The sequence below is a fragment of the Protopterus annectens genome, chromosome 1.part0 (genome assembly GCF_019279795.1).
Source record: "Protopterus annectens isolate FY-2018-M chromosome 1.part0, PAN1.0, whole genome shotgun sequence".
Lineage (NCBI taxonomy): Eukaryota > Metazoa > Chordata > Ceratodontiformes > Protopteridae > Protopterus > Protopterus annectens.
Genome location: NC_056725.1, coordinates 345,317,845 through 345,389,933, shown reverse-complemented (window position 1 = coordinate 345,389,933; position 72,089 = coordinate 345,317,845).

Below are 72,089 nucleotides of genomic sequence, written 5' to 3'. Positions count from 1 at the left end.
CACTGTCAGCCCAGCTATCTGGAATTTTATAAAGAATTCTATGTCGTTTGTGAATATTGATATGATTCATACAGAACTGTATGTTATGTACTGAGCTTCAAGAATGTAACCACAGCATACCCTGCTGGAATATAGAAGATTAACTTGCAAAACTTCAAGAAAATAAGTTGAAATTGAGCACTTTATGATGTGCTATAAAAATTAATGCAGCAAGGAGACAGGATGACTAGAGCTAGAAGTTGTTGTATTGTCTTGAAACAGAAATAATTACTAGGTTTTAAATATAAAAGCATTTTATTGTTTTATGACTCCCAAGTTTTGCAAATGTCTGTGAGATATGTACTTCTCACACAGAGATGTTAAAATTATGTTAGCATCTGTTTAGCCTGGGAACTGAAGTCAGGTGCCAAAGAGTGATGTCATCCAAGCTAACCTAGCAGTAATGTTTATTATTAATTTAAGAACTGTCTCAGAGATTGACTAAGCATTTTTATCTTGTCTTGGACCTAGAAACATCCACTCAGCACTTCTGCCTGTGTGTTGTCTGTAAGTAAGACTTAGGGCATAGTATCACTTTTAGATATAGGTAGGAATATAATAAATATTAGTTTAGATGCTTTCTGAATTTATATGAGACTGTTCTACAATGTTGTTTTAACATATTTCCTGTGATTCTGAATTCTCAAGTAACTGTGTTTGTTTTCCGAGTATTGTTTTGTTCTTTTATTATTGATTATTAAATATGTTTGAACCTATCTTTGTGGCTGATATTTGTGAGACATATTTAAGCTCTGTGAGTACTTGCATATGTATTTGGTGACACTGTACAGGCCACTGCTGAATAGCATTGCATGGCCAGACTACCATTTGGATTAATAGTAACACTACACAGTAGGCTTGGACACCCTTTGTAAGGGCCTAATCGTAGCTGATATGTAAGGGTGGCTGGTGGTAGCTGGCACTACCTTATAGTTTGGGCAGAAGGAGGCATAGCTAGTAAAATTGTGCCAGCCTTTCCCAGGCGTGTGTGTGTATGTGTGTCTGAATATCAATCAAATCTCAAAGTGTCTGTGTGTGTGTGTGTGTGTGTGTGTGTATGTGTGTGTGTGTTTGTGTGTGTGTGTGTGTGTGTGTGTGTGTGTGTGTGTGTGTGTGTGTGTGTGTGTGTGTGAGCTACTTGGGCAGGGGCACGAAGCACTGTTTGGACAGAGAGGGTGCTGGATGTCTTAGCTTGATCACACAGCTGAGAACTTAACTCTATAGATGTGCCAATGGGGAGTCTTATTGGGGATCTGGAGAAAGAGGGAGAAACCAGCCCTAGACTGACTGTGATCTCTGTGTGGTCTTAAGGGAAATTGTACTTTACTCCATTTGTACTTGTCATCCTCCCTTTGTGTACATCCCTCATTGTTGCCAGTGGTGACAATTGAGGCTCCTTGATTACTGGGCCAGTGTAGGGGCGTCACATTTTAAATGGTGGTAGTGGCGGGATATCCACATCACATATTAATTGGTTAACAGTGGTGAGATAGCCACATCACATATTAATTGGCTTGTAGTGGTGTGGATATTGAATTCCTGTAGCCTGTGTACAGTAGTCACTGAGAGTATTTTTACTCTCAATCAGCCATGTAGTGAACATTCAAAGTTCATATCAGAATTGCTTTATTTTTGTTAGCTTAGTTAGTCAGGGAGAGCAGGCTAGCATGTCAGCAGAGGAGTATGGCAAGCTGACAAGGAGCCAGTTGGTTAAATGTGTCAGGCTATAGGACTGGTGCATGCCAACCTGACTAAAGCAGACATGATTGCAGCTTTACTCACAGCTGCATCAAATAATAGTAACCAGGAGGACAATCAGTGTACAACTCTAGGAAAATGGACAGATCGACCTTTCCACAGAGGATTTAAAAATCCCTCTGGAGTTAAAGAGACTTGAGCTGGAGGCCAAGCATTTGGAAATAGAAGCAGCAGAGAAACTGAGACATCTTGAGGCTGAGGAAAATGAGAAATTGTGATGGCTGGAGGCTGAGGAGAAGGAGAGGCAGAGGCAACATGAAAAGGAGATCCTGACTCTTTGCCAGAGTCACGGAGGTAATGGGGAAGGGAGTAACTGAATCCCAGAAGCAACAGAGGTCAGTAAATTTCTTCCACAATTTACAAAGGGGGATAATTTTGATAGTTTCATTCATATGTTTGAGAGGGTATGTAAACAGTATAATGTTGACCAAGGGCTCTGGATATGGTTCCTGACCCCCCCTTACTCCATGGGAAAGCTATAAATGTAATTTCTAACATGTCTGATACTGATTGTTTAAATTATAATACTGTAAAAAACTGTTTGTTATAATGTTTTAAGTTAACATCTGAAGTTTATAGGAAAAAAAATTTGTGAGCAAAGACTCAAGGCAGATGAAAGTGTGTGTGAATATGTTGCTGAACTAAGCATTTATTTTCATAGGTGGGTAAGTGGATGTCAGATCACCATTTTGAAGGCCTGGTAGACCTTTTGGTGAGGGAACAAACCCTTAGCACTTTGCCTGGGTACATGAGACTCTGGTTAGCTGATAGACAATACAATACTGCAGATGATTTGGGGAAGAAGGGAGACCTATACCTAGCAAGCAGGGCATCACTACACAGGAAAGGCACATCCAATGCTGCTCATGGGTCTAAGGGTACCTATGGTGGGCAGCCCAGACTGCTCAGCAGAATCCACCAGTAGCAGGGGAAGCCACTAGTCCAGGTTCATGTTCAGGGCCAAGGGTTAGATGTTTTAAATGCAACCAGTGGGGCCATGTAACATATAGATGTCCAATGAGGTAAGGTGGGGAACAAAAGGTGGGAGAGCCAGTAACTGGGAATGACAAAATCAAAATACCAACAGTAGGTTGTCTCAAGACAACAAGGGTGCCAGACTACCACAAGAGGTTATATCCTATCTCAGTGAATGAGAAAGAGGCCATTGCTAAGAGAGACACAGCCTCTGACCTAACCATTGTGAAGCCTGCAATGGTTACAGAGAAGCATTACTTGCTTGGGCACTCTACTGCAGTCAGAGCTTTAGTAGGACACCATTCCAAATACCTTTGGCTAGGGTTCACCTTGACTGAGAGGGTGGAAAAGGAAGCAAGCATGTGTGTTTGAGGATATCCCTGCAGATGTCCTGATAGGGAATGATTTTGATAATGGAGTACCCTATGAGCATGCAGTTACACACAGTCAGGCTTGAAGACAATCATGTAAGTCTGGTATCCTGGGGAGACCCAGACAGAACTCACACTTGCAGACAGGACTAGTGAGGTTGTTACTTCAGGGAGGGAGCTTCCCTGTAGCAGTGAGACTGAAGGTGAACCACAGCTGCTTGTGGGTACTGATGTTCCCTTGGACAGAGTGCCTGCAAGGCAGAAGTGAGTAGTAGTACCCAGGCTGACAGTGAGGCAATGCTGTCAGAGGATACCAAACTTCCTGTGGAAGGGGAGCTGGGAAGGGTTACTAAGAGAGAGATGAGGCAGGCTCAGCTCTCAGACCCTACATGACAAACCCTGAGGAAGGTAGCTAGTGAGGCACCTGATTCTCAAGGGAAGAGGGGATCTGTATACTGCGTCAAAGGGGTTACTGTATAGGGAGTGGACCCTTGAGGGAGGGCTGGAGTGTGAGAGAATACAGCAGTTGGTTGTGCCAAGAGGCTACCATCTGCACTTCTAGCCGTAGCCCATGATATTCCCTTTGCAGGTCACATTGACATAAAATGTACAAAGAGACTTATTATGCAGAACCTTTATTGGCCTGGGATTTCCAGAGATGTAACAGGATACTGCAGGACCTGTGAGCAGTGCCAAAAGGTAGGCAAGGCAGGAGACAAGATGATAGCTCCTTTGATGTCTTTGCTGTGAGTGAGGAGCCATTTTAGAGGGTAACTATGGATATTGTAGGGCTGCTCAGTACCCCAGGTTCCACTGGGATAAAGTATAACCTAGTAGTAGCAGATTATGCTGCCAGATACCCTGAGACCATGGCATTGCCCTCCATTAAAGGAGAAAAGTTGGCAAATGTTTTGTTAGAGTTTTTCAGCAGGGTGGGTTTCCCAAAAGAAATACTGACTGACAGAGGTGTTAATTTCAAGTCAGAGCTGCTGGCTTGTCTGTGGAAGTACTGCGGGGTGAAGCACCTAAAGACCGCCCCCCTACCATCCCCAGACTAATGGTCTTGTTGAGAGGTTAAACTCTACACTCAAGACCATGCTATGGGCATTTGCAGACCAGTTTAAGAGGGAATGGGACAAATATTTACCCCACCTTTTGTTTTCTTACAGAGAGGTGCCGCAGGAATCCACAAGTTTTTCACCCTTTGAGTTGTTGTATGGGCATAGGGTGAGGGGACCTCTAGATTTGATTTGGGATGAGTAGGAGGGTGAGTGTGAATCCCACAAGGAGTCTGTTGTGGCATATGTCCTAAACCTGAGGATAAGGCTCAGGGAACTCATGGGCTTGGCCCAGGAGAACCTGGCAGAAGCCCAACAACAGAAAAAGTTCTGGTATGACAGGAATGCTCGAGCTAGAGAGTATGCTGTAGGGCAGCAGGTAATAGTTCTCATTCCTGTCAGGCACAACAAGCTGCAGGCAGCCTGGGTGGAACCCCACAAGGTAGTAAGGAAGGTCAGTGATGTTGACTACATGGTAGAACTGGTAGGCAGGTGGCAGGGCCACAAATTGTACCATTTTAACATGATGAAACCTTACCATGATGAGGGGCTCTTTTGCTGAGTATTTGTAGTGTATGGCAGAAGGAGTCTGAGGGGGAACTGGTGACTGATCTCCTCAGTGAGGCTCGAACAGAAACCTCAGGAGAGGGGCTAGCAATGTTCCAGCAGCTATCCCCCACCCAGATTTGAGAAATTTGAACAGTGTTACAGGAGTTTGGGGACATGTTCCCTGGGAAACCATGGTGGACTCATCTGGTATAGCACCATGTGGATACAGGACCCCAAAGGCCTATTAAGCAAGCCCCTTATAGGGTGCCTGAGAGAGTCAAACAGACTCTGCGGGAGGAGATACAGGAAATGTTGGAACTAGGTGTAATTCAGGAGTCCAGCAGTCCTTGGGCCTCCCCAGTGGTGCTGGTACCAAACAAGGATAGCAGCACCAGGTTCTGTGTAGACTACCAGAAATTAAATAGTTACACAGAGTCAGATGCTTACCCCATGCCTAGGACAGAAGAAACACTAGAGCAGGTGGGTGGGGCTAAGTATCTTCCCACTACTGAACTTAACCATGGGTTACTGTGGGTGCCCTTGATGCCCAGTGCTAGAGAGAGGTCAGCCTTTGTGACTCCTTTTAGGTTCATAGGTTCATAGATTAGTACTAAGCTAACTGCCCTTGCGAGCCATTTTAAGCCTAGCCAATTATCCCTTGTGAGACTCGAACCCTGCTCCTTGTGTTTGTAAGGCAAACACCTTAACCATTAGGCCACCCTCCCAACCCTTTTTGCCTTGTATGACTTCACAAAGATGCCCTTTGGGATGAAAATGCCCCAGCAACCTTTCAGAGGCTGATAGATCATATCCTAGCAGGAGCAGGATATTTTACCCTTAGTTATTTAGATGATATTGCCCTCTACAGCCATTCCTAGCAAGAGCACCTTCAGCATGTCAGAGAGATGCTGAGCAGACTACAGAGGGCAGGGTTGACCATTAAGCCCAGCAAAGTTCAGGTGGGTATGGCAGAGGTCTCCTACTTGGGACATAGAGTGGGGAATAGTAAGATCTGGCCAGAACCTGCCAAAGTGGAAGCCATTCAGGCATGGCCTGCCCCTGTCACCAAAAGGCAGGTGAGGGCATTCTGAAGGACAGCAAGGTACTACAGAACGTTTGTCCCCAGTTATAGTACCATAGCTGCTCCCCTCATAGATCTGACAAGGGAAAACAGGCTAGGTAAGGTAGTGTGTGTGTGAAGACTGGTAGAGATGGGTGAGGGCTGCCAGCCTAGTCAAATAGATTTGGTACATAATTCTATCATTTGTAAATACTGCGAAATGTTGAACCTAAAACAATGAGGCAACATTGCCCTCTGCTGTAAAGAAAGCTAAGTCAAGCATTTCTTGTTGGTCCTTTAAAATTAAAATTATTTCATCACTGCCTTTGAAGTTTTACAATTTGGCTCTGGTCCGGCTAGATGAAGGCTTCCTGCCTTTTGTTTTAAGGCTAGAGTTAATGATCAGAATTTACATGTGGAATGTCCTTTATTGCTCTAAGTGTAAAACAATGTAAATGCAGTTAATCTTTCAGCCTGGGAACACCAAGAAAGTGCAAAAGATGATGCAATGTTTATCAGAACTGCAATAGCAATTTAAACAGAGAGAATCTGAAGGCATTAAGCATTTTTGTCTGATTATCTCACTCAGCACTACCTGTTGTCTTATGTAAGTTATCTTAGACTTGTGTTTTCTTTTAGAGAGCTACAATTAGAAAGTTTAGACTAAGTGTTTTTCTGTGATGTCAGAACTGTACTACTGATTTATTTTAAGTATTTCTGTTTGGTCTCTGAACTCTTTTGACTACCTCCATGTAGTAGAAAGTATTGTCTTGTGGTTTTAATTATTTATTATTAAATATTTTAAAACCTTTTAACTGTGGCTGGTTTGTGTAGAGATAAGTTAAGCTCTATAGTACATTACTTATTTATAGAGTTTATTGTACAAAGCCACTCTAATAAGCCTTGACTGATTAGTCACACTTACCAATTGGATAATAATATTGCACAGTAATAATTGGACACCCTTTTAAGGGCCTTTCAGTAGCTGATGAGTATTAGCTGGGTGGTGGCAGTAATTACTATCGTATAGTCTGGGTAAAAGGGGCACAGCTGGAGAACCTGTGCCAGCCTTCCCCAGAAGTGTCTGTGTGGTTGTATAACCTCTTATCTCAAAGTGTGTGTATGTCAGCTTCTTGGGCACTGGTTGTACAGAGAGGGGTGCTGGAGATTTTAGCTTGCTCAGCTAGGCTGAGATCTGGACCCTATAGCTGTGCCAGTGAGGAGTCTTATTGGGGACCTGGGGAGCAAGGGAGTGACCAGCCCTGGACTGACTGTGATCTCTGTGTGCTCTTAAGGGAAATTGCACTTTTCTCTGTGTATTTATTATCCTTTCATCTTATATGAGATGACCTCTTTGGTGTTAGTGGTGAGGACTGAGGCTCCTTGATTGCTGGGTCAGGGCACGGGCATCACAGTGTGGACCCCAGCATGTCAGCATGTGAGCAGGGATTCCCGAAGTTTAAAGGATCTTTGGGAGGATCCCCTGTGTTAGGTAGTCCAGATTACAGCAAATAATTTTTTGTGCAGGCGGATGCTTCGAACCATGGGGTGGGGTCTATATTTAGCCAGGTTTCCTCAGATAGAGAAGAGCACCCAGTGGTGTATCTCAGTCATAAACTCCAACCCATACAGTAATGCTATGCAGGGTAGAAAAGGAATGCCTGGACATAGTGTGGGTATTGCAGAAACTTCACCCTTATCTGCATGGAAGGAATTTTGCTGTAGTTACAAACCACAATTCCTTAACATGGCTACATCATACCAGCCAGCAAAATGCTAATTTACTAAGGTGGAGTCTAGGGTTGCAAGCATATGATGTGACAGTACAGCATTGCAGTGGGATTAGCAATGCCAATGCAGATTGGCTCTCAAGACAGGGAATGGGGTAAGGTATTGTCAGATAGGCACAACCCTCTCATGCAATGTTTCTTGAGGATCACTTGAAAAACTAGCTTGAGTTTTCAGGTGGGGGGATTGTGACACTGCCAGCCCAGGTATCTGGAATTTTGTAAAGAATGCTATGCCATTTGTGAATATTGATATGATTTTATACAGAGCTGTATGTTATGTACTGAACTTCAAGAATGTAACCACAGCATACCCTGCTGGAACATAGAAGATTTACAAAACTTCAACAAAATAAGTTGAAATCAAGTGCTTTCTGATGTGCTATAAAAGTTAATTAATGCAGCAAGGAGACAGGATGTCTAGAGCTGGAAGGTTTTATATTGCCTTGAAACAGAAGTAATTACTAGGTTTCAAATGTAAAAGTGTTTTATTGTTTTATAACGTCCAAGTTCTGCAAACTTCAGAGAGATATGTACTTCTCACACAGAGGTGTTACAATTCTGTTAGTATCGGTTTAGCCTGGGAACTGAAGTCAGGTGACAAACAGTGATATTATCCAAGCTAACCCAGCAGTAATGTTTATTATTCATTTAAGAACTCTCTCAGAGAGAGACTGGGCATTTGTATCTTGTCTTGGAGCTAGAAACATCCACTCAGCACTCCTACCTGTGTGTTGTCTGTAAGTAAGACTTAGGGTATATTATCTCTTTTAGATATAGATAGGAATATAATAAAGATTACTTTAGATGTTTTCTGTATTTATTTGAGACTGTTCTGCAATGTTGTTTTAAAATATTTCCCTTGATTCTGAACTTTTAAGTAACTGTGTTTATTTCTGAGTATTGTCTTGTTCTTTTATTATTAGATATATTTAAACCTATCTTTGTGGCTGATATTTGTGAGACTTATTATAGCTTTTAGAATACTTGTATATGTATTTGGTGACCCTGTACAGGCCAGTCCTAAAAAGCCTTGCTTGGTCAGACTACCATTTGGATTAATAGTAACATTGCACAGTAGGATCGGACACCCTTTGTAAGGGCCCTATAGTAGATGACAAGTAAGGGTTGCTTGTGACAGCTGGAACTACCTTATAGTCTGTGAAGAAGGGACCATAGCTAGCAAACCTGTGCCAGCCTTTCACAGGTGTGTGTATGTGTTTGTATAGCAATCAAATAAAGTGTGTGTGTGTGTGCGTGTATGTGTGTGTGTGTGTGTGTGTGTGTGTGTGTGTGTGTGTGTGTGTGTGTGTGTATGTGTGTGTGTGTGTGTGTGTGTGTGTGTGTGTGTGTGTGAGCTACTTGAGCAGGGACACAGAGCACAGGTTGGACAGAGAGGGTACTGTAGGTCTTAGCTTTGCCACTCAGCTGAGATCTTAACCCTGTAACTTTGCCATTGTGGAGTCTTACTTGGGATCTGGAGAAAGAGGGAGAAACCAGCCCCAGACTGACTGTGATCTCTGTGTGCTCTTAAGGAAAATTGTACTTTACTGTGTGTGTATTTGTCATCCTCCCATTGTGTATGTCCCTCACTGTTGCCAGTGGTGAGAATTGAGGTTTCTTGATTACTGGGCCAGTGCAGGGGCATCACACCATGTATTAGGAAAAAACTGTTAAGAACAAAATTTTGTTTTACTTACAGTTGATTGCCCCATCCTAAACCATCTTCCAAATATTAATGACATGAAGTAGGGCATATGCTTTGGAGTCTCCTACAAGTTTAACAAAATAAAAAAGTCCAATTTTCCATGTATTCTTGTTCCATCATGCTTCACAAATGTAATTAATGCTTTGTAATCCAACACTTATTCATCAATGTCCAGGTTGCTGCTTTTCTTCATGTTGATCTCCATCTCTCACATCCAGTCACTCCAACATACTTCTGATTCTTCTAGTCAATTCTTGTGCATTTTTCTGTCTATCAAACATTTGCCTTTGGAAGATTGGAAAATGTTTCACTGGCATAGTCTCTCTGTGTGCTTTATTATAAAAAGAGTAAGAAGAAGAATCCCCTTCTGTTTGATGACTTAATTTTTGTTGGACAAACTTGTAGTTCCTCCTTAGGATGTTCTGCATCAGAGTGATTTTTGTCCCTCCAGGAGAAAAAAATATTCTGTAAATAACTAGATACAGTACCTTGAATCTCACACCTTCTTCTCAACATTCCCTGATTGCTGCAGTAGATTTACTCCTCTTCTGCCTGGCATACAGTGAGCAATCATTTTCCACAAATACTCTGCTGTCTCCCACTTTTAATACTTTTACTACTTTGCCCTTTTGCTGCAGTTTTGTCAGAATCAGCTGTTTCTGCTCGTAGATAGCATCTTTACTATTAAAAGTATTGGTTACTTTCTAATGGTCAGGTTTGGAGCATACACTCAATGTGCCCCCTCAATTAGCAACTCTTGTTGTGGAATATCAGTCCTGTTGCTTATTTGTGCTTTTGTAAAATTAATACAGTATGTTCCTTCCAGTTTCTCTGGTACAACAGAAAATCACAGATTTTCCCTATATGCTCTACCCTCTAATTCTACTATTTTTTGAAGCATCCCTGCTTGAGCAGTTTCATACTCAGCCACCTTTTCTTCATGTTGACCCCTGATTTGACCTCTGATTTTTGCAGTTTTATAAGCTCATCTGAATATCTATTTAAAGCTTCTTCACTTTTTTCCAGCCTTTTGTTATTTGAGTTGATATACTCCTTCTGTGTTTCATTTATTTAAATCAGAACATTTGACTTATTTTTTCATCTAGATTACTGGACAATATGCATTGCACCAAAGCTGGACCTTGAACTGCTCTTTGCTGAATAGCTGCAGATGAAGCTGAGATCTTAACCCTATACCATTGGCAGTGGGGAGTCTTATTGGGGATCTGGAGAAAGAGGAAGAAACCAGCCCCAGACTGACAGTGATCTCTGTGTGCTCTTAAGGAAAATTGTACTTTACTGTGTGTGTACTTGTCATCCTCCCATTGTATATGTCCCTCACTGTTGTCAGTGGTGAGGATTGAGGTTCTTTGATTACTAGGACAGTGCAGGGGAGTCGCACCATATATTAAGAAAAAACTGTTAAGAACAAAATTTAGTTTTACTTACAGTTGACTACCCCATTCTAAGTCATCTTCCAAATATTAATGAAATGAAGTTGGGCATATGCTTTAGAGTCTCCTACAAGTTTAACAAAATAAAAAAGGTCCAATTTTCCATGTTTTCTTGATCCATCATACTTAACAAATGTAATTAATGCTTTGTAATCTAACACTTTTTCATCAATTTCCAGGTTGCTGCTTTTCTTCCTGTTGATCTCCATCTCTCAAATCCAGTCACTCCGACATACTCCTGATTATTCTAGTCAACTCTTGTGCCTTTTACTGTCTATCAAGCATTTTCCTTTGGAAGATTGGAAAATATTTCACTGGCATAGTCTCTTTGTGGGTTTATTATAAAAAGAGTAAGAAGCATAATCCCCTTCTGTTTGATGACTTAATTTTTGTTGAGCAAACTTTTGTTTATATTTCCTCCTTAGGATGTTCTGCATCAAAAAGTGATTTTTGTCCTGCCAGAAAAAAAAATATTCTATAAATAAATGGATACAGCAGCTTGAATCTCACACCTGCTTCTTAACATTCCCTGATCGCTGGAATAAATTTACTCCTCTTCTGCCTGGCATACAGTGAGTAATCATTTTCCACAAATACTCTACTGTCTGCCATTTTTAATACTTTTACTACTTTGCCCTTTTGTGGCAGTTCTGTCAGAATCATCTGTTTCTGCTGGTAGGATAGCATCTTTACTATTAAAAGTATGGGCTGCTTTCTCGTGGTCAGGTTTGGAGCATACACACAATGTGCCCTCTCAATTAACAACTCTTGTTGTGGAATATCAGTCCTGTTGCTTATTTGTGCTTTTGTAAAATTAATACAGTCTGTTCTTTCCAGTTTCTCTGGTACAGCAGAAAATCACAGATTTTCCCTATATGCTCTGCCCTCTAATTCTATCATTTTGAAGCATCCCTTCTTGAGCAGTCTCATACCCAGCCAATTTTATTCATGTTGACCCCTGATTTGACCTCTGATTTTTGCAGTTTTATAAGCTCATCAGAATGTCTATTTAAAGCTTCTTCACTTTTTTCCCAGCCTTTTGTTATTTGAGTTGATATACTCCTTTAGTGTTTCATTTATTTAAAGCAGCACATTTGGCTTATTTTTCCTCTAGTTTACTGGAAGACATGTATTGCACCAAAGCTGGAGCTTGAACTGCTTTTTGCTGAATAGCTGTAGGATTCTTCCCAGTCAGTGTTATCTCCTCACCTTTTGTGATTGATTTTCATTCAGGTTCTCTTAATTTCTTTTTTGTTGGCATCCACACGGTGCAATTACTAGCCATTTACTGAAATTTACCATAAAAGACAACTTCTCTGGCTCTCCTTTATGAGTTTCTGTTTTCACACTGGAAGGGCTGAAATTACACTGTTACTCAGTCTGCAGCCATCTTGGAAGTCTCCATGTGTAATCTCTGAGGTGCTGAATTTAGAATGGAAATAAGAAGTAGCCTGTGGTGCTCTGTGCTGACGTTTGCACAAACAAGCAGTAAATACATACAACCTTGTCTGAACATGATGGAATATAAATTAAATATGTGTTATGGTCACATTTATTGTGTCATAATTTACATATTTGTAAGGGCAGTTACAGTTCTTCAATCCTTATATGAATGCTACAGATATATTATGATACACATGAGGGACCAAGAATGGTATTTCTGGTGGAAACATAGCTTATGGTAACATATGGGAATCAGTGAGGTTTATCTGATGACAGAGAAAGGGTGGGAAGATGTGAACTGTTGGTGAAAGGAATACACATACAGACATAAGATATTATTGTGTGGTTCATTTTTGCACATATTTGTGTTGTGTTACTGCTGGCTTTATCAAACTAATTATTCATGTGCAAGACAATCTTCACAACAAGGAACAAACACATGAATATTGGAGCAGGATAATGACGTGTTAAGAAAACATTCAAAAATACTTTGGCAGACATCTGGATTTGAACTTTGAAAATATTGAAAAGAAAAAATCTGCATACCTAAGTATTATCTAAACACACCATATAGCAACTCTTACTTCACAAATTTCAAACATGACAAGAGATTGAGGAAGATGAGAATGTATGTATTACTCTTCATTGCCATGATGACAACTGTATGCTGTACATTCATTTCTTCAGCTTGTTCAGCTAAAGATTAGCTTGACTATAAATAGCTAAGCACAGTAGCATAAAGGGCACCAGAAAAATGCATCCAAAAGCAAAAACTCACAAGATCTTTCCATAAGCTTTGTACTGTCTATTAGCCTGAGTTACAGTTGGTTCTCGGCTCCAGAAATTGGGCAAATGCAGAGGGGGAAGAGCACTGATACAGAAGAGAGAAGGTACACAGATGAGGTCTAAAAAAGGAAAGATAGGGTGGAAGGAGACAAAAAAGAGAGAATTACATCAATGGCATGTCACATTACTTACTTATTTCAATACATAAAAATATAACAAATACATAGGTACCCCTTGGCCACATCCAAATATGATGGGAAGACATGAATGTGTGATAAACTCAATCAATCATAAATGGTATGATATGTCTAATTTAGTTGTGCATTTCCCTGTACCATATCAGATATCTGCTTTCAAAGGAAATAACTGCATTTAATGTCATGCAATACTGAAGTTAAAATATCTTATAAAAAGTAGCCTGTAAAAAAAAAAATCAAATATCTGTTTCTAAGTATTGAACCCACACACAACTCATTGCCTAATGAAATAACCAATAGATATTGGAGCAGACATGTTGGCTTGATATATAAGTTAAGGTATGCCAGTTCAAGATGATATACAGTGGACTGAGAATACTTATGTATGTTGCAATCAGATCAGATGCATAGTTACCCCATGCCTCTCTGAGGTGAGCTAGTCTCTCCTTATGTACCTCATGGTTTTATGCTATCTCTGCTGCAGCTGAACTGTAGAAAAAGAAAAACATATATATATGAAAGTATAAAGAATAACTGTGTTGGCTGGCTAATTAACTCCATATCAGAGACAGGTTATGGGTCAGTATACTTACACAACTGAGGGGTGTTTGCAGTCTTAAATTCATCCTCCCATCAGATAAGGAGGTCCCTCTTGTGTCTCTTCATGTCAATGTAGTGGTGGCAACATTATTCCTCAGTGCAAGTGTTGAGCTGGAGACGACCTTGGTCAAGCTATTCCAAGCCTCAGCCTTATACTCAGACCTGGTACATTTCCCCTGTGATAACCTCCAGCTGCAGCGCTTCATGAGGATTAGCACAAAAATCCTGGACTCAACACTTTGTACTCAAATGGAACACAATCCCTATTTCTCCAGCAATGTCTGCAGCAGTCATGTTAGAAATATGAGTCTGAATTGGCTCCCAGTTCAGATCTCACATGTAACAGCAACCAAAATTAAATTTAAATGTTTTATTTTTTTTCCTTATGCAGTGAACTATGTGCACTAAGTGGAGTGCAAATGCAAAAAGCATTAGAGAAATTGACAGAGAAAAAAATGCATTCAATCAATAGGTAAAGGTTGCACTGACTAGGGCAAGAAGTGCATTACACTGACACATTCATTCTTCTCACATCTTCTTTGACATCAGAATGTAATTTCTGTCATACATTATCAGAATTGTAGTTAATGCCAAATAATGTGAAAGATGACATGCAACAGCTCACATACTGAGAATAGTTGAGTTTTATGCAACAGAATGAAGTAACAAAATGTGTGTAAATATATATTCAGAACCCCCTCCCCTATATCAGTGAACTGTATTCAATTGTTGCATCACCTGTCTTATTCTCTAAAGTCACTTCATTTTTACCTTGTGCCACAGCTGAGAGGTGGAATTTATTCAGTAAGTACTATCCAGAGTGCTGACATCTACACACTGGTGCCAGGCTTGTTTGTGCAACAAAAGGCAGCCAGATTAAAATTTTCACTTTTTTTCCTTAGGAAGTGAAACATGTTTGTATGCTGCTGACTAGAACAAAAAAGTATGAGGCAGTAGAAAAAATGAATAAATAAAATGGACCAAATTAAAATAAAGAATGGATATATGCAGCAAGAAACAAAGCTGTTATAGCATATGCATAACACTTTCATCCTTTTCACATCTGCTTATACCATCACAAGTAGCTTTTAGTTTGCACGTATCTAGGATTTCATGTAATGGCAATTGCTCAGAAAAGGGACACACAGACAATGACTGGAGGTTATTCTTCCCAAAGTACATGCAATTACTCATGACATCAAAATTTACAATATACCTGAGCATATCTAAACAATCATAACTTGGTTTGTAATTTACTGTGGAGTTGTCTGGCAAGAGAAGTCTTATTTGAATTTATATTGTATTTGTTATCACTGTTTTTCACTGTTTGTAGGTAGGAAGGGACTGCTTGTTAACACTATTTAATTTGATCCATATTTTGTTGTTTTACCTTTAATTTCACTGTTGGTTGTTAGAACAAAGTATGTTTTAGACAGACAATATCTAGCCACCCCAAGGGGCCTAGACAGCTATAAATTTACACAGACTGCAGAAAGGAAAATCCTGAGCATATCTAAACAAGCCTATCTTGGTTTATGATTTATTTAGCTTTACTGTTAAAAAGAAGTGCGACTGTGAGTGCTAGTGAGCAGAAGGTACTGCATGTAAAAGAATCACAACTTTTGCCTGGTTTGTAGAACTTGTATGGTAAGAACAACTTTACTGTACTTTATTATTTAGTTGTATATTGCTATGATTTTTTTCATAGAAGCTGAGTTAAGTTCTCTTTGAATTCTGTGGATACTGATTTTGATTATTCTTTTCTTTTGTAATATTTTATTCATTTGAAGCTGAATATGGATTCCTTAAATGAGTATGCAATTAATGATTTGCTAATGCACAAATATCTTGTACAGAATAATAAATGCTATGCATATTTAAAGGTAGCAGCTGTTAACAATGGTGATTTGTGTTCCCTGTGTCAAAAGTTTGATGATTTGCTTACCATTGTTAGAAGTAAATCTAGACTTAAAGATGATTGCACTTGTGCAATTGGCATGGCTTGGAGAACTGTTGTTTCATATATTAATGACTGGACTGATGAACTAAATAATATTAGGCATAGAACAAATAGAACACATTTAGGAAATGATGCATCTATTTTCTGCAAAGATCATTCAAGCTCTATGAAACAAGATGATGCCACTGACAACTCTGGAATTCTGGGTGCAAGTATTCAGCAATCTGAGGATCCAGTTTGTTTAGAAGGAAAGAAAAAGAAATAAAGGAAGAAGTTCACAACAAATAACAAGGAAGAAAAAGAAACTGATTAATGACTGTAAAGGAAAGAGAATACGGAGTAAAAAGGACACTGCTTTGTTATGTAACACACAGGTGACAGGGAATGATGATATTTGTCTATCAGAAAACCTTCAGTCTACCGAAGAAGGCATAATTTTTCCAACAGAGAAAGTCAAAAAAAGAGGCAAGGGGCAGGTGAAAAGGAAGAAATCAAAATTGAACGTAGAAGGATTGAGAAACATTACTGTAAGAAAAAAGAAGAGAAAGACAGATGGTCACTATATGGCTCAAGCTGTGGATTTACAATACCAGCTGGATGAGAATTTAATACACAATGAAAACAGTAGGATTAAGAAGAATAATAGCGTTGAAGATCTAGCCTTCATAACGATTGATAGAACAGATGTTACTGTATTAGAAGCTGAGGATTCTTCAGAGCTGGCCAGCAAATATATTGTTGTAATTGGAGATTCAGTTATTAGAGGAACTGATACTTACATTTCCAGAGATGATAATGAACATCAAATAGTGTTATGCTTGCCAAGAAAAGATGATATGAGACAAGCCTTGAAATGCCTTAATGTAAAGAAGTATGGATCTGTTTTTATTTATGTTGGTACAAATGATGTCACCCACAAGGATTCTTTGACTGTTAGTAGGGAACTCACAGCCATCTTAGATAGTATAGCTTATACTGGCATTAGGAATATTTTTCACAAACATGGAAAAAATGCCCTGTTTTAAAAAATGGAAATGTGCAGAGCATCCAAGCATAGTTTTGGGCACACATGTGTTCAGACAGGATGGTGTGTATTTGTTAAGATCAGGGAAGAGAAGTTTTGCAGCAGATATTTTGTAGTATTTGACAAACACTAGGCAGGATTTTTGTCAAGTCAAAAATTTCACAGTTCACAGATAGCAAAATTTGATGCAACTCTGATCGTTGTTAATGCTATGAGCATTAATAATAAAAATGTCTTATTGGAAACATTGGTATGTTACCACAAGATTGATGTTGTTACTGTTTGTAAAACATGGACAAAGAACAATGACTGAAAACCAGTTCTGTCAGGGTACAAATGTTTTTACTGTAACAGACATTCTAACCAAAAATCAGGTGGCGGAGTTATGACAGGGATTAAAGATAGCTATGAGACCTGTGATTATTACATGTTCAATGATAATACCAATAATATAGACTGTGAAACTGTGACAATAAATACAACCCTGGAACATATAACAATTGTTGGAGTGTATAGACTGCAAAAGTCAAGTGCAGATGACCTAGAGGAATTCATACATTTCTTGCATGAAACACAGGATGCAATAATAATATTAGCTGGGGACTTAAATTTTCCAAAAACAGTTTGGAATAATATTGATTCAACAATGTTAGTAAGGAAATCATTCACAGCATATATTCAGGAACAATTGCTTCAGATTGTAAAAATCCTACCAGGGGGTAGAACATACTAGACATTGTTTGTGTTCCCAAAGAAATTACTGTAACTTCAAGTCAAGTTTTACCACCATTGATGTGCAGTGATCATGTGGTTGTAAAGGTCAATTTGTTGCTAGATAATTCTGCCAAACTGAAATCTAAGCCAATGCACAGAAGGTTAATTACAGAGTATATGGAAGCAAAACAGTCACTCTGTAAAACTAACTTGAGTGAGGTGTTCAGTGGAAAAACTGCAGATGAAATGTGGAAAGCTTTGAAAGAGAAATTATTTGAGTGCAAAAAAATCAAAAAAATGTTTAACATCAGGATCTAGGCATACAGGATCAGGGGATATATTTCTATAAGAACAAGATATCTTATTAAGGTGAGAGACAAAAAATGTAAGAAATAGAAGAGGGGTCGAACTACAACTTTGAAAGATGAAATAGGCAAGCTAGACAAACAAATTAAGCATAGTGTGAGACAAGATCAAGAAAAATTTGAAGAAAATGTATATAAAGATATTGAGCACAATAGTAAACCTTTTTATAGATATATAAGAAGTGAAAGGAGTGAAGACACACAAATTGATAAACTGCATGCAGCTTCTAAAATTTATTCTCAGACAACATATTATAGATATATTTACAAACTCTTATGCAAAATACTTTAGCTCCACAAAAGGAGTGATAAGTTGTCCAAGTGACATCCAGTTAACTCCAGATACTGGAAACAAATTAGATTAGATTGAAAAAGAACTGCACAAACTGGATCCAAACAAAGCACAGGGAGGAGACGGAATTAGTAATAATGACCTGAGAACACTTTAGCAATAACATACAGTACCATTACATCTATTATTCGCTAAGTCATATGAATATGGGGAGATTCCCCAAGATTGGAGACATGCTCATTAAGCCTGTCTTTTAGGGAAAGAGGAGTAGGACAAACCCACAGTCATATAGACCCTTAAGTCTACTTTCATGTTGTGGAAAAATATTGGCGAAGGTAATATTGGAAAGGTTATTGTCAGAAATGGATAGGTTGGGACTTGAAACCATATATCAGCATGCATATGTTGAACAGAGGTATCACCACCGGTAACATGATGTTCTATAACAATGTAATAGTAGGTATGAATGAAAAAGTTTGCTGTGATGTAATTTATATACCTGTAACTTCAGCATTTTACAGGGTCTTACAAAAAAACACTGATCAATAAATTAATACATCTAGGTATTGATGTACTCTGATAAGATGGATAACTATATGGCTTACAAATAGGACATGGCAAGTATCATACAGCAACTTGACAGGTGAGATCCATGGTTACAGTGGAAATATACCAAGGACATCCATGGATGTGAAAATGTAAGTTATTATGAAAGACTAAAATATCTGAACTTGTACAGTGTCTTTTACAGATATCTAAGAGGAGATCTTATTCAGGTATATAGGACATTTAGAGACAGCTACCTCTGGGAATGTTTGGGGTTATCAAAAAGTACTAGAGACACATCAGACAACCTATGTAGAAGATTCTATAGGAATGAGAAGTGTACTAATTGGTTCTCTGACAAAGGAGTTGATGCATGGAAGAGACTACCTAATTGCATTAAAGCAAGTACTAATTTAGATATTTTAAGAACAGCCTGGACACTTATTATGGGAACAAGTGTTTTGGTATATTGGCAAGCTAGAAGGGCATTAGTGCCCGAGCTTGAAATATTTGTATGTATGTAATATGCTGTATAAGTGTCATGATGACAACTTGTGACATATGGATAATTTCTCCAGAATATATGACAAATATGTCCACATTATTCATGTTACTACTTTTGTGTTATCATCCTTTAAACAATTTCATATTTTACAATGTCTTACATCATCCATAACATACATTATAAGTAGTAATGAGAACAGGTGAGATTACAAAGTATCTATGTAAGACACATTCACATAGACTACGGGTAATATATTTAGCATGTATTATGCACTTTAGCCTGTCATTTTCATATACAACATTGGGAATAAACAGCTGTTATGACTCTGGTAATAAAAAAAAACTTGTAACCTGGATTGAACACTGCATTCCCTGTTGTATTTCTACACTCAACTCATGCATGTATTGTGCTACAAAGTTACTAATTTGACAGTTGGAATTTATTCATTATGTACTATCCAGAATGCTGATGGCTGTACACCAGTGCGAAGCTTGTCTGTGTTACAGTAGGCAGCCCAAATTAAAATGTTCACATTTTTCCCTAGGCAGTGAACTGCAGTTCATTGCTAGGGACCACTGCCAGTCCACAGTGAGCACTGCCAAACAGCATGGAAACAGTAAAGAGTAAAGAAAAAAAAAGGCTACTGAAATAGGAGAATCATTATGAAATATGTAATTAAAATGTACAGTTCTGATATTTCCTCAATGTTCTTGTGCTTCAACATGACCATATGCTTCTTAAACATCATTGTGTTCACACAAACACAACCATCCTTGGATAAGAACCCCGGGACACTAGGGCATTCACAGATATACTTGAGAGTCTTATGAATATGCACCCCCCACACATAGTTAGACTATGAAGATAAAAAGGAGGTAACATATACACAAGATGTGACATAATCAATTGACATTACCAGGTCTGACTGAAACAATTCCTGACCTTTGTCTTGTGCAATTTACAATTAGAAGTGTGGATGGCTGTGATGCTGTTAGTATAGAAGATAAATCACTCCTCACCCAATATAAAATATTCAAATTTGAGCACTGAACATCTTTTCTTCTCTTTATTTTGTGAACATCATTCTCATACCTATGCTTCTATATCAATACTGCTATGTGCTTTGCCTTACAGTTAATATATATTTCAGTGAGTAATGTACTTCATTAAAATTGCAAACACAATGTACTCAAAGGCAATCATTGTTGTTATAAATGATTCATATAAATGTTAGGAATATCAGTGAATGGTAGTCCCAAAATGTCCTGCAAGTCCCTTTGCCCTGGCACACCCTTGTTAAGTGCACATCAAGGAAGACTGAATGTGGAAAAAACTGATTGATGCTGCAGTCAGACTTATCATTCATATTTGCAAGCATTTAGCAGGTAATCCTTCTCAGTTATTGCCCTTGCAGAGATAAAGCATGTGCATGCAATCATGTAGGTCCTTAAACCATGTTTACATTCCCTGCACTTAGTGCAGATTGCAACCAATAATCCAAACAGTATTTGAATTAAAATAATAAGTAAAAAACACTGAACCAGATGTTTAAATGAACCTTTAATCCATAGTTTTATCACTTTTGTTCCTCTTAGTAGCAAAACTGCATCAGAAACATGGCAGCCATTTTGTTACAAGGTTTAAATTCCCTTAGCCACCAAAACTCTATTTAAAGGTGCATATCCTCAAAAAATTACAAACTTATAAAAGCATTATACATACCAAAAACATCACAATACAACCCTAATGTTAAAAATACTAATCAATACATTTAATAAATATCAAAATGTTATTGTTACAAATATTAAAAATAAAGCAAATCTAATCAGATGAAACACAGTCAGATAAAGTGATTATACTTTGGCAGCTTTGATTTTTAACACAGGCTTAATGGAAATAACATCATTAAAGCTTGTTGGGTTACAGGCATTAAGTACCAGTTACCAGAACACTTTGCTTTGTTCAAGAATTACTTCCCATTCACCACATCTATTACTAGGTGTAACTTTTTCAAGAATACTAAATGCAATTTTTTTAAAATCATGACATATAACTAAGTGCTTATATAAGGGATTAGCTACAAGCCCTTTACTGATCACATAGTTGTGTTGGTAAATGCTATTCTGCAAAAGTCTTACTGTCTTGTTGATGTAAACTGCTGGGCAAGAGGACCAAAAAGCAATGTATACAACCCATTTAGTAGTAAAATTATAATATCCCTTCACTGAAAGCAATCTGGGGTAGCCAGACACTGAGTAATATGCACCCTATAAAACATATTGATATTGCCTGACAATTGCTTACACACCCCACAACATTTCATGCCCCAATTCTTATTTGATACATTTTGTATGTCATGTTTTTTTTTCTAAAATAGCCTTTAAATTTTTACTGTTCTTGTACACACATTTTGGTTGCTTTCCCAACTGGTCAAGCAGCCCAAATGCACCAAATACTGTCTTCTAGTAACATTCAATAACTTGTTTTAGAGAAGAAATTTCAGCATTATATTGAATAACAAAAACCTCAATTGAACTGGTACTGTTAGTATTCCTGTTAACAGTCAAATCCTTGAGACAACTTAGTAAGGGGCCATATTGTCTATGTCTAACTTCAACAATCCATTTTTTTGAGATCCTCCAACAATGACAAGGGGTACCCATAATCAATGAACAAAGTGTAAAGTGTATCAATCTCTTGTTTAAACACAAATCATCTACAATCACCCTACTGAGTCTAATAAGCTAACAATATTTCTTTTTTGCCACCAAAGTTGCTTACTGGAAAAATGTAAAAAGGCATTTGAAAACATTTTTTAAATAACATTGACTCATACCTCCCTTCAGATAAATTTTTGTATAAAGTAATGTCTAGGTAGTTTATTGAGCTATCACTGGTCTGATAGGAAAAGTACAAGAAATCAATAGAACAATTCTTGCAGCTCAGTGTGAATCCCTTTCCATAGAATAAATATATCATTTGGGTACCTCATATAACCTTCAACCTTGAAAAAGAGGGGTGAGAAAATATTTTCATAGTTTCTCAATACCATAAAACCATGTTCACAAAAATAGGGGCTGAGACTGTCCCATTGCAACACTTCTGTAGTTGCTTAGAGTATTCCCCCTCAGTAAATGCAAAGTTGTTTTTAAGTACCTGTTCCATACATTGAAAAATTAAACTAATCTGAGCCTGGCCAAGGTTGGTACCCTTATCCATGGCACCCAAGAGCCATTCCAAACCTTTATCATGTGGGATGACAGAGAACAAGTCTTTAATATCAGCTGTCACAAACAAGGCATCAGGTAAAAATCTGAAATCTGCAATATCCTGAAGAAAGTACCAGGAGTCTTTTAAGGAGAAATGCTTTACCTTAAAATCAACCATTTTACCAGTGGTTCAGTCTTTGACCCTACTGAATCTATGATGGGTCTGAGTGGGGGGTCTACCACTGACTTATGAATCTTAGGGATACTGAATATCCTTGGAAACCAAGGATGCCTGACCTGAAGGAAGTCTCTCATCTTAGGGAGTATATCAAAAGTAGTATATTAATTCTTCAATGCATAGCCTATGCCTTGACAGGCTATGCTAATCTTGTTTCATAAGACTTCTACAAAGAAATCACCATTATTTAAAAACTCAAGCATCATAAATTAATGCAGGTGGCAGTCCATGATGACAACACCCCCACCCTTATCTGGTTTCATCACACATAAACTTTTATCATTGGATAACTTGAACAAAAGGTCTCATTCATCAAGAGTTAAGTTATAAAGTCTTTTTGAGGGGGATACTATAAGCAACACAGAGGTGTTGTGATGGGGGCAGCCTTGGCCCCTGTTTTTGCAAACATGGTTTTATGGTATTGGGAAACTATGAAAACATTAATTTTGATACTCTTTTCCAAGGTCGATGATTATATGAGGTACCTGGGTGATATACTTATTCTATGGAAAGGGAACCTTGCCGAGCTACAAGAATTTATTGACTTTTTGAATTGTTCTGCTGATTTCTTTTACTTTTCCTATCAGACCAGTGATAGTTCGATAAACTACCTAGACATTACTCTATAAAAAATTATCTGAAGGGATGTATGTGTCTAGGTTATTTAGAAAAGAAACATTTTCAAACTTCCTATTGTGAGATAGTTTATATATTATATTTATTTGTTCATTTATTTCATTTTGATATTATATGCAGTCTAATCAATTTATTTTGTGGATATTTATGAATATATACATTTTTGACACAAGTGCATAAAGCATTTTTAATTGTTAATACTGTTAAAAACCATTAGGATAAATACATGTTTACGGTGTTGTATCTCTAAGATAATTGTTGCTTTTAGTATCAGCTGATTATGGTAGGGTATTTAAGTGAATTGATTTTAATGATCTGGTTTCTCTGAAGAAGTTCGTACACTGTATGTACGAAAAGTGCTTTAGTTAACAAAGTCATTCATGGATTATCATTGTTGCCTGCTTTTTCATTTTTAAAATAAACAAAACACTGATAGTGTAAATCAACACAAACAACAAAAAGCTGGAACTGGAAGAAGCTTTAAACAGATATTCAGATGAGATGATAAAGCTGCAAAATTCAGAGGCTGAAATGAAGAAAAGGCTGGCTAAATATGAGACTGCTCAGGAAGAGATGTTTCAAAAAATAATAGAATTAGAGGACAGAGCACATAGGGAAAACTTGAGATTTTCAGCTATACCAGAGAAGCTGGAAGGAACAGACTGTATTAAATTTATGAAAGCACAAACAAGCAACTGGACTGGTATTCCAGAGCAAGATTTATTAGTTGAACGGGCACATCATGTGAACGCACCAAATCTAGCTATAAGAAAGCAGCTTAGACCTTTAATAGTAAGGATGCAATCCTACCAGCAGAAAGAGTTGATTTTGTCAAAACTGTGACAGAAGTACAAAATACTAAAAGAAGGAGACAGCAGAGTGTTTGCAGAGAATGATTACTCATTGTACACCAGGTAGAAGAGGAGCAAATTCATTCCTCTGTTTAGAGAATGTCAATATGCAGGTGTAAGATTCAAACTGCTGCATCCAGCTGTCTTCAAGGTATTCTTCCTTGGAGGGGCAAAAATCATTTTTTGATGAAGTGCATGCTAAGGAGGAAATACAAAAGTTTGTCCAACAAAAACTGAGCTGTGAAACAGAAGGACATGGCTTCTTGTTTCTCTGGTAATAAAGATCATAGAGAGACTGCACCTGTGAAAGCTTTAACAGTTCTTCAATGGAAAATGTTGGAGAGAAGGAAGGGAGCCCAAGAGTTGATAGAAGAATCACAAGTACATTGGAAATGAAGCAGAGAGAGGTTTTGGGTGATGGAGACGAACAGTAATAAAATCAGAAACTTAATGTGGGATTACAATGCAATAATTATATTTGTGAAATATGACAGCACAAGAAAATCTGGAAATATTGGACTTCTTCAAAATCTGTTTGCTGTGTGGGGGACACAAGTATATGCCCTACTTCATGTCATTAATGTTCGGAAAAATGCTTTGGGGAGGGGAAGAGAGGGGAGAATGCTAACTGTAAGTAAAGAAAACACTTCATTTTCTTAATAGTTCTATATTTGTGTTGCATGGTTTCTTTGCATGCTTTTTTTGGGTGGCATGGGGATTGTAAATAGGTGCTGTTTTTATTTTTCTCCCCTCTTCTCTTTTTCTTCTTGTACAGTTTTGAGAATCATAGGCAATGTAATAATTTTAAAAAAGGGAGCCTGATTAAAGGGGGATGACAGAGTTCAAATTAATGTGTGTTTTTTTTCATTCTTGCAAAGGGAAAAGACTGATTAAGGACTTCAGTTTTAAGAGGAAGAGCAAGTAAATCAAAAAGAATATTGAATATTATAAGGCTTTCTTTTCTAGCATTTGTATATATGTATACTAAGTAGCATTTCTGCAGCTGGTCTTCATGCTTCCATGGAGACAATCTGATAAAGAGAAACTGGAGACAGTCTGATAGAAGAAAAAAGAACAGAGAAATTGGCTAGAACATAATATTCCTTGAAAACAATCAGGGGTTTTCCCAGGTAGTACAAAACCAATTAGACTTGAGGTAAAGTTCTCACAGTTGTTTTTAAATGTAATGGGGATACTAATATAAACAGGTGCTTTTGATTTTTCTTGTTCACCCTTCTGCTCTCTTTTTCTTTGCTCCATTTTGAGAAATGTAGGCACTGCAATGGACAAGAAAAAAAAAACAAGGGAGGAGGGGAGGAGATGGAGGGAGAGCAGAAGAGTCTGGTTAAGACAGTATGACACAAGAACAATCTGTGTGCTTTTTCCCATGCTTGCATAGGGAAATGACTGGGTAAAAATCCTAGACAGCATGCAGTAACATGTTTATTTCGAAGCATGTAAATGAAAAAGAATATTGAGTATTGCAAGGATTTTTTTTTCTGATAAGCAAGGTAGCCTTAGCAGTTTTGTGTCTGGTTTTCATGTCACTAGAAAACAATTTGATAAAGAGAAATGGCTTGAACAAAGTGTTTACTGAAAGCATTCAAGTGTTTTCTCAACTGGGAGAGTTATACAGATATACAAAATAAAATAGCACTTGCTAATAACACATGCTGTACCATGCATCTTAGCATGATTAACCTTTACTTTTGGTTAACTTTAGCCTATCTGTGTAGCTATCAACTTATAAACTATGTTCTAAGTTAGGAAGCAAAATCTTCAATATTTGAAGATGTGTATAGTTTTGTGTGTTATTGTTAGGTTCATAGGTTTTAGGAGTGTTTTGGGGGGCTGTTTGTTCTGTTTGAGGGCTTTCAAAAAAAAAAAAAAGTTATGTAAGATGTGACATAGGTGCAAATGAATATGACAAGAAACAACAATATAAAAGACCAACTTTCCAAATCATATATACATCTAACATAAAAGTTTGAACTAGACATTCAGCAAAAGAGTAGGCATATATAAAAGGTGGTAATAATAACTATATAAGAAAATGATGCTTTCTATAATATCTTTCAGTCTGAATGGTCTTACAGATAAATATAAAAAAGAGAGAGTAGTGAACTATGTTAAAAAATGTAGAGTGCAAATAGCTATGCTACAGGAGACATACCTGGAAAGAAATGAAGATGTGAATTTGATAAAGAAAGGTTTTCAGGATGGTTATTCAGCAGAATATCTGGGGCAAAGGAAACGATGAGTACTTATATTAATTGCAACAGGAGCTCCAATAGTGATAGAAGGGGGAAAAAAGATACTAGTGGAAGATACATAGTACGGCTACGGGCTAGGGAAGAGGATTACATCAGCATGCATTTACACCCCCCCTAAATCTGCTATAATGCAGCTTAAGAAAATTCTGGGAGAAAAAAAAATCAGCTTTCAGCAAGGAATATTACTTATAGGTGGAGACCAGGATTTGGTTTGCAACAGTGAAGATGTGTCTGGGGGGGCCTAGAAGGGAAAATATAACAAAGTAAGGTAGCTTTTTGAAGAAATTTATGAAAATGTTTGGCATGGAAGATGTGAATTCAGTACTAAGAGTTTGAAGTGAATTTACATATTACTCACCAAGATGCAAAAACTCGGCTAGGCTAGATAGATTTTATATCTCACAGGAACATGTGCATTTAATTGAAGGTGTTGAAATGCACCCAATAACTATTTCAGAAAATGCACCAATAACAGCTAAAATAAAAATGCAAGGTAATGAAATAAAAATGAGACACTGGCACTTTCCCACCTATCAGTTGAACAGAGACAAATTTAAGGAATGGGTTGTGGAATTAATTCAAGAGCTACTACAGAAGGTAGAATTATCTTCTGAAAACATAGCTAAGGAGTGGCATAAAACTAAAGTGGAGTTTAAAACTAGGTTGGAAATAAAAGAAAGGGACATATGGTTAAACAGTAACAAGAATTATTTAGAGGGATTGACAAATATGAAAGTATTGCAAAATATAGGGAATCTCTCAAAACAAAAAAAGGAGCAACTGCAGAATGCTAAACAGAAAATAAGGGATTACCTCAATAATATGCACAAGTTTAGAAAGATTGCTGTTAAGCAACTGTTTTTTGATAATGTTAGAGCACAGAATCTTTTAGCACAACAACTCGGGTAACAGAAAGTGGAAAAGGCAGTCACCAAGCTTAGGGATCTTATAACAAGGAATATAACAAGAGACCCTGTAGAAGTATTAGAAATATTTTGGAAACTTTATGAAAATTTGTATAAAGCAGAGACATATGGAAATCAAGAAAAGGTACAAATGGACATTTTATGGAATAATTAAATATGCCAAAGTTAGAGGTAGATGAGGCTCAATTACTAACAGGATAGGAGGAGATGTGATAAAAATGGTAATATATAACCAATCCACAGGAAAGTCCTCAGGAATAGATGGTATTCCTGTGGAAGTTTGGAAGTTAGGAGGGAAAAAACTAATAAAGATCTGCAAGGTTTTTGTTTAGCAGTATTTTAAGAGGATGAAAAGTACCAGCATCCTGAAGAAAGGTGGTGGTAATTGTAATTCCTAAAGAGGGTAAATATCAATTGGATCCATCTTCATACAGGCCCTTTTCAATACTAAACCATGATTATAAAGTGTTTATGTCTATAATGGCTAAAATAATGGCAAAAGTGATACCAAAACCGATAGATATGGATCAGTGTGGTTTTATGGAGGGAAGACAAACATTTGACAATATTAACAGAACATTGATGGTCCAGAGGGAAGCAGAATGTAAGAAAATGCCACTTTTATTGGTGGGTTTTGATACAAAGAAAGCATTTGATAGAGCAGACTGGGACTTCATGAGCAGAGCAATGGAAGCATTTGCTTTCCCTGAAACAATTATAAGGTTGATTATAAGAATATATGAGGTATTAGAGGCATGGATTAAAGTGGGTGGGATCCTCTCCAATAATTTCTGCTTGAGAAGAGGAACCAGGCAGGGTTGTTTGCTTTCCCCTTTGTTATTTGCATTATATTTAGAACCATTTGCACAGAAAATAAGGGACTCAGAAATTCAAGGATATAATTGGTATGGCAGCCAGGAAAAGTTGGCTTTATTTGCAGATGATATTATTTTATACATGCCAGAACCATAAAGGGACTTTACAGTGTTATGGAACATTTTAAGGGAGTTTTAAATATTCTCAGGATACAAAATTAATGAAACTAAATCTAAGGCAATAGTGATAAAATATGTACTCAAACATGAATTGGTCCAACAATATCCATACTTATGGGGACATGATCAAATTAAATATTTAAGAGTATGGATTAGAAATGACTGTTTTGGCAGCTAAGGATATGTGGGAAGAGACTAAACAGAAGATAATACAAAAGTTGAGAAACTGGAAGTTTTGTTACATGGATATGGATACTAAGATACATGCCATTAACATGTTTTTAGCCTTTAAATCTTATACACAGGTCCGGCATACCTTCATCAAATAGAGGAGAAGTTGTGGATAGCAATTAAAAAAGAGTTGAAGGATTTTATCTGGGAAAGGAAAGAAGCAAGGGTCAAGTGAGATAAGCTGATTTTACCATTAGAACAAGGTGGACTAGAACTTCCTAATTTGAGGGAGTATTTTAGAGCAACACAGTTAAGGCTTTTATACATAGCACAACCAGAAAACTATAATTCAAAGTGGAAAGGAATTACGCTGACACTGTGAGGACGCTCAAGAAATCAGAAAAGATTGGAATTTTGGATGCAGACTCTTAAGGAGTATAACCAAAATCATACAGAGTATTATATTCATAAAATAGCAGGGAGTATTCTAAGAACCAAACCACCACAAGAATGGAGAAAAGAGATTTTGCTGATAGGGATGACTTTGGTCAGGGATACAGATACTAGGTAAGAGGGGGCTGGAATTTATTAGAGAAAACTGACAAAGGAACCAAGGTATTGGGAGCAAATAACTAGAAAGGGAAAGATAATAGAATGGGAAGATACCAAGAATTTATTTGGACTGCATGTTAGAGATTGCCTTCCCTATCAAGGACTGATATCAGAGTATAGGCAAAGAGATAGAAATAAGGGGCCCCCAAATGAAAGATCAGCACTGGTAGAGCTTTTAACAGAATCTAGAACAGAAGCTGCCATTAAAAAAGGAATAATTAGTAAAGCATATAAAATATTGCATGATACTTATAAAAAGCAATCAGAGGATCTTAGAAAAGACTGGGAAGAGAGATTGGATAAGCAATTCACAAAGAGATAGTGAGGGGATATATGTATATCTCTCAAATATGCAACAAAATCTAGAAGATTTATGATCTTTGCCTGGAAGTATTTACATAGGTATTTTATACCCCAAGTAGACTCCAAAGAATTTTTCCTCAGGTGGATAGGAAATGTTGGAGGTGTGGCAGCCACGAAAGAGGTAGCTGGGAACATATTTTAGGAGAGTGTAATGAGCTGGCAGAGTTTAGGGATTCCCTACAGGCTGCACTGGGAAGATGATTTTTTGCGTTATGATACAGAATCAGAATTGCCTAGACACAGTAAAACCTTGCTAAGTCTAATTATGGTGGATGACAAAAAAACAATTACCAGAAAATGGAAATAAAAGTCTAGACCAACTTTACTAGAAGTAGTGAATATAGTAACTGAGATAAAACAACTGGAATTGGGATCTTTAGAAAAGGGAAGGAGCAAAGCTCATAGAAAAAAATGGGAATTGTGGGATCAATATATGCAGAGCAGGAACAATGTTTAAGAGGCCATTTAAACCTTTTAACAAAATGGCTGCCATGTTTTTGATGAAGTTCTGCTACTAAGAGGAATGAAAGCACTCAAACTGTGGATTAAAGGTTAGTTTAAACATCTGGTTTAGCGTTTTTTTTTTACTTTTTAGTGCAGATTTTGGAATTGTTTTAAAGAGTTCATACCTGATATGCATACTCACAGTGCTGAGAGGGCTAATTCTACACTGCATAAAGGTACTCATTTATGCAAGGAACTTGTATTGCAGTAGGGGAGACTGTATCCAGAGAGCTTGATATTGCTACTTACTGCTAGTTATTGCTGTTTGCTTTGAAAACTTCTTGCTTCTTTCACAACTGACTTGTTAAAATGTAGGTTGTTGTTATGAGCAAACTGGTGTATGGAAGTAAGTAACAATAAGAATAATTTAGCCTGTGACCTAGAGATGTCTGTTGATAATATTGCTATTAGGAAAATAATTACTGATAATTGGCTTATTATAAAGGATAACAGTGGTCTTTTTAAGGTGATTGGATATAAACCTTTTTTTTTGTTTATAAAAAGAATTCCTGTTTGAAAACTTTACTGCAACATGACAGCACTTTGATGCAACCCCTGGTTTCAGTTAAATCTAAAGGTACTTTTAAGTGCATTTTTTGTACTGCTTGCAGGTATATTTATGAAGGCAGTTATAAAATGTTACCACATAGCAAGATGTTATTAAATGCTAGTGGCAGATTTACTTGTACCTCACCTCTGTAGGGGTTGTTTATATTAGTTTATGCACAGGATGCAAAGCTATTTATAAAGGAATGACCTCTAGAGCCAAGAATATAAGGATAAAACAGTATATATATATATATATATATATATATATATATGCTATTAAAGCAAAAATTCTGATAATGCATTATACACAGTGATGTTTGACAAAATAAAAAAAAAAAATTTCTTTGTATTGGAACATGTAGCTATAGAAAAAAGAGGGGAAGATTATAAGAATTCTATAGAGAAAAAAGAGACTATGTGGCAAATTAGGTTACAAGCTACCCAGGGTCCTATTTAAATGAGGTTATAAGTATAAAATGCTTTTTAAATTATAAAAGACTTAGGATTAATAAGGTATATTTTAGTCCATGATGGGTAGTATCTTGGGTGTTTGAGCCTTTTTAAATGTATGTTAATCTGTGGCTTTAGTGAATTTACATATTAAATTGTTTAATTGTCTTATTGCCTTTGGTTGTTTTATATAAAATGATGTGATCTGAACAGTTTTATTTTTTTCTAATGAAGTCCTTTGGATGAAAAGTGGAATTATTAAAGGTTGTGTTATGCTTAAAAATAGGTTTGCATAGTTCTTCTTGGTCTTGACTGCTTGTAAAGTGTCTTTTTTGAGTTTGCCACTTCTCTGCCTTTCATTTTGTTTAAACTGGTGATTTTAACCTTATTTATGGTTTCCATTTCACCATACAAGTATTACTTTACTGTCTGCATTATTTTCAGTAGCTCTTGGCATGGGCACATATGCCACAGTTATTAACTGACCATGTAGTATTTTTCTACATAATAATGGCAGTTTGAGTGAAATTTCAGTCTTGAAAGCTGACCACTGTATTCAGAAGGCTGTTGTATTAATTACTATCATGGCCATGGGTTCTTGCACCATTAGTACCAAAATTATTAACCATTTTTCCTTGACACTGTACATTATTTTTGTAAATGCTGGAATGTACTATAGAATGACAGAAATGTTTGTCCTGCTGTGAATTTATTATCAGAGTCTTTCTTTGTTTTGCATTGGGGTAAGGGAGGGAGAGGAAGTCTGTATTAAGCTTTGTGAACTGAGATGAAGCCTTCCATTTTCATATATTTTGTCTATGATGGACAGATACATTCATGGATACATTTCTGTGTTTAACAGTCAAGTTCTTTCTTTTCTATGGAGAAGAAAGGGAATCAGTATGGAGCTGTGTGCACTCTTATGTAGACTTAATTTTTCATGTTTTTTTGTATGATGGATTGATACACGCATAAATAGTGTTTGCGGTTTAACAAACATTTTTTTTTACCTGTGGACGTTTTCTTTCCCATTAAGTTTCCTCTCGTACAGGACTATGGTGCCCAAGACATCTGTATCACATAAACTGCTATCATTCAGGATTTATGTTTCCATAGGCCATTCCTATAACAAAGAGATAGTAGTGACAATTTCTCATGTGACTGTATCTGGGAGAAGGTGGTGAATGATGTTAACACATTGGGAGGCCATGGGCATACATATTCTAAAATAAGACATAGGGCCAGTGATATAATTATGGAGGCCAGCTGCTGGGCAGTTGAAATTGCCTGTGAATGTATAGCTATGGGGGGTGGTCCTCCAACTGAGCCACCACTGACTGAAACAGTAAAGCTCCTGTCTACTGTCAGTGATCCAGAGAGCTCAGCACAAGGTCCACACAGAATCATTGATGTTGAATCAGACCTGGAAGGCAACTCAAGTGGGTGTCTATCGTGAACTTCCAGGCATGCTATATAAAGAAATAATTGTCATTGTATACATACATACATATCTTTTTATATATATATATATATATATATATATATATATATATATATATATATATATATATATATACACATACAGAGAGAAACTGAGAGAGTGACAGAGAAACAGGACAGATAGAAGAGACATAGACAGAGATGGAGAGTGAGATGGGAATCAGGGGTGGAGGGTTGTCAAGTGAATAGTAATAATTTCTATGAGATGTGTGTTATTCTGCAGCTGTAAAGGCAATTGTTTTGTTTCTTCTGTCATTTGCTTTGTGATGCTTACCATCTGTGTTTCACCTCTTTTTTTATATGCAAACACATCTGGGTCTGTGATTGCATGATCACTGCCACATGGTAGGCGCACCTTCTGTATTCTTATTAATATACAAAAGGTAGATGTATGGATAACTGAAAGTTATTTGATTTCAATCCATTAATATCTTGTAATTTGTAATATACATTTCACATAACATTGTTTTGATCATTGTTTATTTTCTTTTTCTTTTCTTAAGCTACTGCCACTGGCCCTCTGGAACTCCTGCTGCCTGATGCCAGTGTATCCTCTGATAATGATGGCATCAACGAAGAGGCACAGTCTGCAGATGCAGAGGGTCAGTCTGACATTGAGGTTGTGCATCCAAGATCTCCTGCCCCTATTTTGGACAGTCGGTATACTTATGAATACTCATGACCTAGGTCCTTCAGGCATTGAGCAGGTTGAGGGTGACAAAGTTGATCACAGTAGTGTAGTTATTCCAGTTGCAGAACTGGTTGATTCTTCCCATAGCCATTGCGAGGGTGAGGTGCCAAACAGGTGGGTTGTTAGAGGTGCTCGGAGGAGGCCTGCTGCTGATGTTGATGTGCCACTAGGTGCCACATAGGCTCAAAGGATCATAGCAGGTTACTAGACTAACAGCTTCAGGGCCCTTTTAAGCCTAGCCAAGTTAGACCCATATTCCCAAGGGTGTGTGGTTCAAGCCGACACTAAAATCAACACACCCTATGGAAGGACACAGGTGGAACCCATGGGGTGAATTTCTGGTTACCTATCCAATCATGCAAATTGTGCTTAAATATGGTCAATGAGGGGCTATGTTTAACATGAATAGGAAACTTGTTCCAAAGGTGGGGCAACATCTGCAAGACTAATCTGTCTCTCCAGCAAGGTCTGTTGATGTCACATACTAGGTTAAGGTCCTTTGAGTCTGTGACCCATGTGCCATTTGGATTGTGAATGTGCAGCATTTCCATCAAAGCTAGGTCAGAGATCGCTCTCTATGCAAGGCACGATCACTCTGATAAACTGACAATGATTAAATCTGTCTGCATAACATAGATCTTGAATACCATGAATTTCTTTTCTTTGGTCTCTCCAGTTGCTGCAGGTGTTTGGAAAGGTACATACTAAAGGGAGCATTCTACTCTATTATTAGCCTTATGAGGGAAGAGTACAGGGGGGTTATAACCTCATTTTTTCTGGAGGCAATTTCCTTTCTTATGAGATGAGCAATATAAAATACCTTTCTTACCATTATGGAGACATGGTGGTTAAAATTAAGTTTGCTGCCAACCTGTGTGCCCAGATCTCTCACCACTGACTGTGTGCTTAGTGATGTGGTAGTTTGCAGTAACATCACCCTTGCCAAAGGGGATGATAATGCATTTTTTTTGCATTAAGTTTATAACCATGACTTTGGCACCAGACATTAGTCTACGTAAGACCTTTTTGCAGGATGTTGACATTGCAAGGGGTTTCAATGATAGCTCCCAGTTTGCAGTCATCAGCAGACCTTGTCAGTCACAGTCCTTTAGTTTGAGCCTGCACTTCAGAGAAGTAGATTCTGAACAGTAGGTGTCCCAGAACTGATCCCTGTGGAACACCACTCGTTATGGGTTTGCTGAAGGAGGTGGAGTCCCCTATTTTGACAGTATGAGTTCTATCAGTAAGCCAGTTTGCAACCCACCTGACAATATATATATATATGTGACATGATGTATTTGTATGGTTATCATGGAGGCACAGGCACATTTCACAAGGGTTCAGAAAAAATAGTGTGAGTACTAAACATTGTGCATTCTGACATTTAGGACTGCCTGAATTGTATGAGTGATGCCTTGGACAGGATGAATAATGCAATGGATTGGACAATGTCTGTAATGGAATGTCTGTTGGGGGAGGGTCAACTGCTTATGCTACCTGCACAGACATTGCCGATAATCCCTTGGGCATTACAGACAAGCTGACAGTTTATAGAGTGGCTTCCTTTTCTGTTGATGTAGTTTCTTCACCGTTCACCAGATGGAGCTTTTATTACTATATGTGTGCAGTCTATGGCCCCCAAAACTTCAGGAATGTATGCTATTGTATAAAATTCCTGCATAGTTCTTGCTCTCTGCTATGGGGTGTGTGAAAAACAGATATGCTTCCTTGCATGCTGTAGCATTCCAAATAGAAACTGCTGTAGTATTCTGGAAGATGAGGCATGTGACACCCCTAATCCATCCCCTGTGGGTTTCTGAAAAGTGTCTGTAGTTAATATACGTAATGCTACACATACCTTTGTTTACACTGGGATGGGCTCTCTACAATTTCCCTAGGGCTTCAGGTGAGGGCAGCAGAGGTTGCATATTCCCTTTAGTGTTTCCCTCTCCAACTGGTTTCACTCTATAGTTTCTGTGTCATGAAATCCATGATAAGTCAGACGGGGTCTAAACACCCTTCTCCTACTTGGCTGAGGTCTGGCAGCAGCAGCAGTACCTTGACTTCCCTGTTGCACATACAAGTTTATAATGGCAGCAGGAACTGCTAAGATGTTTTGTTTTCTAAGTGAAATCATGGCTGTAATCCAAAGAATTTTGGATTTCAGGCCAAATGGCTACATGGAGTGTACAAGATTACTTTATAGCTTCCTGAATAGCTCCACCATGATGGATTTGTTAATTAGTATATGATTTGACTATTTATGCTTTCATTAGCATATTTTACTGTTTTCTTTTGTTTGGCAGTTCTACACTAAGTGTAAATAGCATCCTATCATATGTGAGGGGAGCCACACTATGTACATGATAGCTGAATTGAATGCAGAGATGAATCTGGCCCTTTATTGGAGCGGGCTTCTGCTTAGAAGACAATGTCAGGCCTATGTAGTTCGATAGATCTTGTTCTGATATTTTTTTAAGTATTTGCAGATGTGTTTTACTTGTTGGTTTGTTTATTTATTCATTCATTTCTACACTTTACATTTATTGTTATTCTGTACTGAACCACTTGTGCTGCAGAATCATTAAAAAGAGCTCCACCAAGTACGGCAGTGACACAAAGGTAAAACTTAATTATGCCATTCAGTGCTGGCATAGTTTTGCAATCAAGTATGCACTGCAGTAATGAATATATCCAATCAAGTGGTAATTTTTATGTTTGATTATATCCACATAATTCAGTTTGAAAAGAGAGTTAAAACTTGTAGCCTTCATCTAAGATTTTGAAACAATGTAAGTCCAGTGTGAAGAATATATGTTTTTAATTAAAATATTAATTAGTTAACATATATTAAATATAATATATATAACAATTATAATGTTTTACTATATTACAATAGTACTACACCACTGTGCCTCTGAGGGTTTGATCAGGTATCGTTTATATTTTTTGAATCCTAATAGTCTGGTCGCTTGTACTTGTTGGATTAGTAACTCTGTATGGCAAAAATGAACAAAAAATGTTTGCACAAGTTTAAAATTTGTCTATATTATAACATCAAAGTCTTACAATTTTGAATGTTATAATATCGAACCCAATTCAGCGAACGCTTGAAATAGCGAAGCTGCAGAACACCGAATACTTTCCTAGGGAAAGTATTCAGTGGGCCGTTTCTGCAGCTTCACTATTTCCTCAACTGTGGAGCAAAGGTTATGGATCGGGTTAAGGTAAGTGTGCGAACAAAGATGAGTGCATGATAGGGACCTTAGGGTTAGGGAGCGGGTAAGGTGAGTGTGCGATAGGGACTTTAGGGTTAGGGAGCAGGTAAGGTGAGTGTGCGATAGGGACTTTAGGCTTAGGGAGCTGGTAAGGTGAGTGTGTGATAGAGAAGTTAGGGTTGGGTTAAGGTAAGTGGATAGCTAGTGGTGTAGGTATGGTTTAGTGTAGGGTTTTGTGAAGTGTATGTATGTGGATTATTTATTTATTTTGATGTGCTTCTGTTGTGTGTATGTTTGTTGGAACTGCAAATTTTTTCCCTAGGAAAAAAATCGCTATTCTGACTGTTCGTTTTTCTGGTGTTTCGATCAAATGGGTTCGATATTATAACATTCAAAGTTGTAAGAACTTTGATGTTATAATATAGACCCATTTAAAACCTTGCTGTTTATGTTTTGCTAGTCATTAGTATTTTCTTAATTGAGACCATGATTTAGTTACTACAGACCCCAGTTTCACCTTATAATGACATTTAACTGAAGGTAAATAATTGGAGATGCCAGTAATTACATTATATTGAATGATAACTGCACATTCTTGCATCCCATACAGATGATTTAGGTACAGATTATTGTATTTGTCATGTTTTTTCTCACCGTTTGGAATATTTCAGGCCATCATTTCTGTTTAAAAATTTTAAAGAATGACAATATATGATTTAAAAATGTTAAAATATAGTCCCCAGTCCTGCCTCTTTAATGCTTTGTACTTCTGCAGTTGTTTCAATCGCTCAGATAATCGGCACATACTGGCTATTAACAATTCTTTTATACTTGCAGCAGAGTTAAATTAATCATATTTTATCATTTTGCCATAGTCCTTGAAGAGCTGTGCTTGAATGCCTCATTTATGTGTGAGGTAATGTTCAGTGAATCCCCAATAAAAGTAAAAAACAATAATAATATCTTTGTGAGTACAAGAATACATCAGCGAAAACTAAGAGTTTCATTTCCTTAAGAAAATTAAGCCTTTGGCAGTATTCTTCCACATTCAGCAAGTTATTAAGCCAAGCAAATGTCATGAGCCTTATATCTGCAGTGCACACTCTGGTTTTAAAATAACTCGTATTCTTTACCTAAGTCCCTTGTTCACTCTTAACCTACAACACATTCACATTAGCATTGCTTATTATATGGCTGCATCAGTCAGTCTGTAATAAATGTGTCTAAATGTCAAAAATACTGCTGTCATACATACCATGGCTTTGTGATTAAAAGATTTTTAGTGTTGATTTCAAAGTAAATCTTATCCCTCTTCATGGACTAAATTACACAGGTAGAATTTTGTTTTTCTTTACTCATTTCTGCCTGACAGATTAACTGAGATACTGCATTCTTTTTTTTTTTTTTTTTTTACATCAGAAAGTTTAGCTTTGCCTGTACAAAAGCCAGATTAAGTAACATGAGCCTCTGCGGGAAGCAACTTAAAAAAATAATTCTTTGGTGCCAAGACACATAATGTTAAATTTATTAAATCCAAACATAAGCATTCAGAGGAGCAGGCAAGCACACCATTGTTTGGATAAAAGCTTATGCTTGTTATTTAAAAATCACAACAGCAGATAGAATCATATACATATCCTGCAATTTTTGCATTTGTTAACCGAATGAGCCAAAGGTCAGATTACATCATAAACCTTAAATTAACACTGTTTTGCCTAGGGCAAAATGTTTCATGGTGATGCATTTCTTCTCATTACTTTTAGCACTTACAATGTATGTTCACCACCCCACTATTTCACTGAAATGTGAAGTTGCACTCTATGAGGTCCACTGCTAAAGAGTGCAGCGTTCTGAACCCTGACCTACATCTGTAGTCTTACCAAATGCATCTATAGTCCACTGCTTAGTGGTGCTGATCAATAAGTTGGATGACCACTGATCAGCTGGAACTGTTCTAAGGGAACTGTCCTCATTAGTGGTATGAAGGAAACCTTGTCACTTGACAGGTTTGATTTTTTTTTTTCCTCTGAGAAAGTACTGCCACCATTGAGTGTGCCAGTGTTATAAGTGTTTCCTAATAATTATCATACCTTATCATATCTTGAAGTACATATAAAACATATAAATATTTCAAGTGTGGGTAATAATGCCCTTCTAGCCCGCAAATATATCATAATAGTCATCCCTATAATAAATATAATCTATTGTTTCAGAGAACCATTCCTATACAATCTCTTATACAGGTTGTCCAATTTTTTTCTCCTGATGGTTGAGAACCCCAGTTATTCTCATAGGTGACCTATAAATTATTATTTCCATACTTCAGTATGAGTCTTATGTAACTTGCAAGTGATAATTTCATCATTTCTGATTTCCAAGACTTTATAAGTCCTTTTATACAGTCCAACAGTTTTCTAATTATCAATAACCAATTGGTTGATATGATCAGAAAACCTGAAAACTAGATATATACCCAGGTCCTTAAATGAATCCACAGTTTTAATCACTGTCTACTGAATTAAATATTCACCATTAATTCTACATATCCCAAATCTCATATGCTTAGATTTTGACGGATTTATCAGCATACTATCCTCATGTGCCTAGCTGGTCAATTCAATCAAGTTCCTTTGCAGATATGTTTTATCCATAGCGGTTGTAATCAGTTTTTACATTCTCAAGTCATCTACATATAGACAGTGGAACACTTCATATAAAATAGATAAATCACAAATTTCCAACCTAAGCAAGTATGTGTGCAGGACAGAGCTCAATGGTTATTCCTGACATTACCTAGAATTTCACCTGTCTAATTGCTAGATATTACTTGCCATGTCCTATTTCTAAACCATGGTGCTATCTATCTTATGAAGATTTCATCAATACCTAGTTATTCTAATTTCCTGATCAGTGTTTTGTGAATTACCTTATTCAAAGGCTGAAGATATCAACATATATTACATCATAACACATTGTTTAATTTATAGATGCGATCATATTGTTATAGAACACCACATTACAGATAGATATAGACCTATTTTCAACATAATAACTGCTGATGTATGGTTTCAAGTCCCAGTCTTTCCAGTTCTGGCAAAATATATCTGAAATAACTTTATCAATGATTACCCACAGCATGAAAGTAGACTTGTGATTTTATATTACTTTGTGCTTGTCCTGTTCCCTTTTCCATTAAGGATGAATTTACCATTTCGTAGGCAACTGACATGCTCCCTACATGTAGCCTATGAGGCATATCTAAGCAATCTGTCGTCCCTCCTTGTTTAACCTATCACTATTCTCTTGAAAGGTTTTAACTATCTATCCAAACACCAGGAAACCTACACCACCTCAAAGACCCAATTATGGGGGTCAAAAATATTAGACCTGGTTCTCATCAATATTGCCATCCTGTGTTCAACACCTACAATTACCAAGTCACTGGTCAAATCTGATCACAGTTTCATAACACTCACTATCAGGGTAAAACCTGACATTAAACAATGCCCTGCTATATTTAGAGATCAGTGTAAGGGAAACTTAACCTAGCTACCTAATGATCTGATGAAATTTAAGCACCTTCTTCACCTTGATGAACCTGTCTTGCACAGTGCCACATTTCTGGATAATTTCTATGCCTACCTCAAAGCATGCATTGGGGATCTGTCCCCATAAATCAAAAATACAGTGTCAAATCTTTGGATTTAACCTTTATGGTAGAACATTAGTGCAATCAGATTATACAAGAAAGGAAGAAACTCATATCCCATAAAAACTGACTTAGTACCCCCTCTTCTAGAGCTGAACTCAAAAAGATCAACATAGAAGTCAGAAATAAAAATCTAATTCTCCAAAAGTAAGTATGAACTGAAAATTGCAACCTCTGCTAAGGACAACCATACAGCATTCTTCAGATATGCCAGAAACTTAGAGGTAATGCTCAGCAAACTTACTTGTCCCTTGAAAACATAGTCAGAATATAGCACACATATTCTGTTCTAACTTTATTACCCCATCTCCCTCAAATGTTCTTCCAGCCAATTAGTGCACTCACATTACTCTCTGTCTTACCGCCTCTGAGCATGTCCTGAATGCTCTGTCCACAGCCAAAAATATTTGCTGCTTGGGTTCTGTTAATGTGCCAGGCTGCCTTTTGTCAGCACCAGACACTGTCTGGTAGACCTGATACTAAGCCTTTTCAATTGTGGCTTCTCCACTGGATTCATGCCAGGGGAATGGAGAACTGTGGTTGTCATCCCACTCCACAATGGGGGAATCTACTACTGATCTAGAAGACTATACACCTATAAGCCTCATCAGCTTTATCTGCAAAATAATAAAATACATCAGTATGGTGCTTATTAACAAGGACATAGGTAATCTACAAGCTGTGGACCCAAGACAGTTGGGTTTATTAAAGACAGTTCCTGCCTCCAGACACTAGTGAGCTTCCTTGAATGTGTCACTGATGCATTGGCCAAGGGAAATCAAGTTCAAACTGCCTATGTGGACCTGGTCATGGCCCATAAAGTCTTTTTTATGTCACAGAAAAAATGGTTTAGTGGTGTGTTTTTTAAACTTCACAGACTAGATTGAGGTACCTGGAATGGGTGACTCTAGTCCCTTTTGACTTCTGGATGTGCAGCATTTCCATTAGGTTTGGGTCAGAGATAGGACTGTAAACCAGACATAAATCACCTTTAAGTAGTCTATATGCTACTGAGTACAGTGATGGTGACTTCAGTCTGTCCATATAAGACGTGGAGACCCTGAAATTTTCTTAGTCAGAAATCTCTGAGGTCTCTCAAGTTGCTGCAGGTGTCTGGCATGGTACATACCAAAGGGAGCATTATATTCAATAACCGGCCTGATGAGGGGATGAGTACAGGGGAGTTATAACCTATTTTGCTCTTGAGGCAATGTCTTTGCTAATCAGGTGAGTGATATAGACTGCCTTCCTAACCACAGTGGACACATGGTGGTAAAAGTTAAGGTCACAGTCAATTTGTATTCCCAGGGCTCCCACTACTGAATTGGAACTTAGGGTATTATTGTTTATTTTATAATCAACAGGGACATTTTTTTAACCAAAGGGAATGATGATGCATTTTTTAGCACTTAGTTTAACACGATGACTTTGGCACCATTCATTGGTCTGTGTAAGCCCCTTTTGAAGTACACTGACATCGCTAGGGGATTCAGTGATAGCACCTAATTTGCAGTCATCCACAATCTTGGTTAGCCACAGCCCCTCCATTTTGGCCTGGACTTCTGCGAAGTACATGTCAAACAGGAGGGGGCCCAGCACTGACCCTTGTGGGACCCCACTGATGACAGGTCTGCTGATAGAGGTAAAGTCTCCTACTTTGACTGAGTGTTCTCAATCTGTGAGCCAGTTTGCAACCCACCTGACCACATAGGGGCTGATTTTCAACTGAGTTAGTTTGTCAATGATGCACAAATGTGGGATAGTGTCTAAGGCCTTGGCCAAGTCAAGATAGTCTGCGTGCATGGCTTTGCCTTTGTCTATGGCTCCGGAAGCAGACCACCAAGTTTAGTAGGCATGATCTGCCCTTGACCAAACCAAAGTGGGATGTTTCCAAAGTTTGAAGGTCACCTATATCCTTATTTATGAGGTCCATGATGATTCATTCCATTGCCTTACAGGCGAGGTTGTTTAAACTTATGGGTCTATAGTTTCCCGGGTCTATTGCAATGCTGCCCATGTGGAGAGGGATAACAGCCACTGTTTTCCATTCATTGGGGACAAACCCAGTACTCAGGCTGTGGTTGAATAGAGTGTCTAACAAAGTAGCTAGCTTTTATTTTAGAACATTAAGAACACAGCTTGGAATACCATCTGGTCCCATGGAGGCTATGTTCTTAGTCTTGGAGAGAGCATTGATGACTTGCTCTTTGGAGATGCAGGGATGAGGAGATGATGAATACATTGTTTGTGGTATGCTTGGGGGGGATTGGGGTGGTGAAATTTTCACCAAACCTGTCTGCTAACAAGTTTGAAATTTCCACAGGGTCAGTGTATGTGCAATGCCATCCACAATTAGATCAGCACACATCTGAGTCATACCTTTCAGGTTGCAGACGTAGCTGAAGAAAGCCGTATTGTTATCCTTGGCTATGGTTGCTAAATTGTTCTCATAGTTGCTCTTTGAAGATATTATGAGTTGTCTTATTTGCTTGTTTAGGCTTAGGAGAGTGCTCTTCCAATTCTGGGATCTGTGTGAGTAAGTTTGGGCTAGTATAAGTTTCCCAAATGGAAGGATAGTCAAAGTCATCCATGACTAGGGTGTTAAGTTGTATCTTAATTATCCCAAATAAGTCTAAATAAGCTGTGTGGACATCTTGGTTCATGGAAGGGGACCAGTAAATGACAATGATTTGAGAGCTTTCTTGTCTAACAAGTCTAGAGGTATAATTATCATTCATGAAGATAGATAGTCCACCTCCTTTGCTTCTCACACCTTCAATTTGCAGTCTAAAAGTGTGGAAAGCATTGTAGCCTTGCAAAGCTGGGTTACCTTCTGTGGCCTTTTGCCAATTTCTGTGACTGCACAGATGTCAGCATCTTCTGCAGAGAAGAGTGGTTCTAGAGAATGCAGGTTCTGATTTAAACTCCTAACGTTTAGCAGCATGACCCTTAGTTTCTTTGTGTTTGATATTTTGACATTGGGGGTTTTGATGTTGTGACCTTGCCTAAAAAAGATATTATGGGGAAGGCAAGTGCCTTAGCCAGCAACCAAAAGCGTAGAGGTGCCAGGTGAAGACCATCTCTGGCAAAGCAACCTGATCTACCCACCATGTTCTCTCAGGCTGACAGGAACTGGATCCTCTTAAGCAAATTATTGAAGACAGTTATTTTTTGATTATAATGTGGTATCATTTTAGGTGAGGATGAAATGCTGCTCAAAGCTAGGGACATACCTGTCTAGGACACATATTCAGAGAGCTCAATCATGTCTCTCTTCATATGGTCCAGAGAAGTACATCTTAAGTCATTTACACCAACGTGAACTATGACAGAGTCATAACGGTACTTGTTGTTGAGAGACTTGAGTGCATGTGTGATCTGGTGAATCCTTGCAATAGACAGGCAGCTGATAGTAACCTTCTCCTTATTCAACCTGGTGAGTGGGGCATCTGTATGGTTCACTATATTGTTACCTATAACTAAAACATTTGGAATAGATGTGCATTGCCTTAACGGCTTATTTAGTGAGACATAGGTGCTAGAGTTTTTATGGGTATTGGGTGCTTTGGGTGATATATGTGTTGCACATTTGTGTTTTGGAGGTCTGTGGTGTTTAGGTTGGTTTCTGAAGAGTATTTTTGCATACAAAGGTTTATTTGTTGGGTAAATATTATGAATTCGAGTCATGGTGTGTGAGCAGACAACCTGTTTAGTGTTGCTGTTTTGGGTGTGAGAGAGCAGTAATTCTAGATTCTTAGTGCAGAAGCATCTCTCACAAATTGTACATGAGTGATTTAGGTGTAAGGGGTTGTCAGTGTACATGAGGGAGTTGCTACATTGCCTCAATAAAACAATGTCCACCAGGCTGGCAGGAGAAGTAGAGGGAGACTGACAGTCCATAATGCAAGGTTTGAATCCAGTATCTCAGCATAGGAGAAAAGGATGGAGGTACCAGGCAGGAAGCTATTTTAGTGTGACAATCTATGGGGTGTACAGTAGGAGGGCTATAAAAGAAGGGATCTAGAGGGTCTGATGTTGGTAGGTAAGAGGAAAATCTCTGCTGGGTGATTCACTAAACAGCTGAGAGCTATTCAAGACCTGCTCTGCTAGATAGCAGCCACTTCTAAGGGAAAATACTTCTATTAATGCTTTTTTGTCTATACCCGCCAAGAGTCATCTCCTCTGTGAGGTGGTCCATGATGATGCCCTATGCTCAAGCAAAAACAAAGCAGCTAATACAAAGAAACCAATGAAAAAGGTCAAACTGAGTAGTCCTGCACCAGTGAAATAGCTCAAACTGAGCCTTGCGCCAGTGAAATAGCTCAAACTGAGCCCTAAACCAGTAACTTTCAATTAGATAGTCCTACTGTACCCTCCTGCCATGATGGTACAGGGGAGCATCTCCAGAAAAAGATGTCCTGATTTTTAGTGCTCAATCTACAAACAGAACTGAATTTAGCCATTCTGAATCCAGTCTACACTACTACCAACACAAGTGCAATGGAACAACAGAAAAGAAGAGGAGATATATATATATATATATATATATATATATATATATATATATATATATATATATATATATATAAGCAACAGTGTGAAAAACAGCATTGCTTGTCTTGAATTAATAATAGCAACAGAAGAAAACCTCAGACATAGATCTTTTCTTAAATTAAGTAAAAACAGTAGTTGGTGTGAAATACAGTCAAAATGCAAAAAATGCAGTAGTAAAATACAGTGCAAAGCAGCAGCAAACATTACATTTTTTTTCTTTTAGCGGTCAACATTGTCTGCAATGTTATAATGTTTTCATGTGTTTTAACAGATGCATGTATGGTTCAATGTTTACTGTTTTGTCATCCACATCTCAGGATTTTGGGCAATAAACTGGTCACAGTGATATATTTTGGTGTGGTTCCAATGTCAAAGTGTTTTTGGACAATCACTGTTTGTCACATTTTATTCATATTTTCACATTTATATTTATTTACAGTTTCAATATCTGATTCATCTACATGCTATTGAGAAAGATAGTGTCAAAAGTCATGAAAGGAAACAGAAAAATACATAATAACTCTCCAAGTATATTAAACTGCATTAGAAATATTGCTAGTTATTTGGCATTGATTATCACAATATGCAATATTTCACTATATACATTATTTCTAAAGTATAATGACTTACAAACTATCTTGACTGACAAACTCACCCAGCTAGGTATCAACCCGTATATCATTAGATAGTTCACTAACTGGTTCACTTATAGAACCCATATAGTTAAAATAGGGGAATCCACCTTTAGCAGTAGACCTGTAACCAGTGGTGTTCCACAAGGATCAGTCCTGGGAACTCTACTGTTTGGAATCTATTTCCCCAAAGTACAAACTAAAACTAAAGGTCTGTGGCTGACAAAGTTTGGTGATGACTGCAAACTGGGAATGGTCATAGAATCTCCAAACGATGTCAACATCCTACGAGAGGGTCTTATACAAACAAACAAATGACTGGTGCCAAAGTCATGGCCTTAAACTCAATGTAAAAAAGGAATTATCATCCCTTTTGGTAAGAGTAATGTTCCTGCTAGCTACCACATCAATAACAACACCATATGTATGCACTCAGTGGTGACAGACCTGGGCACACAGGTTGACAGCAACATTACCTTTGATCACCATGTCTCCACAGTGGTAATAAGGGCATTCTGTATTGCTCATCTCATAAGTAAGAGCATTGCCTCCAGAAAAAAAGAAGTTATAACCTCTCTGTACTCTGTACAATGCCCTTTTTGATATGTTCCTTTCCAAGCACCTGCAGCAGTTGGAAAGACTACAAAGGTTCCTCACAAGGAAAATTCAAGGTCTTCAGCATCTGTTCTATCAGGATCATCTAAAATCACTGTCACTTTATTCTGTTTCACACAGACTGCTCAGAGACAACTTCTGCTTTGCATACAAGGAAATCTCTGACCCTGCTTTATTGGAAATGCTGCATAATCGTAAGTCAAATGGTACATGGGTTACTCAGTCTAATGGTCTTAACCTGGTATATGACATTAACAGAACCTGCTGGAGGGATAGATTTGTCTCCCAGATGTTATCACACCTTTGTAACAGACTCCCGCTTCATGTCAAGCAAAGGACCTCATTGGGCCTCTTCAAACGCAATCTGGATGATTGGATGGATAACCATAAGTTCACCCTAGGTGTTCCATCTATGCCTCTGTTGGATGGGTGGGGTGCTGATCATGGAAATAAGGGAAAACCTGGCTAGGTTTGTAATGGTTTTAGGGTCATTAGCCTAATAACCTCCTATAATTCTATGATCCTATGATCAGGTGAAATCTTCAATGACATTGAAGAAAATGATCATTGATAGTTGTACTTTAAGTTGCACATATTAAGAGACAATCAGTACTGTTAATAGTAAACATATAAATAAAAGGATATTTTCACATTTCTGCAAATATTTCAATATAAAAACTTTTAGAAAGGAATTTCTTTCTATCACATGAAACCTCAAGAATGGGTGAATAAAAGTTATCTGGCATTATGTGTGGAGGTTGAACTATTTCCACGATATGAAAAGTTGTTTTTGAAACATTACATAAAAATGTAATTTTAAATTTGCAGACATAATATATTATAGTATTGATGTAAAGCCTGCAAATGCACTATTATTTAGAAGACCATTGGAACAGGGTGAACAGGGGCAGCCAGCTGGAGGAAGTGAACCACTAGTGTCTAAGTTAGCATTATTAGACACTAAGCTTATGAAAATGCGAACACTTCAGCTGGAGGTGGTCTATTTTGCAGAATGCAACAGAGAGGGTATTGTCCCAAAGGGTCTCTGATCATGGCAATACCCTAAATGTTTAGAACCAGGCTCGGACTTCCATGGTGAACTTATTGCTCTATTTAACGGACATGGGCTGGAGTTACTCTCGCTCATGTATAAATGCTACCGGTCTACTATCGACATCTTATCAGGGGAAATCACAAGTCTGAATAAAGAAGTGCCATCCCATAGTGATTTCCCAATGTACCACTATGACTACAAGAGGATTTTTGGGTCCATTGATAAACAGATGGCCAGGAATTTTTAAGTAAAAATTAAAAAACTTAATAGAGACTTACCTAACTATAAGAATGGGGTAGCTTTCCCTAAACCCCGTCCTTTACAACAAAAGAACACTATTGGCCACTCAGCACAACCTTTAGCCAATAGTAACACGAACCTAGGTCTGAATGGTGATGACGTGATGGCACTTGCCCAGAACCCATCCCAGGTGAATGGAAATGTTGCGGAAGAACAATCAGCAAGTCTATCTTCATCCAATGTAAACATTAGGCAGAATAAAGAAATTTTCAGCAGCGAGGAGAACAACAGGATTTTCAGTACGACCAGGGCCAAAATCATCAACGGTTCTACAATACCAGGGGATTGAACAAAAACTTCAACAAGAACAATATGAAAAGGAAGAAGTAACGAATTCTGTATTGATGAACTGTGTTAAAGATACTCGTGAGTGTAAAATTTTGTCAAACCTTGCTGGTGATTTTAACAGTTATAATTATTCCAGCTATGAAGTTAACCCACTATTCTCTGAATTGTTTTCTAAGGGTTTTACTTTTGTTCCATCTAGTCACTTTAATTTATCTGAAACGCTGATTGATTTAAAGATGTTTATTCGTAAAATGAACCTAATGTTTATGTTTGGGAATAATTGTGCAGAAAATATTAGTTTAAGGGTTTTGAGTACTTTTAAACCCCCCAGTGCACCCACTCCTATTGTTGTATGAAAACTAGTGTGAACTTGAACTTAGGGGTTTAATGAGACAGCACACACACAAAGAGAAGGTGAACATTAATTCTGAGGAGAAGGAAGCACTAAATGACTTGCAAAGCCTTCAAGCACGGATGTTAAAACCTGACAAAGGGGGTGAGTTAGCTGTGATGGATGTTACAGAGTATAGTGCCAGAATGAAAAAACTGTTGGAGCGTAATGTATATAACAAAATGAGCATTAATGAATAGAACAGAGCCCACAATAATATAAAGACTTACTTGAATGACCTTTTTATTGAAAGTCTGATTGATGTACCCACATTAAATTACTTGACCATTTTAACTTACTGGCCTGCAGAGTGATCCAAGCAGCAGAGAGCTAAAAGAGTGACTTTCTACCAGATATAAGTATTTTTTGTGGCTTTCCCACTGTTATTAAGCTAGCGACTGCATTTCACCTGTTTTACTGCTACTTTAAGTGATTTCTGCATTTTACACTGTTTATTGCACTTTAAGTTACTAATTGTTGCAAATTGTTTCTGTAGGCTACACACTAAAGTGCGCTAGCCGATTTAAAGCATTTATAGCATTTACTGTCTGGTTTTCTCCTTGTCTCTGTAAAAAAACAAAAAAAACAAAAAAAAAATCTCTTGTTTTCCCGCCTTACTGAACTAGAGTAGTCCAGTTTCAGAGTTGCTGATCCCTGGGCTTTGTTTTTAGTTCCTGTTACTGATCCATTGCCTTATTAGGAGGGAGGGACGTTTCTTTGCTTACCAGTGGGAGTGGGAAGCACTGAGCGGCCTTTTTGTCCGATTTGGTTAAGTTTCAGCCAGAAACTAGTAGTCCATTGGTCGTTTTGGGCCAATTCCTAGCTCCTTTCAGCCCCCTGCTATAAAACACGCTAAACACGCGTTTTCCAGCTTGTACCAACTCAGCACAGATCCTCGTGGTGGCCTGCAGAGTGATCCAAGCAGCAGAGAGCTAAAAGAGTGACTTTCTACCAGATATAAGTATTTTTTGTGGCCTTCCCACTGTTATTTAGCTAGCGACTGCATTTCGCCTGTTTTACTGCTACTTTAAGTGATTTCTGCATTTTACACTGTTTATTGCACTTTAAGTTACTAATTGTTGCAAATTGTTTCTGTAGGCTACACACTAAAGTGCGCTAGCCAATTTACAGCATTTATAGCATTTACTGTCTGTTTTTTCCTTGTCTCTGTAAAAAAACAAACAAAAAAAAAAAAATCTCTTGTTTTCCCGCCTTACTGAACTAGAGTAGTCCAGTTTCAGAGTTGCTGATCCCTGGGCTTTGTTTTTAGTTCCTGTTACTGATCCATTGCCTTATTAGGGAGGAGGGAAGTTTCTTTGCTTACCAGTGGGAGTGGGAAGCACTGAGCAGCCTTTCTGTCCGATTTGGTGAAGTTTCAGCCAGAAACTAGTAGTCCATTGGTCGTTTTGGGCCAATTCCTAGCTCCTTTCAGCCCCCTGCTATAAAACACGCTAAACACGCATTTTCCAGCTTGTACCAACTCAGCACAGATCCTCGTGGTGGCCTGCAGAGTGATCCAAGCAGCAGAGAGCTAAAAGAGTGACTTTCTCCCAGATATAAGTATTTATTGTGGCTTTCCCACAGTTATTAAGCTAGCGACTGCATTTCACCTGTTTTACTGCTACTTTAAGTGATTTCTGCATTTTACACTGTTTATTGCACTTTAAGTTACTAATTGTTGCAAATTGTTTCTGTAGGCTACACACTAAAGTGCGCTAGCCGATTTACAGCATTTATAGCATTTACTGTCTGTTTTTTTCCTTGTCTCTGTAATAAAACAAAAAAATCTCTTGTTTTCCCACCTTACTGAACTAGAGTAGTCCAGTTTCAGAGTTGCTGATCCCTGGGCTTTGTTTTTAGTTCCTGTTACTGATCCATTGCCTTGTTAGGGAGGAGGGAAGTTTCTTTGCTTACCAGTGGGAGTGGGAAGCACTGAGCAGCCTTTCTGTCCGATTTGGTGAAGTTTCAGCCAGAAACTAGTAGTCCATTGGTCGTTTGGGCCAATTCCTAGCTCCTTTCAGCCCCTGCTATAAAACACGCTAAACACGCGTTTTCCAGCTTGTACCAACTCAGCACAGATCCTCGTGGTGGCCTGCAGAGTGATCCAAGCAGCAGAGAGCTAAAAGAGTGACTTTCTACCAGATGTAAGTATTTTTTGTGGCTTTCCCACTGTTATTTAAGCTAGCGACTGCATTTCGCCTGTTTTACTGCTACTTTAAGTGATTTCTGCATTTTACACTGTTTATTGCACTTTAAGTTACTAATTGTTGCAAATTGTTTCTGTAGGCTACACACTAAAGTGCGCTAGCCGATTTACAGCATTTATAGCATTTACTGTCTGTTTTTTTCCTTGTCTCTGTAATAAAACAAAAAAATATCTCTTGTTTTCCCGCCTTACTGAACTAGAGTAGTCCAGTTTCAGAGTTGCTGATCCCTGGGCCTTGTTTTTAGTTCCTGTTACTGATCCATTGCCTTATTAGGAAGGAGGGAAGTTTCTTTGCTTACCAGTGGGAGTGGGAAGCACTGAGCGGCCTTTTTGTCTGATTTGGTGAAGTTTCAGCCAGAAACTAGTAGTCCATTGGTCGTTTTGGGCCAATTCCTAGCTCCCTTCAGCCCCCTGCTATAAAACACGCTAAACGCGCGTAAGCGCGATTTAGCGTGGAGTTACCACTGTTGCACAAAAGAGCAGCGGCGGTTAAACAAGGTTAAACTATTTGGGCCATCTAAATTCCACTCTTCCAATTTTCCCTTAGAACTACTTTCCTTGAGCTGTACTGCTGATCTAACCAGCATATCCTATAACTGAAAAGTTCATCTCTACTTGATTCCCAAGTAGACTATTCTCTATCTGTAAAGCCTAGCACTTACTCCTACAGTACTTGCACCTTGATAAAGCACTCTTATTATAGATAGTACCCCACCAGCCTAAAACCCACTTCCCGGAGTCCTTTGAAAGTCTCTTTATCTACTACTTCTAGTATGTCGAGGATCAGTTGCTAGTGTCCTCTCCAGCTCAACTGGTGAACCTGGGAATATTGAGGCAATGTTACAATTGCCTCATGTACCTGAACAATCCTCTCCTTCTCCCACAAAACACAAATACATGCGAGAGATGCAACTATACGGCCAAACTGGAGGCTGAGCTCTCTCAACATAGGACTGGCAAGACCAGACAGGAGGAGAAGGTAACCACACACAATACATACCCAGTCACACATGGTACCATCACAACTTCAAATCATACATATACTCACACAAAGACATACTTGGAGGCTCTGATCAAAAATTTACCAAAACAGCAGAGGCCACCAAAGCAGACACCCAAACAACTACCACCTCATGACCCAACACATGCAACACATAGACCACACAGTCAGAGTGTCAAACAGTCACAGCCCTTAAGGCCAAACAAAATGCCAGACACACTTGTCATTGGTGATTCCATAGTCAGACACACTGATGTCCCGCTCACCAGACTGAGTAAAGAGAAGGTCACAGTAAGCTGCCTGTCGGGTGCTAGAATCCGCCACATAACGCAAGCACTCAGGTCTCTCAACAGCAGGTACAAGTACGACTCAGTCATTGTCCACGCTGGTGTCAACGACCTGAGATGTACCTCCTTGGACTACATGAAAAGGGACATCGAGGAGCCCTCTGATTATGTAGCCCAGGCAGGTATGACCCTGACCTTGAGCAGTATCCTACCTTCACCTAGAATGATGCCAGAATACAGTGATAAGATGATCAGCTTTAATAATTGGCTTAAATTCTGGTGTCATTCAAAGGGGATCCAATGTCTGTCTGCCTGGGATGACATGCTGGACAAGCCACGCTGCTTCGCAAGGGACGGCTTGCACCTGTCACCCCTGGGCTTCCGGATATTGGCAAAGGCTCTTGCCACCCCCATAGTGCCTTTTTTAGGCAAGGCTCAAATTCTAAACCTACCACCCTAGAACACCAAAAAGGAAAAAAACTAAGGGTAATGCTGCTCAATGCCAGAAGTCTCAATCTCAAGATGCACGCACTCGAGGCCCTTCTCAATATGGAGAACATCGATGTCTGTGCTGTGACAGAAACCTGGTTCAAGGCTCCTGAGAGCACCCCAGCACTAACAGGTTTCACCTCATATCACGCGTTCTGGCCCCAAAATCCGGACAACACCAAGAAAGGAGGGGGGGTGTCCATATTCATAAAGGACACCCACACCTCAAGGTTGGTGGCAACGCATGATGCATCGGAGACCATCCAGGTGCAATTAACCATAGGCAAGACTGCTCTGCAATTTGTAGCATGTTACAGGCCACCCTCTCAAACTCAGGAACCTCACATGGCCTTCCTGAAAACATTGGAGGGGATAAATGTATCTCCAAACACCATCATACTAGGTGACTTCAACTACCCTAATATAGACTGGGAACACTACCCAAGCCCGAACACTCTAACCCAAAGATTCCTGGAGTTCATAAACTCAAATGCCATGGAACAACTAGTCACCATCCCCACAAGAGGAGAAAACATACTTGATCTCATCATCACGAACATGGGATCAAAATGTTCAACACTGGAAGTATACCCCTCACTGGTGAGATCAGATCATAAACTAATCTCGCTGGAGGTCCTCATCCCGCCCCCACCTGAAACAAAAAAGACCACAGTGAAAAACTTCTCAAAAGCCGATTTCACACTTCTAAAACTAGTGTGGTCTCCTTTAAGGCCCCTGAGCCAGTGGTAAACATTACTCAAACCACTGAATCACTTACAAATGCCTTCTACCAGCACCTACAGGACTGCATGGATCAGGCAATCCCAAACAAAACTAAGACTCTCTGTACCAAAGGCAAGCGTCCAGTCTGGTGGACCCCAGCCATAAACAAGCTCTACAACAAAAGGAGGAAGCTACTACAAGATAGAGCAAAATCCTTGAAAGGTAAGACACCTTTGATCATTATAAGTAAAAACTAAGAGCTCTCATAAAATCATCCAAGGCAAATTTTGAGAGAAAAATCGCCAAGGACTCTAAAGAGAATCATAAGGCCTTCTTTAGCTATGTTAGAAACCTAGGAGGAAACTCCCAGATATGCTCAGAATTAGTTCAAAATGATTTGAAAATTACTGAACCTACACACATTGCCAACATACTGGCTGACAGGTTCAGTGCAAACTTCTCCCAAAAGGAGAGATATCTATTCCAGAGGATTGTAGCCCCCAAACATCTCCAACGCCCAGGTGAGAACTGCCCTCACTAAGGCAAAAACACAGCATCCATGGGACGGATGGTGTCCCCGGCTGTGTGCTTCACGAACTCAACGAGGAATTAAACCCACAGTTAGGACAGCTGTTTAATCTTAGCCTCACCTCAGGATACGTACCCAAGGAGTGGCGACGGCAACTGTGGTCCCACTTCATAAGGGCGGTGCCTCCACAGACCCTGGAAATTACCGCCCCATTAGCTTGACAAGCCTTATCTGCAAAGCCATGGAGAGGATCATAATGGAACTCATAAATAAAGACATAGGGAACTTGCAGACTTTGGATCCAACCCAGTTTGGCTTTGTCAAAGGCAGATCCTGCCTCTTAAACTTGGTTGACTTTTTCGAGACTGTCACCAAGGCCATTGATGAGGGAAAGGCAGTCCATACAGCCTACCTCAACCTGGCAAAGGCCTTCGACACAATACCCCACTCAGGTATCATCGAAAAACTCATCAGCTTGAATGTAAACCCATACATCACAAGATGGGTTGCAAACTGGCTAAGTGACAGAACCCAGAGGGTCAGAGTTGCTGGAGCCATGTCAGACTCAAAGCCTGTCACAAGTGGTGCCCCACAGGGCTCAGTCCTGGGTCCACTCTTGTTCGGCATCTACTTTTCTGAAGTACAAGCAAACACAGGAGGGTTATGGCTGACAAAGTTTGCAGATGACTGCAAACTGGGCGCCATAGTTGAAAACACATCTGACACAGATATCCTCCAGAAGGGCCTCACAGAAACAGATAACTGGTGCCAGAGCCATGGCCTGAAGTTAAACGCCAAAAAATGCATAGTCATACCCTTCAGGAAAAACAAGGTTACCCCTAGCTACCATATAGGTGGCAATCCACTGAGCACAGAAAAAGTCATCAGGGATCTGGGGACCCAGGTTGACAGTAGCCTTTCGTTTGACACTCATGTTGTTAAAGTAGTTAGGAAAACCTTCTATATCGCCCACCTGATCATGAAGGGATTCACATCTAGATCAAGGGAGGTCATCGTCCCCTTGTACTCATCACTCATTAGACCTATGATTGAGTACAATGCCCGTTCGGAATGTATCTGACCAGACACCTGCTGCAGCTTGAAAGGCCCCAAAAGTTCCTCACCAAAAGGATAAAGGGTCTCAAAAATATGTCTTATGCTGCCCGACTGAAAGAACTCCAGCTCTATTCAGTCTCATACCGCTTGCTCAGAGGTGACCTGTGCCTGACATATAAGGCCATGTCAAACCCAGATTTGATGAATATGCTTCACCTCAAAAATCTAGATCCCTCAGAACCACAAGGGCGGAGACTTAAACCTTGACACGGTTATAAATAGAACGTGCTGGAGGGACAGATTCATCACCCAGAGACTCCCTATGCTGTGGAACAAAATCCCGGTACATGTGAGGCAGAGCACCTCTCTGGCCTTGTTCAAGAGGAATCTTGACCAATGGATGGGAGATTGCAGATATACCCCAGGGATTACTTCAGTGTCACTGCTTGACAGAGGCACAGCAAAATGATAGGCATAGTTTTTATTCAAACTAAAGGGGTGGCGAAAGCCACATAACTACGGGCTAGGCTTATAAATGCCCTTAGGCAGATAGCCTAGTATGAACCTATGAACCTATGAACACCTAGGGTCCCTACACTGTTTGGTGCCCCCAAATTAAATAAGAGCATTTCTGACCCACCTATGAGAGCATTGGTAGATGCAAGGTCGTCTGTCAACTATGCCAGTGCAAAGTATGTATGTTGACAGTATTTAAAAAAAATATGTTGACAAAGAGAAACAAATATGTAAAGACTCATGGGCTTTTTTGGCAGCTATTAACACTGTGTTTTAGACAGGAGGTTAATTTTTAACCATAGACATTACAGATTTGTATTTTTCAATACCACATAGTATGGGCATTGAATGGGTAACACATAGAATGAGATATCATGGGGCACCAGACAGTGAGATTAGATTAATCAAAGAACTTTTGCACATCATTTTAACTAACAACTTTATGATGTTTGAAAAGGAAATGTGTTTTACAACAGGTGGGTGTCGCAATGGGCTTACTTTGTGGGGCAAGTGTGGCTAACTTGGTGATGGCCCACTGGGAATCAAACTATGTGTTCAATGACCCTAATATTATGTCATCCATCTGTTTTTATACAAGATTTTTGGATGACCTTTTTATCTTGTTTAAAGGGGATGGATTGGCAGCAGATGAACTGATAGGACATTTAAATGGGACTACTGAATTTTTAAAGTTTACTAGTTCCTTTAATGAATATATATATATGTACTAATGAAAGACAATATTAAAGGGGTTTTCTTAGCAAGAATCTTCTGAAAGAAGACCTACTCAAATTCGATGTTGCACTTTACTAGCTCCCACACCCTTCACCAAAAGAAATCAGTGGTGAAGGGGAAGTTGGTGCATGCAGCTCGGATGGTTACGGAAGAAGCTGACTTCTTAGAGGAATGTAGAACTCTGAAACAAATGATCTTAAATAGGGGCTATCGTGAACATTTAATTGTGGAGCTCACTTTGGAAGTACAACAAAAGAGATTTAGGGGGGTGTACAAACCTATTTTAGACTTGGCAAATAGTGAAAGGGGAAACTGGTTATAATGAAACCTCCTTAATTAACGTTGGAAATGGGAAACAAACCCAGGTGGTGAACTATGCCTCTAGCTTTATAACCCAATTTATTGTAGATGCTCACAGTATAAGGAACATTTTGGTTAAAAATTGGAGGTTGTTTTCACTTGAGGAAGAAATGATGGTTAAAACAGGTGAAAAACCATCTGTAATTTTTATACATGGCAGGAACTTGAAGTCACTGGTAAAACTGCCTAGACAAATAACCGTACGAATGCCAGGCATGTTTAAATGCAAGGCTTGCAGCCTTTGCAGGTACATGGCATCAGGTTGCACTTTTACAATTTGAGATAAAACATATAGAATAAATGGAAGGTACAATTGTAATTCTAAATCCATGATCTATATTGCCCAATGCCAGTTGTGCCCAGCATACTATATTGGTAAGACCGATAGAAAACTTAAGGAAAGGGCTTACGAGCATATATGTAGTATAGGCAAGGGCAAGAATGAGAATGCCTTGCCAAAGCATTGCAGTAGTCACCCGGGCCACGCCTTTACTTTTAGAGTGATAGACCAAGTAAAATAGAATCTAAGAGGTGGCCCCTTCCTTTTAATTCTAGAAAGGCAGGAAGTGTTATGGCAGTTATGCCTGGACTCTAGCAGAAAGCCAGGCTTAAATGAAGTGATTTCTATTGCCTCTATCTTAAAACTGAGAAGTCTCACTAGATGAATTCAGTATTTTAACTATTTAACAATTATTTTTGTGTTTATATTTTAGGAACAGTATTTACACATCTATGTTTTAAAATATGGAAAGTAGTATTATGAAGTGACTTTTAAAAACATGGCAATTTAAATGGAGATATATCTTAGTGAATACTAATGTACATAGTTAAAATAGGGTTAAGTACTAGCAGTGAATCCTAATTGACTAATAAGCTTTAAATGATGTGGTTTATTTGATTGGGTAGATGACTGAATAAAGGGAATTGTTTTTGTATTTAAACTTGGTGTCTGTGTACTCTTTTTTTGCCTGAAAAAGTCCGGTGAGCCAACCGGATGAAAAGTGCTTTACATTTATTGTTTTAAGTATATTAAATTCTGTTGCAGATTTTGGAACCTGTTGACTTCTTTATTTGTTTGTATTTACTGTAGTTATATTTGTTTGTGTTTGAAGCCGTGGTGGTGCAGCGGTAGTGTTGTCGCCTCACAGCAAGAGGTTCTCCCCTTCAATTCTCAGCTGGAGCACTTTCTGTGTGGAGTCTGCATGTCCTCCCCATGGTTGAGTGACGTGCAGAAAACATGTGTAAATGCGTGCCTTTGTTGAAGGTTAGGCATTGGGCTGGCACCTCAGCACCGTAAAAAAAAAATCTACTGCCAATCATTAGCGGACCAGAGTTCCGCTGTGGTGACCCCTAACCAGGAAAAGCCGAAAGAAGAAGAAGAACAACAACATATTTGTTTGTGTTTGCCTTTTAACTTGATTTTCCAGAAAACTATTTGGACTGTAAATATTATGTGTAGGTTATTAGATGTCTGACAATGTGCAGCTCAAAGGTGTTAATGAATTAAACAAGTCATTCAGACGAGGGTTTAATTTATCTAGTTGAAGAAGATTTTGACTTTAACAGACTCCACATATATATTTAACTTTCTGCCAGTACTGACAAGGCAGACACATTCATCCAGACTCACATATTTAGTGAAATGCAATCAGTTTTTTCATTGCCTTCAGAGCTGTTACCAACATCGGTGTCTTACCTTATTTGGTATCAGTGTTATTTCAGGTGTTGATAAGGAAGTTTTGAATAAGGTTTATATATAAAGAATAATGACCACCCAGTCCACAAGGTAAAAAACAATGAATGAACCAAAACCTTGCCCAAGGATTCAGACTTCACGAATGCATGCGATTAAAAATGCAATGTATTTTTCATCACGAGCATTCGTGAAGTCCGAGTCATTCGGCAAGGTTTTGATCCATTCATTATATATAAAGAATGTACTACACTGATTGTACAGATATTTTACAACATGACAATCGCATATGAAAACATATGTAACAAACCTGGCAGAACAAAACAATTCCAGAAGTATCACTTAAAACATGCATCACTTTTCAACACCATCCTTCTAATCTGCAGTATGTATTATAGAAATTTAAGCTTGAGTACCTTCTATCATTCTTTTAACCTTCATACCAGGATGTTTGCAATTACTAAAGAAATCTACCTTAGATGTAAAACTTAGATATTAATAAACACTGCAAAATACTCATATAACTAGATGCTGCAAACAGAGCAATCATCTTTTAAAATAAATATTTTATTGTAATAAATGCAAAACTAGCAAACCTTTATCAACAGGAAATGAAATTTATTACTCGTGGAACTTAAAATATTTGATTATTTAAAACAACTTATTTCATGTATTAAACTTAACAGCCCACTGCTGCCTTTGCAGCCTCATGATACTTACATTGGCTAACTGGAGGAGTGCTACTGAACTCATAAGCATCTTGTATTTGATATCAGAGTTTAGCAAAACAGTCAACAGTTACATGCAAAGTCTCTATCTGTTTCCGTAGGACTCACACTGATGTGTGGTTATAACCATACAACTATGCAAGTCTCTATCAAGCCATACAGTTATACAGGGCAGCAAGACTCTGCCTCTCAGTAATCATAATGGTCTAAATACACAGAAGGTACACCTCCAGCTGGTGTATGGTAGCAATTTTGGTCTTAAAGCACTAAATTAATATGCAGTCTTTTTTGCCAGCCCCACTGCCAACATGTGTTGTTTTGGCAGAAGGATGATTAGGACCAGTTTTCATTCAGTGTCTTAAGACAGCACTGAGTTTAGGGTACACATACTTGCTATCAGCAGTAGAAAAAAGAAGTCAGTCTGAAGCTCATCTTCTAATTCTTCTGTGGAAGAGGAATTTACTTTTTATATCCAATCTTTCTCTCCCCGGTATATTTCATTCCATTTATGAGGACTCTTCCTTCCAGTTCTCTAGTTCACCTATACAATATGTTAACTTCAGTGAAATCTTGAATACCATAAAGTACAGTTGGCCTGAAACAGACCTTTCTTTTAAAATGAGATACTTGAAATGCTTAAAACTGCAGAGTGTGAAGGGGGATTAGGGATATGACAGTCCAAGGTTTATGGAAACAAAATACTATTCTCAAACCAAACCATCTGCATACACATTTGCAGATTTGTTTTGTAAAATATAACAAAAATATAGTTAGCATTTGCTCTTTATTTTGAAAGTTGAAGTAAATAGTCTTTTTAGACTCTCTTATGAGCTTTCTAATATAACTCCAGTGCCAGTACAAATGTTTCCATTTCACAGGGGGGAAGTAACTGGGCATATGCAGAGAGAGAATAAAATGATACATCTGTGCTATATTAGCAATGACAGCTTATAACTATTTAACACAGAGATCATCTTACCCAAAATTTATATTTTTGAATTCCAGCTTATCTTAATAGTATGGCAGATTCAAAAGAAAAAAATATTTACAGTGGTGAAAACTGTTTAAACTTTCTATTTCCATACCTTGCAATGTGCAAATGGCTCTGTAGATTTATTTACAGCCACAATGAATGTTATGATCACTTGCATATATACCAGAGTAAGGTCAGAAAAAATACCAGGGAATGTGACAATTGCAAATCTTAAATTCTATGTCGGTGACCTGCTGTTTGGCAGATATACATTAACTGGGTACACACACTGGATGTGCAATCCAGTATGTATACCCACACTGGATGTGCAATCCCTTTTCATGGGATTCTTGGAACAATGTCTTGTTAAGTTAGCTGCACAGAACCACACTCTAGATAAATTGAGGCTGTGGGAATCAGACCAAGGATTACTGCAGGAGTTCTAGAATCAAATACTGTTTAACCTCAGTGCCAAACTACTAGACATTTAAAACACAGTTGATATTACCTAATTTTATAATTAAGGATTCTGCTTTTCTCTTCTGCTAACAACTCTTAAGCAATGAGTAGTGGAAAATATATTTTCTAACATGTTACCCTAAGCTGATTTGCTTTCAGACTATATCTTAGGTCATTATATACAAATTTTTATTTTTTCTGAATGACAGTTTATTTACAAGTTCATTTTCATCCGTCTTTAATCACAATGACGTATTCCTTCAACCATGTCCAGTGGAATTCATTTACTCGCAGTACTAATTTAATGTTAGTTCAGGAAATTCCTTTTTTAAACATCTTTACTCAAATTTCCAAATGAATTTATGTTATTAAGAGCATTGCACATAATAACTGTAAACAGAAAAAAATTGTAATTCAAATAACGTTAACAAAATCCTATAGCCCTATAGGTATTCATCAAACTAACCAAAAAAGGAAAATAAAAATAAAAGTTTTAACATTCTTTGTCAGTCAGAATCAGAATTTCTCCTCACAGTAAGTCTCTCCCCTTCTTAAAATGCTTTACCACAGAGGTTTTCTACTTGCTGGGGCCAAAGCAGAGAAGATAGTCCAGTTAGAAGAGCTGCATGCCATTGAAGTAATGTGGGGGAGTGAAGGCTTATTAGTCATGTGGTCATCCCCAGAAAAGACAACCTCTCTCAATTCATGCTGCTGATTGATTTTGTGAATTGTTCAGCTATGTTAATTTCCTTTGTTGGGGAAAAAGCATATAATGCCAAAAGATGGTAATGATCCATTCATTATCATGACAGGAGTTAGGGTCTAGTTAAGTTCAACAAAGATGTGTGGTTGAGACAGGTGTATGTGTGTGTATGTGTGGATATATGTGTTTGAGTGTCTATAGGGGCATGAATGAAGTTGGATAGATGGGTATGTATATGTGAGGGTGTGTCTGCCTGGTCACAAAAGAGGGGTAGTTAAGGAACTGAGAACTTGATGTGTGTAAGAGAGAGACTGTGTGTGTGTGTGTGTGTGTGTGTGTGTGTGTGTGTGTGTGTGTGTGTGTGTGTGTGTGTGTGTGTGTGTGCCTATATGTGCCTAAAAGAGTTTGCATGAATGTAGGGGGGTTCCTTTGCCAATGTGGTGCATACGCCACTAGAGAAAACACTACTGGCATGCGGTCTGATGTATTAGTGTTAGAAAAGTGTAATTCAGAGATATGCTAATGAGGCTTTCTCATTGTGGCTTTAGCTACCTCTTAATCACATTGTCTCAAATTGCAAATGGTGAGGATATTTTTGAATCCTATGATATAACTATTTACACTGTGTAATGTGTGTGTCGAGTATTTCCTGTAGCAAAAAATAAATGTTTATTTGTTGTTACACATATAGCAGATTAAATAATTAATCAATATCCTCACACAGTTTTTAACTAATGATGTTGCTAATTTTGTGCAGTACTTACAATTAATGGATTTTCCATTGGTTATTAAAATATTGCATTATATTTTTTTATACATATAATATTAAATGTTTCTACTGCAAGCACTTGAGTCCAAAGCTGTTGAAGATTACTGTCTCAAAGTCAGTGAATCGAGTATTTTGCAGCTTGTATAGGCTGATATTCAAGTTCAAACTTGAATATGAGATTCAGCAAGCAGTTGCCACTCCTTAGCAGAGTGCATTATTCATGTCTGAGTGAAGTGAATGTGGCAGCCATAGTTAAAGAGGAGAAGGGAGCTTTTTAGAGTTAGGGAGTGATCAAGGAGTTTAGGATTAGAGAGGGGTGTGGATTTTTAGGGTAAGGTAGTAAGTACTCATGTTGGGAATTGGCTGGGAATTTTAGAATAGTTAGGTTTCTGATAGGGCTCTAACATTTTATAGGGTTAGGTGTTGGAGGGGCTACATAGAAATTGGAAATTGGAAAAGTAGGAGAATGAGCACTTTCTTTTTCAAGCAAACAGAAGTTAATAAATGTTTCACAAGCTTCTAGCATCTGAGCAGCTATATTACATTGAACATTTCAGAGAAACTTAGAGGATTTGAGCTTTTTCCAGTTCTGATTTCCTATCTTGTTACTGCTAATGGATCCCGCATTAGATGCAGTTGATCCTTAGGATCACATGTTGCATGAAGGAGATTTAATAAAACTAAATGATTTGATATTACAAAAGTATCAGACCACAATACCTGGAAAAAGTCTGATTTTATTCTTATAGAATTCCTTAAGCAGTTCACACTCCATGAACATTTACTAGCAATCAGCTTTAATTTGTTTATAACTTCAACAGCTATTACAGTCAACATTTATTTTCAAATATTATGTGTAGTTGAAATGTTCTAGTTCCTTTTACATATCTTCCAGAATAAATATAAGGATTTTTACTAGCTAATATTTAAACTACACTTGTATCCATTTTATTAAAATATGGGTATTTTGTCATTTTACAAATTTCAAATATGATCTTGAAATAACAGTATTCTAAAATAAAGTTATATTTTTCAAATTTGAATGAATAGCATTAGTACTTTACTTTCTGGCATTACTATTTTATGCGTTTTAAAAATTGTTGGATAGCTAACTAAATCTTTAGTTTTTATATTTTATGTTTACACTAATTAATAACGTCAAACATTGAAATGATAATCAATCATCTATTTCCAAAGAATGTTACTGTATAATCCTATTTTAATATATTGGCTTCTTCTATAAACTCAAGGGTAAAATAAATAGGAATATAGAAACTAGACATTTTAAAAGTTGGATATTTATAAATAAATATTTTATTTTTTTATTTTTCCAGTATTATCTATGCAATTAGATTATAATGGATTGTGACTAGAAAAGGAAAAGAGTTTAAAACCCATAGCATCTTATCAATAATATTTAGTAATTGTTTGTTTTAATTTATTACTAGTACATAAACATTTATGCAATTTATTCCACTTAGAAGTGAAACTATTTTCCAATCATTAGACTACTATCTTAATGTCTGAAACTAATCTATATGGTTTGATGCCATGTAACCCAGTATCTCCATTAGCCCAGGTTCTAATATAATGTTAAAAAGGTATTCTATGCTTGGGAGCTCCTTCATTGCAATAAGGAATGTGGTTTGTACTATGCATAGAATTTAAGTAACAATATAATTTTAATTGAAAGTCAGTTTGTCTTTAATCGTAAAAAAAAGCTTATTGCAGTTATTAATCTTCTGCATTGTTGATGATATTGTCATAGTCAATGTTAATGATACTTTCAGCATTTATTGTTAATTGTAGTTTATTACATTTACAGTTGTGTATAATTAAATTTTTTATAGTTAGTGACTATTACATTATCAGTGATTGAGTTCAGTAAAATCAATTTTGCTTTAGTGTTAAACTTAAGGTTTGGTATGCATTTGGATGTTCCCATTACAATGTCAGTTTTTATAGTGAGATGTTCTTGTATGATAATCCAAAATTGTTGGATTAAAAAACCTTATTCCCATCCGTGAACAATATTTTAAAAGGACTAACACACTGCGCTTTTTTATTTTTCATTATTATAAAATCTGGAAGCTTATTATTTATACCACTAATCTAATAGTGATATATGAAAGCCTGAGTTTAGTTTTTGAAAAAGGAAATCAAAATCTGGTATTTTTCCTGCATGCTTATCTGTAGTGGAATCCTTTTTCAAGATGTTGTTGAGCATGCTTCTGTACATTTAAACTGAACAGGCTATAGTAAAAGTACTTTTTTAACTGATATACTTTCCAGTATAGCTGAATTATTTGCACTTTTCTGTAAATACATGGGGAAATTACCATGATTAATTATTACCCTTTCTTTATGGCAGTTTTCTTACAATATCTATCTGGTTCAGTATGTCAGTAGACTGATATATACAGAATTATACATACATATATATACATATATGTGAGTTCTTTTAATATCTTAGTATATTACCTTGACTTTTGGCTGACTGTCATTGAAATGTTGTCAATTCAATTTTAAATTCCTATTATTGAACTTTAACATAACTGCTTTTCATAGAAAACCACTGTCAGTGCACATGTTATATATGCAGTGACATTGATTTACTGTGAATGGGATTTTCTCTTTATCCTTATTGTGTAACAGTGGGATTAATACATTTAAATAAGGAGGCATGGGGAGGTTAAGAGGCTTGCTCTTACATAAATGATTCATTTAAACTGTTTAGATGAATGGAAACTTTGATTTTTTTTTATTTTATTGAAGCTTCAGGTAGTTGAATTTCAGGGAAACAGAAGGATAGCAATTTGGGGTACCAGTTAACAAATGCCTTGACTAGTTAGGTCATAGAGATGATGTTATTTGTAAATTTACCAAAATCTTGCCTTCACTGTTGCAATGAAAATCCTTGAAGAAGACAATTGTGTACATACTATAAAATGTACATTTTTGAGGAATGTCAGTGTAGTGTAAATATCTCTCTCACCATCCATATTACTTATTTGTACTTTTTATCTTATACAATCATGTATAAAACTTTAAGAAATTATCTTTGACAACTATGTGTAAACATTTACTTGGATTATTTATTTTACTTGATAAAAACCTTGCTGATTACTGGTGATTTCTTCATATTAGCTCACAATCCTATTTTTATTATTATTCATATTTTCTAGCATTGCTCAATTTTTTCTTAATTATTGTCTCGTTATCATAAGAAGACTTTGGATATACTCTCTGCCACATGACTATAATACACATTTTAGTCCTTTGTTATTATCATTAAGAACACATTTAATATACTTTCTGCTGGGTCTATATTACTTTGTCGAATCACTAATCAGGGAATACCCATTTGTCGAAACTCTTTTTATTGCAGCTGTTAATTATCGAACAGCAAATTTTTTCCTAGGGCAAACCTGCAGTTGGCCACCATCTTGAATTTGCCATTTTCACTTTTCACCACTGTTCTGCAATCTGCAATGACAAAGAAACCAGCATCAGGATCAGGTACAGGACTGATGGCATGCTATTCAACCTGCGGAGGCTACAGGCCAAGACCAAGGTGGAAGATGATTTTGTGCATGATTTCCTGTTCACAGATGACAGCGCACTCAATGCTGCACAGAGGCTGAGATGCAGCAGAGTGTGAACTACTTTTCCACTGCCTGAGGAAACCTAGGCCTCACAATCAATACTAAGAAGATTGAGGTTTTGTATCAGCCCGCACTGCTGAAGATGTATGCAGAACCAGATGCCACCACTGAAGGTGAAATCCAGAAGGCTGTTGACAAGTTTACATACCTCTGCAGCACACTCTCCAGATTTGTGAACATTGACGATGAGGTAGACACATGCATTGCCAAGGCAAGCTCTGCATTTGGACGGTTGTGGGAGTCAGCTCGGGAGAGGAGAGGCATCAAACTGTCCATAAAGCTGAAGGTGTATAAGGCAGTTGTACTGCCCACACTACTGTATGCCTGTGAAACATGGACTGTGTATGGGCATCATGCCAAAAAGCTGAATCACTTCCATATGAACATCTTAAGAAGGCTTCTGAAAATTACCTGGAAGGTCAAAGATCCAGACACAGTTGTCCTCTATCAAACTGGACTGCCAAGTATCTACATCCTGCTGAAGAGAGTCCAAGTTAGCTGGGCAGGCCACCTTGTATGTATGCCAGAGAAACGTCTCCCCAAGAGGCTGTTCTATGGTGAACTTGTGGGAGGCAAAAGCACATAAGATGGGCAGAAGAAATGCTTCAAGGACATGCTGAAAGCCTCTCTGAAGAGCTTTGGTATTGACCCGTACTCCTGGGAAACCCTAGTGCAAGGCCACCCCACCTCGCAAAGTTGTATCAGCAAAGGTGCTAACTCCCATGAGCAGAGCAGGACTGTAGAGGTGCAGAGAAAGTGTGAGCTGTGTAAATTCACAACCAACTCTTTGTTAACCAATCCAACAGACCACTTGTGCCAAACATGCGGCAGAGATTTCCAAGCCTGCATTTGACTGATCAGCCATAGATGGACACACCGTACTCAATCAACCTCCTTGACGTGATGTCCTTGGTCATCATCAACAATGATGGACAAACAACAATAGACCCCTCTCTGCCATGTGACTATCCTATGTTTTAGTATAAACACTTTTACAGTCAAAGATGTTGTTTTTAATGCTTGCTAATTGTTATTATTATTAAAATCAAATCAAAACAAAAAAACTCAAATTTTAATATTCAATTTCTTTGGATATAGTGGAGGGGCAATGAATTACACAGGAATAATTTACTGGATCACACTAGAAATATTTTAAACTGTTGTCTCTCTGGAGAGCATCAGAACTACCAAATGCTTCCCAACACCTGGTCTTATAATCACAAAATTAAGATCACATGTCAAAATCAACCAACAACATTCTAAACATGCTGTAAAAAGTGTTAAGTAAATGCATTATAAAAATGCATACATTCTCTGGATACATGAATACAGTTAAAATATTCTAAACTACTTAATATGTACAGTGATAAAAAATCATTTGCTAAAAATAAAAACATGGAACAACTGTTCAGGTAAAATTACACAGGCCACTGGCAGGTGAGGATATTGACTGCATAATTGTAATTTTTTTTTTGGAAAACATTTTCTTTTGTTTTCATAGCAATGAATAAACACATTAATTATAAAAGAAATAAATATTTATATATGCCCACAGCTGATTAATACAACAAATGTATACAAATCAATGACAATTAATATTTTTCAGGCAAATCCTTAAGTTTAAGCCAAGGCTTATATAAATGTCTAATGTTAGAAGTTCTCATCTTTATAGTATGCAATTCACTACAGCAAACACTTTTTTCCATAATAGTAAATTCAACACTAGAGGGGATAGCTTTACTTTTCCAGTTTTTAGTTATTATTTTTTTAGCTATTGCTAGAATAGACCATAGAAGAGGCACTTGAGTGTTTTTGATATTATCGCAGTAATTGGAGCATTAAATTAAAGCTAAGCTGTGGAAATTTTACATCTATCTGATAATAGAGTTAGAATGACGTTATTAATTTCCTTCCAGAAGGTGAAATTACCTCACATTCATATACCATATGCATCCATTGAGCTATTATTTCAGAATCACATCTCCAGCATTTAATTTTATTTGATTTCTACATAATTGTAATTTTGTTAGGGGTGACAAAAGCTCTGTGTAAGAAATTCCAAGTGAAAATTTTCCAATATAATGAGGGTGTAGTTATACTTTTAATAGTATTTTCTTTTTTTTTTTCAATGAATTCTTTATTATTAACTTTGAGGAATAATCCCAATATGAATTATCTAAATATGGGAGATCTAACCTAAGAATTTTATAAATTTATGGCAAGTATGATTTATTTTCAATGCATTATTGTTAATATTTATTAAGAATCCCAATATTTTGAGAAGCAATTTCTTATCTAGATTAAAAATCTTCTTTATCTCTCTGTTCACAAAATCTTGAAATATCTGTAATATTAACCAATTCTTAGAACCATGATTTTATCTAGAACTTAAATTTTCATCAGTATGTATTTCTGTACCATTTAAGAACTGATGCCAATAAATGAAGTTACTTTTTATCATTTTGATGAAATTGTGAGTTTCTAAGCAATCATTTGTATATGCAATTAGGAATATAGAAAATAATAACACTACACAATGTGCAGAAAGTAATGGCTCCAAATTATTGTGGTTTAGCACTTTTGTAAGGTTTATTGCCAAACTTCATCAGAAAAGTTTGTAAAATTCCATTCTTCAGTATTTAAAACATCTATGCACCAACCACATACAAGCACATTAATGTATTCTTGAATATTCATGATACAAACTTCTTCAGACATTTAAAACCATATTGTACACTAAAAAGTTTTGCATGTGTATCTAAAATGCATAATAAACACATAGTCATTACAATAAAAAATATTATTCATAATTTTGCAGATCTCAATTTCAGAATACTAGAAATACTAATATTATCATTCAGTCCTAGGGCTCTACTTGTGTCCAATTTCAGTTGCCAAATGCCAAAAGTGAGATAGCATTAGAAGCAAGGAATATCACAATTAGAGCCAAAGGACATTTTAATTGTGGCTCAAAAGGTGTTGTATACTTAGTGAAGTGTATCTCCTGTTTAAGTTTTTATATAGGTAAGACAGAAAGGGCTTTCAGAAAGACAGTGTACAAACATGTTTATGATTTGATGCACAAAAGGTGAACAAATGCTTTGTATAGGCATTCCACTGAATGCCTGAAAAGCAATTTTTTATTTTTTTTATTATTGAACAAATAGAACCAAATCTGAGGAGCATTCACTGGGAAGCTCTACTTGAATACCGTGAGTTGTTTCAGCAACTGAAATTGGACGCAAGTAGAGCCCCAGGACTGAATGATAATATTACTATTTCTAATATTCTGAAATTGAGATCTGCAAAATTATGAACATTTAATATTTTTATTGTAATGACTATGTGTTTATTATTTTGATACATATACAATAATTTTAAGTATTTGAAGAAATTTGGATCATGAATATTCATGAATACATTGGCGTGCTTCTATGTGATTACTGCATAATTATTTTAAATACTGACTCATGGAATTTTACAAACTGTCCTGATGAAATTTTTCAATAAAACTTACGAAAGTGCTAAATCACAATAATTTGGGGCCATTGATTTCTTTCTGACACATTGCGTGGTGTTATTGGTTTAACTTTGTGATTTTGTTTACAGGAGTATAGAAAATATTAAGCCTTTAATACAATAGTTCAAATATGTGAACTTCTGGAAAGAAGAAATGATATTAGTTATATAGGGGTATTTGAGTCAAAGAAATATTTCCATTTATACAAAAATCTTTTAATAGCCAAATAAATCTGTTAGACACTGTTTATAACTGGTTGTGATATGTTTATTATTTACATATAATATTTCTTGATGTATTTGTTTCTATTTTGAATCACATGATGAATTTATCCACAAAGCAATAACTTTTACAATTGTTGAAGTAGCATGCAATTGAATATCAGGGAATCCTGTTCCACCATTATCCCAACCTTTTCAGTGCCAATTAAAAAAAACTCTTGGTTTATTGGGATGTCAAAGAAATTTAAGTAGAATGTTATTTATCTTCTTCATTAATTTTTTTGATGGTGACAGTACTAAAGGTTGCATGAAAAGCAATATGCTAGGGAGAATTACTACCTTAATTAACATTAATCGTTCTTCCATAGTAAAGAAGATTTATTCCAATTTGTGACTAAACTTGACATTATATCAATAACCTGTTGAAAATGTATTTGTATCATTTCTTTAGTATTAGACATAATGGTTATACTGAGATATTTAATTTGAGTGTTACTCCAATTGAAGTTAGAATATTTTTGCATTTTTTGAATTTTTTATTAATCAATAATGTACTTGTTTTATTATGATTAAACTTTAAGTTTAAGATTTTTTTCAAACTGTCTCATAGAACTGATACTATTTTCTAATGATTTGTCTATATTTCCTCTTGCTAGTAAAATATCACCAGCAAAGAGTTAAATCTTTAGTACAAAATCAACTTTTATTTTGATTCCTTTAATGTTCTTATTAGATATATTACTATTAGCAAAGGTCTATATAGGCTAATGCAAAAAGTAAAGGTGATAATGGGCAAACTTGTTTTATACCTTTTTGTAATTTAAATGAATTAGAAAGAAAAGAGCCTATTTTAACATAAGCAAAAGAGTTATTGCAGAATTTAGAAATTAATGCAATTAGCTCAGCTGAGAAGTTTTATCGTTTAATGGTTTTAAGCAGATATGGCCAATTGGCTTAGTCAAAATCTTTATCTAAATCAAGATTAATGATAGAAATTTCTTTTTTATTTTTATTTACACAGTCTATTAGTGTATGTATTCTTGTTATATTATCCCTTACTTGTCTATTTAAAATAAACTCTGATCATTGTTAATTAGTTTAGGTGTTAGTAAATTAATTATGTTGGCTAAAATGGTCACAAGCATCTTATAGTCCACATTTAAAAGTGAAATGGGTCTGTACAATGAGCACTTTGTAGCATCCTTATTTTGTTTTAAAATAGGTGATATGAGGGAACATTTTCATGATGGGGGAACTTCAGTTGTTCTTTATTTCTCTATAGACCTTCTCTAATATTTTAACAGCCTCATCCGCCAGTACATCTAAGCCTGGCACCTTTTTTATTTATTTTTTTTTTTACTTTTTATTTGATCTTTTATTTCCATTAAAGTGAATGGTCTATCAATTTTTTTGTTTGCTTTTTAATTTGTTTTTCATATTTTCCCTTAGAAAAGCTTTAACTACAACATCATTATCTAGGTTATTTGTATTTATATTTATATTTATATTTTCATAAAATACTCTAAAGCTCTCAAGAATACCTTTAATATTTATTCTTTCTTTTTTATTATTTATATGTGTTATAATGATATGATTTAGTTTAATAATTTTCTTTGATCTAATAGCAAGTTTATCTAAACCTAACACGTTTACTGAATATGTTGGAAGCTTATATTTTTACATGTTTATTGAAACTTTACGATTTAGAATTTCATTGTATTTTGTATTTAAGTTTTTATGTTCTGACTGACTGATAGTATCATTTAGTTTAAGATTTAACTTTAATTTATCTATTTTGGCCTGTAATGTATTCAGTTTTTGTCCCATTCTCTTATTTTTTTAATATACCAACTTATGACTCTTCCATTTAAGTAAGCCTTTAGTGAATCCCACAAGACAATGTCAGATACTTCACTATTCATGTTGATTTCTAGGAAATTTTTGATCACTTTAACATACCACTCCTTAAATACTTTTATTTTAAAAATGTATGCTAGTAATCTCCTATGGTATATTAAGTTGTCAGTTTTTAATATAATATTGAATACTATAGCATCGTGATCTGATAATGGGCATGATACTGTTGAAACTTCTGTAATATACAATAACATTGTTTGTGAAAAAATGTTATCAATATTTGCTTGCATTCCATATCTATATGAATAATGAGGAAATTGAAGTGAGTTTATTTTTCTTAGCTTATGTATATCCTTTAAGTTCATTAGAGTTACAAAATTTGATAGCTGTTTGGCTGAAGATGCGATTCTTAGTTTCCTATCTGCAGTAGTGTCTTTGATAAAAATACAAGTAAAATCACCAGCCATAATGATTTCACCTTTCATGTAATAGGCTATAGTGTCTAAATAATTTTTTGCATCTTTGGCTCTGACCTCTGGAATCCAATAAGAGTGTACTTATGTATATAGTTTTCTAATCCACTCAGTTATAACTATGCTTAACATACCATTTTTTAAGTAATAGTTGGTATCTATTACTCTAGGCATTACTGATGAGTTCCTCCATAGAATGAGAGTGCTTCTTCCTTTAGCTCATAAATCAGAGCCTGCTAAAACTAAATCCTTCTTTAATGGTAGATTTTTTACATGCTTATTAAGTGAATGCATTTCCTGGAGAAGTACTATTTGAGCTCTATGCAACTGCAAGTATTTGAGCAGATTACTCCTCTTTACTGGATTATTTAATCAATTAATTTTAATAGATATACATTTAAAATCAGATATTTATATAAGAATAAAAACAGATATTATAAAATCACATTTATGTACATAACTTATATGATTTATAAATAACAATATGAAATCTTCACCTATGGACAAAACTTGTGAAACAAACAAAATATGTCTAATAATATAATCCTAACACATTCTACCATGGAATAACATATTCCTAGTTTGTTGAGAAAATCAAACAAACTCCCTCTCAGCCTCCCCATTAGATTAACAACTACTATTTCATGCTTCTGTTTCATGTTAATGTGTCTCATATTTTTAGTATGTATCATCTTAAAAAGCCATTCATTGAGTTATTATGAATGAGAAAGGTGAGAAAGATGCTTAGATTCTTTCTTTATAAGTCAACCATATTGATTATCTTTATGATCATCTTTCCCTGTAACCTCTTATTATCTCCCTGATCTACTATAGGGAGGAAGTCAGTTGTTATTTTCATATTTATTAATTTATAGGTCAGGTGATTTCATATTTTTTCTATTTTATTTACTATGTGTAAAGTTGTTGACATAACAAGGTTCCCTAACTACATACATATATACTTATCCTGATCTCTTTCTATTTCTGTTTACATATTATATCTTATACTATTATTATATTCCTCAGTTCTATATTTTAGTTATAATCCTAGTATCGAATGCCATTTAATAGAATAGTTATATTTTCCCTTATATATCTGATAATCTTTAATCTATTTATTCTGTTAGAATCAGTCCTTTTCTTCTTTATGGTATATCTAAGAGTGTTTCAACAAACATCTGAAAAATCTTCCCTTTAAGATTCCAAC